Here is a 72089-nt window from a genome sequence, read left to right as displayed (position 1 = left end):
CCAATGCAGCTAACCAGCACATCGTTTGGACTGTGGGAGTTAACCTGAGCACATGGACGAAACCCACACAGACATGGGGAGAACATGCAGACTCTGCATAGACGGTGACCCAAGCTGAGAATCGAACCTGGGTCCCTGGTGCTGTGAGGCAGTAGTGTTAACCACTGTGTCACCATGCTGCCCAAAGGAAACCTCAAAGGCAATTGGGGTGGACAATAAAATCTAACCTAATTGGTGACACTCACATCCCAAGAATGAAAAAGGAAGAGTCCAAGGAATTAATTTTGAAAAGGGAGGCACGGTGATACAGTGGTTAGCACCACTGCCTCACAGTGCCAAGTACCTGGGTTCACTTCTGGCCTTGGGTCACTGACTGTGTGGAGTTTATACGTTCTCCCTGTGTCTGCATGGGTTTCCTCCGGGTGCTCCTGTTTCCTCCCACAATCCAAAGATGTGCGGGTTAGGTTGATCAGTCATTCTAAATTGGCCCTTAGTAACAGGAGAATTTGGAGTGTAAATACATGGGGTTATGGGGATAGGACCTGGGTGGGGTTGTTTTCAGTGCAAACTCGATGAGCCAAATGGCCTCCTTCTGCACCGTAGGGGTTCTATGAATTGTAAGTTCTTGGTTGTTGGGGTTTCTGTTTCCTGCTGGTTTTTCTTATGCCGGCAAGCATCAAAGCCGTGAACCATCTCACTTGTATGATCATAACTGTGAGGTGGCCACACATGTTTTGTGCATCATTTGCAATTTATGTGACAGTGATCTTCTCTTGGATTTGCACTTTTGCACAACGAATGAATCACTGACTAATGTTGAACAATCCTCACCCTCGGAATTTGAATAATTAAAATCTCCCCGCTGCTTTACTAAAAATGGGTTTGACCCCCTGACCTGTTCATCTTAAATCCAGGAGCGACGTAAATCAAATGCAAAGCTGGAAAGAACGTGTAGAAGTTGGGATTGAATGCTTCTCCTCGTCACAAGTTGGCAGTCACACTGATTGTAATATATGGAAAAAGAACAGGTTGCATTGCTTTCAAATGTCTTCATTACAGAGGGAATGACACATGGCAACGTGCAGTTCGTGCAACTTGTTAAATATAAATGACGCCATGATTTTATTAACTGGTTATTTTCCCCCATTGTTCAGGCTGGGGTAAAATTCCTGAGTTCAGATTTGAGAGATGAGGTCACTGCCCTTGCTCAGATCTTTGTTGGAAAAGCATGATATATGTATTTCCTGTGGCGAACTTACCCCTTGTTTGGAACTCTTTCATCAATACAAGAATCAGTCATTTAACCTACTGTCCTATTTAAATTTCCAAATCAAGCACATGCGTGCCTGTGTAAATCAATCATTTCTACATTTACATATCTATTGCAACAAAAGCAAAAGCCCCAGCAGAAATTCTCTCCAAGTATTCCTAGCACCACCAACACCACCGCCCCCCCCCCCCCCCCCCACTGCCCCAATTTGTCATTTTAATCACAATTACAATTCTGGTATCATTCTAAACTTCAAATTTGTTAAACTGGTACGTTTCACTACAAATAATGGAGAATTTAATGCAACATTGATTTTCACTTTTTAGTTAGCTTCTTCCATTTTGCTTTGGTTTTCAAATTATTTATTAACTTGTTTAGGTTAAGTTTATTTATTAGTCACAAGCAGGCTTACATTCACACTGCGGCGCCAGTTCGCATACACTGAGGGAGAATTTAGCATGGCCAAAATTCACCCAACTTGAACATCTTTGAACTGTGGGAGGAAACTGGAGCACCTGGAAGAAACCCATGCAGACACGGGGAGAATGTGTAAACTCCACACAGACAGTGACCCAAGGCAGGAATTAAATCCAAGTCGCTGGCATTGTGAGGCAGCAGTGCTAACCACTGTGCCACTGTGCCATACAAGATTATGAGGGACATGGACGGAGTGGATAAGGAGCAGCTTTCCCTACAGTTAAAGGGTCAGTCATGAGGGGATATAGGTTCAAGGTGAGGGGCAGGAGGTTTAGGGGGGATGTGAGGGTGGCGACGCAGTCTAGAATGCACTGCCTGGGACGGTGATAGAGGCAGATTGTCTCACATCCTTTAAAAAGTAACTGGGCGAGCACTTGGCATGTTGTAACATTCAGGGCTATGGGCAAAATGTTGGTAGTTGGGATTAGGTGGGAGTTCAGGTGTTTCTAATATATCAGTGCAGCCTCGATGGGCTGAAGGACCTTTTCTGCACTGTATGATTCTATGAACACTAGTGTTGTGAAATGTTGCATAAAGATCCCAATTTTTTTCTTTTGTTGATTTTACCATTTACCTGCACCATAGCAAATTTGCAATTACAGAGCAAGCACTACGCATCCTTTCCAATTGCACAGCCAATAAATTAAAACGTGTCAAACAGCCAAATGCATTCATTGCCAGTTCTTCAGATTTCACAATAACTCTTTTTTTCCTGTCAGAAAGTCAGCACCTCCACCACATTCCTCCCTTTCCCAGTGTCATGTGTACTGATGTATCTGTTACTGGGCAAACGCATTGCCAGGTAAAGTGAGTTTGACCCTGCTTAAAGATTAAACAGATCTGTCATGAGTGAAAGTGAGCCCCACATTAGACGGTTGGTTGTAACACAAGTAAAATGAGTTAGCACTCTGCTCATAAGTGACACAGTGGTCATCACTCAGGCTCTGGCTTGCCCTTTAACACAGATCAGAGTCATAACAGGCCATTGAGGATTAAAGCAACGCTGCCAACTTTGATAGCTTCCATGGCACCAAAGGTAGGAGTAGCTTGCAGGCCACATGATTCACCATCTAAACATGGATTGAAATTTACTTTGACTGCCTCAGCTCATAAACTAAACATGATTATGTCATCATTCAAAAATGTTCCCTCTTGTAAAATCGTGCAATCTCCACATGAAATAAAGATTTGAGTCTCTTCAAAGGAGGAAAAGCAGAGATATTTATAAATAGACAAAAATAAATAGTTATCATCAGAAATACAAAGTGATGTGCAACGCATAATGAAGCTGGTAGCTCCAGGTAAAGGATTTTAAAAATTCTTCCAGAGGATTTGAACATTGTTGAGAAGGTTGCAATTTATTTCCATTCCCAATTGCCCTTGGGGAAATGGTGGAAAGCCACTTCCTTGAACCATTGCAGTCCATGTGGTATAGTTAAACCCATAGCATGGTTAGGTGAGCACCTCCCACACACTCGCACCCCCCACACACTCACACCACCCGCCCCATACACTCAAGCACCATCACCCCACCCCCCACACACTCACACCACCCACACACGTTAACGCACCAGCACCCCCCCACACACACACACACACATTCACGCACCACCACCCCGCCCCCCCCACACACAAACACATACACACACACTCTTACTGCCTGCTGCCCCACATATACCCACCACCCACACACACTGTCTGTCGCAACATCGACCACCCCAGGTCAAATTCAACACTGAACATTGACCTCCCTGGGTCCAATGCAATGTTGACCTCCCCTGTCCCCCCTGTGGCTTCCTGAACTCCATTCACCCACGTCTGCCTTGATGGACTTCCACGGCACTTAAAATGATGAGTGGAGATCAAATGCCATCTTTAGGCAAAATAAATTATAAGTGGACTAAAGTATCCAGATATAATGTAGTCCCCTTCTTAAAGACATAATTTTATTTCTTGTTTTCATATTATATTTTGACAAAGCTTACTTCCCCAGTGGCACAGTGGTTAGCAATGCTGCCTCACAACGCCAAGGACCCGGATTCAATTCCGGCCTTAGGTGACTGTCTGTGTGACGATGGTAAATTCTCCCCTTGTCTGTGTGGGTTTCTTCTGGGTGCTCCGGTTTCCTCCCACAGTCCAAAGATGTGCAGGCTAGGTTGATTGGCCAGCTAAGATGCCCCTTAGTGCCTTGAGGATTATGAGTGTGAATAGGGATAGGGGCTGGGTGAATGCCCTCCTCCTGCATTGTGGGGATTCTACGATTCTTATAATAGTTTGGGAAGCAGAGTAGAGTTCATTGTAGCATAGGTTTGCAGTCACAAGCTTTTAGAGTACTGCTCCTTCTTCGGGTGAGTGGAGAGGTAGATTCACAAACACAGCACTTATGGGCAGAGACACAATTACAAGATAATTACAGATTGGAATGTGAAGAATAGTTGGAATGTGAGTTTTTACAGGTAATGAAGTCTTTACAGATACAGACAATGCGAGTGAAGAGAAGGATAATCACAGGTTAAAGAGGTGTGAATTGTCTCAAGCCAAGACAGTTAATGGAGAACTAGTCATCTGTGATATCAATTTGACACCATGTCCCCCCAGTGCATGTGAAGCTGAAATATTCACATGTTTGGAATTTGTTAATTTGAATTTATCTTTAGGCCAGAGGCAATTGAGGGAGATCAGATCCAAAGCATATCCTCAGGTATTTCTCAATCAGTTCAGCTCTTTGAGGTCAACATAAGAACATAAGAACATAGAAATAGGAGCAGGAGTAGGCCACCTAGCCCCTCGAGCCTGCCCCGCCATTCAATAAGATCATGGCTGATCTGTCGTGGCTCAGTTCCACTTTCCATGTGTCATTTATTAATGAAATTCACTTTCTCAATGAATTTTAAAACCCAAAAAATAGTCTGAAAACACCCGATCTTTTCTGAAATGATCATTCACCTCTTCCAGGTTGAAAGATGAAAACAAAGGCAGCAAATCAGGTTAAAACAGAATGAAATATTTTATAACAATCGACAAAGAAAAACCTCCATGGCACTGCACGATCGGGAAGGATTTTCCCATCTCGCCTAAGGTCAATGGACCTTTCCATGATCCACCCCTTGACCACTCCAATTCACATGGTGGGTGGGTCAGTAAAATTCACCCTGATGAGTGGAGATCAAATGTAGTCTTTAAGCAAAATAAGCAAAATAATAAAATAATAAGCAAAATAAGTGGACTAGGGTGTCCAGACATAATGTAAAATGTCCTTTATAAAGACACTTTTCTCTTGTTTTTATATTATACTTTGACAACACTTACACTTTCTCTGTTCTTTGGGGGAGGTAGTGGAAGCAGAGACGATGGTGACTTTTAAGGGGCATCTGGACAAATACATGAATAGGATGGGAATAGAGGGTATGGTCCCTGGAAGGGTAGGGGGTCTTAGTTCACACAGGCAGCATGGTCAGTGCAGGCTTGAAGGGCTGAAGGTCCTGTTCCTGTGCTGTAATTTTCTTTGTTCTCTGTTCTAACAATTTGCTTTATCTGTTAAGCAAGCTTGTGGGACAATCCAACTTTCGATGCAGTTTTTACTTAGTCCTGAAAATAACAAAAAAGATAAAATAAGTTTATTTACTTAAATTGACTTTGCACTTAAAATAACAGCACCAATTCAAGATAAGTAGTGATGGGTTAATAATGTGTAGCTAAATATAATGGAGAACAAACAGGCAGGAAGTTATCAGTTACAGATGTGTTATGTAGAATCTATTCTCATAGAAGACTTAGTAGAACCAGATTCAATTGCTCCAGAAATGACAGTTTGCTATCTAAAATATGATTGAAAGTGAAATAATTAAAATGATAGAATAAAACATGATTGGTTCCAAATGAACATTCTGTCCTTATTTTAAACACTACTAAGAGTCCAGTGGTAATTCCAGTTATTAATCTATATAAAGCATGCACACACTTGGTTAACAATCATTCAAAGATAAAGAAGTGGCAGTGATGCCAATAGGTATTTATATATAAACAAAAGCAACTACTCTTTTAGGATGTGAGATTCCTTGAGAGGCTGCAGAGGAGATTTACCAGAATTAATCCAGAGATGAGGAATTACCGCTACAAGGTTAGTTTAGAGATGTCGGTGTTGTTCTCCTAAGGAAATTGAAGGGAAATTTGATAGAGGGATACTAGATTATGACAGGCTTAGATAAGGTAGACAAAGAAAATTTGTTCCCAAATATGCCGCAAGGAGGGGGAGCAGAGAGTCAGGAAATTCCACCAATAGGTCTAAAGGAGGGTCTTAAAAGTGGGGGACGGGGGGTGGGGGGGGAGTTGAGAGGTTTAGAGAATGAATTCAAAAGCTTAGGGTCTAGGCAGCTGAAAGCACAAACAAAGAGAGTGGGGGTTACTCAGGAGGCTAAAATGGGAGAAACATAGATTTCTTGGAGGGTTGTAGGGGTGGAGAAGATGGCAGAGATAGGGAGGAGAAAGGACATGGAAGAATTTGAACACAAGTATGAGAATTTTAACATTGAGGCATTGGTGCTCTGGGAACTAATGTTCATCAAGGAACACAGTTGAGTAAGTGGGACTTGGCACAGGAGTTCAGATATGGGCGGCAGGATTTTGGCTACAGTTTCTATGGAGATTGGCAGGGATGTTGGATGTCACTATAGGACACAGAGAAGTGGGATTTAGGGCAGGAGATTGTGAATTTTCATCCAGCAGCATAATGAGGGTGAGGAACCTATAATGAGTGTGAGTGAACTGAAGGAAGGTCAGAAGCTCAGTGGGTAACAACAATGGGTGAGGACAGAAGGCCTGCTGGCAAAGCAGAGTCACAGCGGGTGAGTGGACAGTGTAGTCCATAGGAGGACTAAATCCTGATAGCAAAGGAGTTCAGGAGTTCTAGGAAGTCAAATGTTAGCAGAGGTCAGCCACTGAGAAACAAACAACAAGCTGGATCATTGGTGGTTAGTGAGGTCTGAATTACGGTAGTCAACCCTCCAGAACTGTTGTCAAGACTCCAGGAATTATAGATCAAATTTCTGGATGCAACAACTTATACTTATGGTGCTTTTGATGTAATGAATTGCCCCAAGAAGACTCAGAGATGCATTATAAAACAAAATGTGACACCAAGTCACAAAGAAAGATTAAGTCAGATGACCAAAAACTTGATCAAACAGGTGGGGTTTAAGGTGTGGCTCAAGAGAGGAAGGTGAGACAGAGAGCCAGAGAGATGTAGGGAGAGATTTCCAGAGTTTAGGATCCATCCAACACAAGGCACGGCCACCAATGATGGAGCGATTAAAATCAACGATGCACAAAATGCCAGAGTTTAGATATCTGGGAGGGTTGTGGGGCTCAAGGAAATTACAGAGATAGGGGGGAGTGAGGTTGTGGCTGTTTTGAAATCAAAGACAGAAATTTTAATATCGAGATGTTGCTTGACTGCGAGTCAATGTAAGTCAACATGGAATAGGTGAAGGGGACTCATGTGAATAAGCTTATATTAGTAGCAGAAGTAGGCTTACATTAACACTGCAATGAAGTTACTGTGAAAATCCCCATGTCACCACACTCCAGGTACACTGAGGGAGAATTTAGCACAGCCAATGCACTTAACCAGCACGTCTTTGAACTGTGGGAGGAAATTGGATCAGTTGGGGGAAACCCACGCAGACACAGGGAAAATGTGCAAACTCCACACACATAGTGACCCAAGCCGGGAATCAAACCCAGGTCCCTGGCACTGTGAGGTAGCAGTGCTAATCACTGTGTCACCATGCCACCCCACATGCCAGGTCGCAGTGTTTGGGATTACCTCAAGTTTAGCGAGGATAGAAGGTCTTGTAATGCAGTGATAGCCTTCCTACCTCTGGGCCTAAAACTCCAGGCTTGAGTTCTACTCTGGGAAGGTAAGAGTTCCCCATCAGCCAGAACCTGCATAAAGCAATGGCAAGTACCTTTCCAAGCATAATAGACCAACTCATGGAGGTCCATAGTTGTCAATGGCCTCCTATGGCATGGTAGCTGAAAAGAAAAATATAGGAGACCAGCCAGAACACTGCTTTGAATGTTCTGACTGGTCCGGGAGAAAAATCCTAGTGGGAATTAAAACATATAATGTGGCTATTTTTAATTCCTTTAAGCATGCCTTTAAAAAAGTATTGGAGATGGATAGAGGAATGCACCTTTTGATTGTGTTGAAGGGGAGAGATCAGGTGATGAAACCTCCAGGGATATGTCCAATGACAATGAAGGTTAGCATGGTGACACAGTGGTTAGCATTGCTGCCTCACAGCACTAGGGGCCTTAGTTCAATTCCAACCTCAGGTGATTGTCTGTGTGGAGTTTGCACGTTCTCCCCATGTCTGCGTGGCTTTCCTCCAGGTGCTCCGGTTTCCTCCCAGAGTCCAAAGATGTGCAAGTTAGGTTGACTGGCCGTGCTAAATTGCCCCTTCGTGTCAGGATGATTAGCAGGGTAAATACATGAGTTTACAGAGATAAGGCCTAAGTGGGATTGTTGCTGGTGCAGGTTTGGTGGGCCCAATGGCCTCTGCTGTGTAGGAATTCTAAGTACAAAATTCTTAGTACAACCCTACACAGAAAACTTCAAATTATCAGCTTGAAGTGTAATTTGAGCTAAAATGTGCCCATTATTGGGGTTGAGGGATCTTCAGCAATGCAAGAGAGATTAGGGAGAAAGGGTCGAAGGATGTTTACAGATAGTCAATTATAGACTTGAAGAGTAGAGAGAGCTCAGAACAAAGTTGCCAGCCTTGGAATTATCACGCTGATCTTATAACCTATCTGGCTGCGATAAAATAGAACGTTTTTCTCAAACTCATTTTTCAACAGCTGTTATATGTAATTCAAACTGTGCGTAGTCACTTGACAGGCTGGACTATATTCAACCTTCCAAAGGAAATTTTAACAGAACTTAAAGAAGATTTCCTGGCATAATTTACAAACGATGGACGATTTGAAGTGCAAAGCATTATTTGGCAATGTACACTTCCTCTTGCTTGGTAGAATTAAACCAAAATAGAATTTGTGTTTACTGCACATAGTAACTTGTCCATCAGTAAATAGTAACATTCCCAGTACCTGCAGGGCAGTTACTTTAAAGGAAATGCTACATTTTTTTGAACATAATGCAAAGGAGCGTCACCATTATTGAAATGGGTTACAACTGAATTTTATATCATATGCATGGTGGCACAGTGGTTGGCATTGCTGCCTCATAGCACAAGGGACCCAAGTTCGATTCCCGACTTGGGTCACTGTCTGTGCAGAATTTGCACATTTTCCCTGGGTTTCCTCCAGGTGCTCCTGTGTCCTCACACGGTCTAAACGATGTGCATGTTAGGTTGATTGGCCATGCTAAATTATCCCTCAGTGTACCCAGACAGGGGCAACTTGGGGATTTTCACAATAACTTCATTGCAGTGTTAACGTAAGCCTACTTATGACTAATAAATATTGTTATGCTTTGTGCTACTTTGAAGAAATGAACTCATCAGGGTTCATACTGTATTTGAGGTAGATAAGCATATTGACACATTCATGTGAAATTCCTATTTCTACAATTTTAACAAAGACATTGAAGTGAGCCTCACTGGGTAAGAAACAAACAAGTGTCCCAAAGGTCTGTTGTCATGTTCATTGTTGGTGTCATTTGTTGGATTTTTAATATTTGGCTTTGGAATGTGGACAATGTTGGAAAGGCTATAATTATTGCACATTCTGAGATTCTGAGAAGGTGGTGGCTTTCAACAGCAATGACAACTTACATTTATTGCGCATCTTTATGCAGTAAAATATCTCAATACACTTTAATTTATTGTTTATTTATTTATTGGTCACAAGTAGGCTTACATTAGCACTGCAATGAAGTTACTGTGAAAATCCCCTAGTCACCACACTGAGGGAGAATTTAGCATGGCCAATGCACATAACCAGCACATTACTTGGACTGTGGGGGGAAACTGGACCACCTAGAGGAAACCCATGCAGATATGGTGAGAATGTGCAAACTCCACACAGACAGTGACCCAAACCGGGAATTGAACCCAGGTCTCTGGTGCTGTGAGGCAGCAGTGCGAACCACTGTACTGCTCTTTTTACAGCAGCACTTGACATTGAGCCACAAATAGAGATCTTAGGACAGGTGACGAGAGTCTTGGTCTGTGAAGTAGGTTTTAAGAAGCATCATCAGGAACATTACAGAGGCGGAGAGGTTTAGAGAAGGAATTCCAGAGTTTCAGGCCTAGGTAGCTGAATGGCCACCAATGGTGTTGAATATTAAGCTTGTCCAGAAAGATGGAAGAGCACAGAGATTTGCAGAGGGTTGTAGGGCTGGAGGCAATGACAAAGATAGAAAGGGAATGAGGCCTTGAAGGAATCTGAAAGCAAGGATTTGTGCTATTTAAACTGCTGCAGTTCTTGTGCAGAGGGTGCTCTCGGAATGATGTGTGGCAGGTAATTCCAGGATAGTGGTTCAATAAAGGCACAATGATATGTATATTTTCATATTAATAGCTTCTACTTGCAGAGTAACTTGGTGATTGTTACATAGGGTCCACATCCAAAATGTTAAACTACCTTTTCTTCTTGTAGGTGTCAATGAAAATGCTGTCCTTTTCCAGTAGTCTTCCGTTCAGGTTAGGGGGTTTTTCAACAAGTTGCAAGCCAATTTGGCAACGTGTACAAGACTTCAGCAAGAGTCTGAGAGCACTGATGGTTCTAATGGCAGATAATAAATCCACTGTGAGAGGTCATTGTTAGAGGTTAGGGAGAAGAAGGGGGAGAATTGTCATCCCTTTCGAAAGGATAACTTATAAAGACCCATTAAACTGGGAAGTGATATTTAAAGATCAGATAACCGTGAAATAGAAGAAGGTGATAAGAGGAAAGTTTAAGATGTTATCAGTATACTACACATGAAAAATGTTAAATACAATATATGTTCAGGATGAAAGATTGCATGTAACAATATAACTATATTAATCAAGCAAAAATAAATATTAATATCAAGAGTTAATAGGAAGTTTTAGAATTTGAAGGAAATGTATCACAAACACATACACAAAATGTATCACAAATGCAGATTTTCATTCGAAGCATGTTCCAATTTTCAATAAATTTATTCAGAAAACTTAGTGGGGAGGGGATTCTTGTTATGAATTCCATTTTATACTCTCTGTGGTAGTGCAGGGCTATAAACCTATCACATTATTTTAAAACAACATCCCTTTTTGAAGAGTTAAGCTGTGTTAATTCATTTAGGTGCTTTTGTTTGAAGACTGAAATGTGTAAACTCAAAGAATGATCAATACTGAAGAGGTCAAGAGATCAGGGTGTTCCAAGTTGTTACCTCTGCTGCTCACTTCCCAAACTTTGTGTTCGGACAATAGTTCATATAAATACAATAGTTGTACTATTTAGGGGTTTTCCTTTTGCAAATACACTTCTGGGGGAGTCAAAATTAAAATCCATAAATATAAAATGAACACTAATAAATCTAACAAAGCACTCAGGAGAAAGATCTTTACCCAGCGAGTGGTTAGAATGTAGTAGATCTTATTATCACAGAAGCGATTGAGGCAAATAGCATAGGTGCATTTAAGATTAAGTTGGATGACTACACGGAGAAGAAAGAAATAAAGATTATAGGGTTAGATGAAATCAGGTGGGAGGAGGCCTATGTGGAACATAAGCCCAACAGCGATTGGTTGAGCCAAATGCCTGCTTCTGTTCTGTAAGTTCTATGAAATTCCAAGCACAGGGTTAGAAAGAAAAACATCCATTTATGTAACGCTTTTTGCAACCTCAGAACGTCCCAAAGTGCTTCACAGCCAACGAGATATCTTTGACAGATCAGCTATTGATTTGCTGGGAAATGAGGCTGCGAATTAGTGTACAGTAAGATCCCACAAACAGCAATTTGATTAATTATTAAAGAATGGAGTGTATTTTAATTCCAGTCATAGGTTGGATTAGGAAAAGGCAGAATACACTAACCATCCGCCCCTCCTTGAGCCACCCCCCACATTCCTCATGGCAAGAGACCTGATCTATTTCAAAGGCTGTGCCCGTGGTGGCCATAACTTCAACTACCTAGACCCTGTAGGGAAATTCCCTCCCTAAGCCCCTCTTTCCTCTCTATATCTTTTCCCCACCTTCAATAACCTCCTTAAAACTCACCTTAGGGCGTCAGTTTAATACAAGTTTCACCTGAAAGGTGGCATGTGCAATTGTGCACCACTCCACTTCCTGAGTGCTAGGAATATCAGTCCAGATTTTTTGTGTTCAGGTGAGACATGAATCCAAGCCTTCAGCCATGATCATATTGAATGGTGGTGCAAGCTCAAAGGGCCAAATAGCCGACTCCTACACTTATTTTCTATGTTTCTGACTGAGAGGCGAGTGTGGTCCCAACTGAACTATGGCTGACACCCAATAAAAACGTTGAAGATGCTGCTGATTTGATTTGATTTATTATTGTAATGTATTGGGATACAGTGGAAAGTATTGTTTCTTGCATGCTAGGCAGACAAAGCATACCGTTCATAGAGTCCATAGGGGAGAAAGAAAGGAGAGGGTGCAGAATATAGTGTTGCAGTCATAGCTAGGGTGCAGAGAAAGATCTGCTTAATATAAGGTAGATCCATACAAAAATTTGATGGCAGCAGGGAAGAAGCTGTTCTTGAGTCAGGTGGTGCATGGTCTCAAACTTTTGTATCTTTTTCCCAAAGAAAGAAGGTGGCAGAGAGAATATCCGGGGTTACTGTCTGGGCTCACCCCAAAAACGGAAAATCCCACCTGAGGTCAATGGACCTTTGCTTGGCCCATATCCCACCCACTCCAATTCCTGCTACAATGGGTGGGACAGAAAAATTCCACCCTATTTCCTGGCTACAGAGCAGATCAGGTTACAAATGTCAGTTTTTTTGATGATCATTGCCCTTTTCCAAATACTTTTATTTCCCATAGAACTTTGTGGGACAGCACGGTGGCAGAGTAATTAGCATTGCTAACTCGCAATGCCAGAGACCTGGATTCAATTCCTGGCCCCAGGTCACTGTCTGTGCGGAGTCTACACGTTCTCCCCTGTCTGCTTGGCTTTCCTCTGAGTGCTCCAGTTTCATCCCACAGTCCGAAAGACATGCTGGTTAAGCACATTGGCCATTGCTAACTTCTCCCTCAGTGTACCCGAACAGGTGTGGCAACGAGGGGATTTTCATAGCAACTTCCTTGCTAATGTTAATGTAAGCCAGTTGTGACCAATAAATAAATAAGATTCTTTGCAGCGTTCCCATTTAACCGTTCCCATTCCAAATACCCTCCCTGTCCCTGAGCTGTCACCTCCTCTGCTGCAGGAGATCCAAAGGTGGCGGTTCCTTTAAGGGAGGAGGGTGGCGGTTCCTTTAAGGGACGTCTTGGCGGAAGTGACGGGGTGGCGCCGGAAGTCTGGCTGTCGGCGGTGGACAGGAGTGCAGGGTGGCGGCCATGAGTGTGCCGGCTTTCATCGACATCACCGAGGAGGACCAGGTGAGCAGGGCCGGTCGCCCGCCCGCCTTCTGAGCGGCTGGCGGGTGGACAGATGCACCCATCCGCCCTCCCCGCCGGGTTCAGTGAAAGGCTGGGACCCCCCTCCCTCTCGGGCCTGGGGCCGCTTCGCACGCGTGGGCCCGGGGAGGAGAGTGGAGAGGGAGTGGGGGCCGGGCCGGGGAGGGGGAATTGGGCCAGGACCGGTTTGGTCCACATTAACAGACCCGCCTATTGGAGACTCTGCAGCCTGTCATGTGGCAAGTGATAAGGTTTGCATTTCTGTAGCGCCGTTCATAATCCCAGGGCATCCTAAAGCTCCTCACAGCTAACGCAATACTTTCTGAATTATTGTCACTGTTACAATGTAGTAAATGCGACAGACCATTTGTACCCAGCAACCATAATAGTGAGCAGGTAATCTCCTCTTGTGGTGATGATGGAGGAATAAATATTAGGCATAACAGCAGTGTAACTTTTCCTGCTATTTATTTGTTTGTTAATGTCACAAGTAGGCTAACATTAACACTACAATGAAGCCACTGTGAAAATCCTCTTGTTGCCATGCTCTGGCACCCGTTTGGGTACACTGAGGGAGAATTTAGCCTGGCTGATACACCTAACCAGCACGTCTTTCAGACTGATGGAGGAAACAGGAACACCTGGAGGAAACCCACGCAGACACAGCGAGAACATGCAAACTCCGCACAGACAGTGACACAAACTGAGAATTGAATCCAGGTCCCTGGTGCTGTGAGGCAGCAGTGCTAACCACTGTGCTATATGGAATATGGCTGCAGAATATTTTATGTCCACTAATATTAAATGCAAACCTTGTGTTTTATATTTTATGCATAATATGTTTGTTAGACTGCATGAAGTAGAAAAGTACTATTACAGAATCCCTCTTTTTAACTCAGTTTATTTGTCTCTAAAGTGTTGCAACTTTTGCAGTGGACCCTGAATATTAATTGGTTTTGCAATATAGATTTTTAGTCATATTGGTTTCTGTTCATTGTATAGAATCGTACAGTGCAGAAGAGGCCCTTAGCCCCATCAATCTGCACCAATGTGAGAAACATCTGACCACCCACCTAATTGTATTTACCAGCACTTGACCCATAGCCTCGAATGTTGTAATGTGTCAGTTGCTCATCCAGGTACTTTTTAAAGGATGAGGCAATTCTCCTCTACCACCCTCCCAGGCAGTGCATTCCAGATCATCTCACTCTGGGTAAAAAAAAATCCCCCCCTCATCTTGAATCTGTCTCCTCATGACTGATCCTTCACCTAAGGGAAACAACTGCTCCTTATCCACTCCATGCCCCCGATGATCTTGTACACCTCGATCAGGTTGTCCCTCAGTCTTTTCTGCTCTAACGAAAACAGCACAAGACTATCCAATCTCTCCGTAACTTAAATGTTCCATTCCAGACAGCATCCAGGTGAATCTCCTCTGCGCCCCGTCCAACGCAATCACATCCTTGTAATTTATAGCATTTTGATAAATGGAGAATAGTTATTGCTATTTTCAAAATTATGGAAGTTTAAATAAGGTTAAGTCATGAGCAAGGCCAATTACAGTATGTAGCGGGGAAGTGGGATATTTGAATAGCTCATTCAGAATACTGCATAGGCATAATGTGCTCAATGATCTCCTGTGTGGTTTGAGACACAGTTTGGACAAACAATTCTATGTATGACCTTATGCTTCACGTGAACAGAAATTCTAAACCCAAGTGTCTGTTGTATTCCCAGTTGCTTTCCCTTGTATATCTACCATGTTTACTACCTTCTCAAAGAAATCTGATTTTTAAATCTTAGCGTTATACAACTGTATTCTGCACGGTTTTATCACATGGTTTCCACTTGATGGTTAGCTTTCATTGGGTTGTACTGTGCTGCCTCAGTTTTAAAATTTGGGCAACGTTTTGGTACCACTACTTTTAAGTTGTAATTACTTTTATAGCTTGTTGGAATAACTGTTTGTCTTTAACCAACTTTCAAGTAGACAAAATAGTCCTACAGTTAGGTGAATAGAGAAGTATTTATACAACCACAGATATGAATCCAGGATGATATGTTGCCTCCCTGGTGTCAGGGTCAAGGATGTCATTGAGAGTTGCAGAGCATTCAGAAGTGGGACAGCGAACAACCAGAGGCTTTGGTCCACATTAGTTTCAGTGACACAGGTCCTTCAGAAAGGTTTTGGGGAGCTAGAAATTGAAACATCAAAAGCAATAATCTCCCAGAGTGAGTACTGAAATAGGAGAATAGCGCAAATGAATGTGTTTGAAGAGATGGCTGAGGATGGACAACTGTGCATTCCTGGAACGTTAGGACCAATTCTGAGAGAGGCGAGACATGAGCTGAAAGCAATATCTCAGTGGTGCTATTTGCTAGTGCTTTTGAGGAGAGTTTAAGTTAACTTGGTAGGGAAATGGGAACCAGAATGAAGCATAAACAATGTTCACAAAGGACCACAAAGCAAATATAGAGTGTAATACCTTAAGAGAATGCAATTGTGTCTAAATTAGGTTTATAATTCACACATGCAAATGCATAAAGCATGCTAATTAAGGTTGGTGAGATGCAAGTGCAGATACCCACATGCAAATATGATGTGGCAATAATGGAGACCTGGCAGTGTGCTAAATATTCATGGATATGAGTTAAAACAAAGAAAGAAGGGTGGGAACTGTAATGATTTAGAAGAACGTTACAGCGCTGCAGAGATATAGGCTGGGGTCAAAAGCTAAAATCTATTTAAATAATAGCTACAATTTCATAATCTGATCTACTCTATTGGCTACTGAGTAGATATCTTGAGCATATTTACAGAGAATTTGGAGGTGTAAAAATTGGTAATGGAAGACTTTAATTATCCTAGACACTATTATTGATAGTGAAAAGGGCAAACATGTAGTCTTTGAAGTATGTTCAGGAGAATTTCCTCAATCCTACATCTCCAATTCAGTGAAAGATGAGGTATTGCTGCTTCTGGGAAATGAGATTGTTCCTTGGGTCAAGTCAGTCAAGGACCTTTTAGGGAAACTGTGATCGTTGTGTCTTGGGGTTGATAGCAATGGAAAAGAACAACTGTGAGTAACAGATGCTAAACTGGTGAAGGACCAATTTCATTGGGGTGAGAATAGATGTGTCTTTTATGAATTAGAATCAAATATGGGCAGGTAAAACTAACAGAACAATGGACTGCATTTTGTAAAAAAAAATAGTTTTGTTACAGTCGAAGGACATTCCCTTGAGGGGGGAATATGACAAACAAACCTTGGGTTCCCTGGATGATGAAAGAAATATTTGAATCATAGAATAGAAACCTTAATGTAGAAGAGACCATTTGGTCCGCTGAATCTGCACCAACCCTCTGACAGAGTATCTGCATATTGATTGGTCGACCCATGTTGGACGAGGTGGGCTCGAGGAGGAGTTCTTGGAATGCTGCCGGGATAGTTTCCTGGAACAGTGTGTGTTGGAGCCGACGAGGGAGCGAGCTATCTTGGATCTGGTGCTATGTAATGAGGCGGGTAGAATTAGGGACCTTGAGGTGAAGGATCCTCTTGGAGAGAGTGATCATTGTATGGTGGAGTTGCTGCAGCAGGCGACGGTGCAGAGGGACCTCGGGGTCCTTGTGCATGAGTCGCAAAAACCCAGCCTGCAGGTGCAGCAGGTGGTCAGGAAGGCGAATGGGATGCTGGCCTTCATAGCGAGGGGGATTGAATATAAAAGTAGGGAGGTCTTGCTGCAGCTGTATAGGGCATTGGTGAGGCCGCAGCTGGAGTACTGTGTGCAGTTTTGGGCGCCGCACCTGCGCAAGGATATTTTGGCCTTGGAGGGAGTGCAGAGGAGGTTTACTAGGCTGATACCGGAGTTGAGGGGGTTGAGCTATGAGGAGAGGCTGAATAAACTAGGCTTGTACTCGTTAGAGTTTAGAAGAATGAGGGGAGATCTCATTGAGACGTATAAGATGATGAATGGGATGGATAGGATAGAGGTGGAAAGACTCTTCCCGCTCAAAAAAGACAGTAGGACTAGGGGGCACAGCCTCAAGATAAAGGGGGGGCGGTTCAGAACGGAGTTGAGGAGGAACTTCTTCACTCAAAGGGTGGTGAATCTCTGGAATTCTCTGCCCGTTGAAGTGGTGGAGGCTGCCTCGCTAAATATTTTTAAGAAGCGGGTTGATGGGTTTTTGATAAGAGAGGGGATTAAGGGTTATGGGGAGAGGGCGGGAAAGTGGAACTGAGCCACGACAGATCAGCCATGATCTTATTGAATGGCGGGGCAGGCTCGAAGGGCCAGATGGCCTACTCCTGCTCCTATTTCTTATGTTCTTATGTTCTTATCCAGGCCCTCTTCTCCCCCCTGCCCCATTCCATCCCGTAACTCCACACATTCCTCATGGCCATCCATCCAACCTACCCATTAGTATAGCCAATCCACCTAACCCCCACATCTTTGCAATGTGGGACAAAACTATCTATTGCAGCCATGAGGACAATATGCAAACTCCACATTATAACTAATTTAGCAGCTAATTGCTGCAGTTGGAAAGTTTGTGATTTGGCAGTTGCTTGCAAATTCTTTGATTTGGTTTATCATTGTAACATGTATTAGCATACAATGAAAAGTATTGTTTCTTGCGTACTATACAGACAAAACGTACCATTATTGAGAAGGAAATGAGAGAGTGCAGAATGTAGTGTTACAGTCATAGCTAAGGTGTAAAGAAAGATCAACTTAATGCAAGGTAAGTCCAGTCAAGAGTCTGACAGCAGCAGGAAAGAAGCTGTTCTTGAGTCGATTGGTATGTGACCTCAGACTTTTGTACCTTTTTCCTGAAGGAAGAATGTGGAAGAGAGAATGTCTGGGGATGTGTGGGGTCCTTAATTATGCTGGCTGCTTTGCCGAGGCAGTGGGAAGTGTAGACAGAGTCAATGGATGGGAGGCTGGTTTATGTGATGGATTGGGCTACATTCATGATCTTTTGTAGTTCCTTGCAGTCTTGGGCAGAGCAGGAGCCATACTAAGCTGTGATACAACCAGAAAGAATGCTTTCTATGGTGCATCTGTAAAAGTTGGAAGTAAAAGTCTTAATCTGTTGAGGTCAGTTAGAGATTAATTGCTGTTGCTGAAAGTAGTTCTGGTTTTGTTTACGGAGCCAGTTGGTTACAGGAACATGAAACACTTAAATGAAAGATCATGGTATCTTAGATAATTAAACATTCTTTCTGAAGCTGAGTTCCACAACGTAAAATAGAGGTTTTGGGTCTTTTTCTTTCAAAGACAAATTCAAACATTATTCTTATTTACATTATTTCCTAGGCCTCTGAGCTTCGATCCTACCTGAAGTCAAAAGGAGCTGAAATTTCAGAAGAAAATTCTGAAGGTGGGCTACATGTTGACTTGGCACATATCATCGAAGTCTGCGATATCTGTTTCAAGGAAGATGACAAAGGTTCGTTTTCCCACATCTGGTTTGTTTTGAAGTTGATGCTGCTTTTTATATAAAGGCCTTAATTCTAAACAGCAATTTGTTTAATGATCCACTGACTAAACCCTCCAGAGGCAGCCTGAGGCATTGTGCTGACGTGTGGCTGGGCATGTCCAATGAGCTGCTTTTGGTACGTTGAATGTTTTTCTTTACACATGCAGATGTGGAGAGCGTGATGAACAGCATTGTGTCTCTGCTCCTAATTCTGGAGACTGAGAAACAGGAAGCATTGACGGAAAGCTTGTGCGAGAAGCTACTGAAAGCTCGTGAGGGTGAGCGCTCGTCACTTCGACTGCAACTGTGAGTAACCAGTTTACCTTAGGAGTTTATGCAATCAAAGCAACTTTGAAAATAAGAAGTAACTAAGGATGCATTTACAATTTGTGTACTTAAATTAGGGAACGGTTGCGCTTTTGAACATGGCAGTGCATACATACTAAATTAAATTTATAGCTGTATAGGGCATTGGTGAGGCCGCAGCTGGAGTACTGTGTGCAGTTTTGGGCGCCGCACCTGCGCAAGGATATTTTGGCCCTGGAGGGAGTGCAGAGGAGGTTTACTAGGCTGATACCAGAGTTGAGGGGATTGAGCTATGAGGAGAGGCTGAATAAACTAGGCTTGTACTCGTTAGAGTTTAGAAGAATGAGGGGAGATCTCATTGAGACGTATAAGATGATGAATGGGATGGATAGGATAGAGGTGGAGAGACTCTTCCCGCTCAAAAAAGACAGTAGGACTAGGGGGCACAGCCTCAAGATAAAGGGGAGGCGGTTTAGAACGGAGTTGAGGAGGAACTTCTTCACTCAAAGGGTGGTGAATCTCTGGAATTCTCTGCCCGTTGAAGTGGTGGAGGCTGCCTCGCTAAATATTTTTAAGAAGCAGGTTGATGGGTTCTTGATAAGAGAGGGGATTAAGGGTTATGGGGAGAGGGCGGGAAAGTGGAACTGAGCCACGACAGATCAGCCATGATCTTATTGAATGGCGGGGCAGGCTCGAAGGGCTAGATGGCCTACTCCTGCTCCTATTTCTTATGTTCTTATGTTCTTATGTTCTTATGTTCTTATGTTCTTATGTTCTTATGTTCTTATGTTCTTATGTTCTTATGTTCTTAAATTCACAGGGATAGTCAGTCCCAAAAAAGCTGCTACACTGTAACCAAATTCCTTCAACTACTTTTGGAAAATCATAATCATTTTCTGCACCTGTTTGAACTTGCTTGAGGGGCAATACGGTAGCACAGTAGTTAGCACTGCTGCCTCACAGCAACTGGGACCCGGGTTCGATTCCTGGCTTGGGTCACTGTCTGTCTGTATGGAGTCTGCACGTTCTCCCTCTATCTCCATGCGTTTCCTCCCACAAACCAAAGGTGTGCTGGTTAGGTGGTTTGGCCATGCTAAATTGCCCCTTAATGTCAGGGGGACTAGCTAGGGTATATTTGGGGGAAAGGGCCTGAGTGGAATTGTGGTTGGTGTAGACTCGATGGGCCAACTGGCCGCCTTCTGCACTGTACGGATTCTGTAATTCTAAATAGTTTCAAGAACACATTACCTTTAGATTAAAGTAATTCCTAATAACTGCACAAGATTTGTTTTCTCTAAACATCCTGACTTTTGCTTTGAAGATATTTGTGTACAATATTATTCTGTAACAAAGGTCATCCCTTGATCGCCTTCAGAACATAGATTTTCTAAATTCTTGGTGATTTTTCATCTTGATGATTTGCACTATGGTGGTCAACTCTGTTAAATGTTGCTTAGTGTGGCTCAGGAGCCTAAATCTGGCAAGGCAATCTGTGCCATATTCGCTGCAGATGAAGACAGTGTGTGGAGAAAGTGAAGGATTCACAGGTCTCTGTTTTCTCTGGGTCCTTTTCTTCGCTACTTAAGCTTTTTGTTTCTGCTTGCCTCTCCCAAAACCTTTCAAAATTGATGCTGAGGATGTGTCTGGAATAGTGAAGGTGGAAACCTGTTCAACCCTTTTCCTGCCTCGCATATCTTTGTCCAAGTCTCACTGTCTCACTATAGGAGTGTGCTGAGGATGCCAGCTTTGTAAATTTGCAGTTTGGTGCTCAAAGATTGTTGTTTCCACGCAATCCTCGGCTTGGACATAAAGCTGTAGTTTTTTTTAATGCCAAGATTTCAGCATTAAGTGACAAATTGCTGGTGATTTTGGAGTCTAAGTATGTGAAGCGGTCAACAATGGTCACATTATCAGGGCTGATAGTGGTGGACCATGACATGTCTTTCTGATGAGCGTTATTTGCTGCTGTAGATGCTCTTTGGTGTGGAAAGCAAGTGCAGCAGTTCTCTGGACTTTACAGTTTATTTTGTATCTCAGGCAGGCAATTCTGACAGTTTTCCATCAGTTCTGATATACAAGTAGACCTCCTCTGTGGGTGAGTTGAAGGCATACAGCCTGTGTGTTTGGGCCAAAACACAAACCTGTTTGACCCCACTGTGGATGCTTTCCAATGTTGCCCTGTCATAGCTGACCTTACTCCTTGTGTCACGAGAAGAAGTGATCATATTGAGCTTCAGAGGCAGCATGTTTTCTACAGCAGCTTAAATAGACCTTTGTTGCACATGGTCAACTGTCTTGATGATGGTGATATTTAATGGCCTCCTTTGTTCATGGAATTTCTCTTGCAGCTGCTGGACTGAGAAGTTCGATTGTAGATCCCCCAGGTGTGAAACCAAACTGAGTTTGGGATGGATGTGTTCGACCAAGATCTGCAGTCTGACGAGGGCAAATAATTTTCCCACGATATTCAGCAGGGCATTGCCTCTCTACTTGGTACAATCACTGCAGTTGCAGTGGTCATAATCTTTGCACATGCTGGCGCACTGCTCAGTCCCTAAGCAGCAAGTTCCTTACAGCGAAGCCTAGTTGCCGCATCTCTTTTGATTCTTCCTGTATCAGATGAACATGTTAAGTTTTTCTTTCAGCGATTTACTGTCAGCAAGCCTGGTTTCTTGCAGGGAAATTTATAAAGTTACTTGTCGATCGCAGCTGTCTTGCACGTATTATCAACTAGCTGCAAGTTGCCTGTCTCTGCAATGCAGATGTCCTGATGTTTCAGCTCGCCTGTTGAATAACTGGCATTTTTTTCACTTTTTGTTTGCCTGATGTGATCCACTTGTTGAATGAAGACTCTAAGCTCCAAGCATTCATTGCATCAGAGACTGTGGCGGAGCAGCACCATATTTGTTAAGGACTGGCTCACCAGTTGGACGTTAGGATCCTCCAACCATCAGACACAGTCCGTAGTACCTGTTCTCTACACCAATCCACTTGGGATTGTCATTTAGCTTCCAGATCACAAGCCTTGGGACATTGTTGTGCTGAACAGCAGGGGACTCCCCCTCCCCCCACCTTCCTAGTTGGGTCCAAAGGAATGCAAAGCATAATATTTGGCACCAGATTGGTTACAGTAGTTGCTGGAAAGTGGCATGTCTTTGGGCTCCACTCTTTTTTTTGGTCACCATTTACTCCCTCACCTTCTAACTCTCTCGAGGTATCCACAGAACAGTGCAGCTATTTGCCCATTACTGAGAGTTTGATTTATGCTGTCAGGGCAGGTCTACATGCTGCTGGGCCCTCTCACGGCTAGTTTGGGGACCTAACCTCCTTTGAAGCTTTATCCAGTGACCACGAGGGATCCAGTGTACGTGTTGTAATGTGTAGTACAGCAGAGGACTAGCTGATAGTTTCTCCCTGTCAGTCCACAGCGTCTGTAACACACTGGCTCTCCTTTTTGCTCTGCTGCTAGCCAGCAGTGTAGGCTGAAAACAAAAAGCTGACTCGCACATAAAAAGAATGCTAACTTCTTTGGTCACACAAAACAAATGACATCAATAGAGCTCATATCCCTCATCAGCTGAGCAGGGTGGCACTTTCTACCTGAACTTTTATGCTGATGGGCAAATTAATGTGTAGAAAGTTAGAGAATTTGACTTTTCATTAAGAGGAAGAAATAGTTTGAATAGAAAATATCTATTTTCCTCCCAAGGCTTTCCCCTTTTTAATTCCACACAAAAACAATCTTTTGTAAGGAAGTTTAGGCTAACGTGGCTGTAAATGACAAGTAGCAAGTAACAGTCATGACATACAAGGCCCATTCAATGACCACTTACAAAAAGAATATCTAACTGTCGCCCCTTTATATTCAAAGACATTACCATCGCTGAATTTCCTCACTATCAACATCGAGGAGTTACCATTGACCGGAAATGCAATTGGACTACCATATAAATAGGGCGGTTATAAGAGCAGGTCAGAAACAAAGAATCCTGCAGCAAGTAACTCACCTTCTGACTCTCAGGTCTGTGCACCATCTACAAGGTGTAAGTCGGGAATGTGATGGAATACTCTCCACTTGCCTGGATGAGTGCAGTGCCAGCAACACTCAAGAAGCTTTACACCATCTAGGACTAAGCGGCCTGCTTGATTGGACCCATTCTGCAAATATCCAATCCCTCCGTCGTTGACGAAGATGTGCTGCAAGAACTCATCAAAACTCCTCAGACAGCATGTTACAAATCCATTACCGCTTTAATCTTGAAGGGCAAGGGCAACAGACACATGGGAACTCCACTGGAAGTGCATCTCCAAGCCCCACATCAACCTGAATGGGAAATATATTGTGGTTTCTTCACACTCATTGGATCAAAATCTTGGAACTCCGACCCTAACAGTACTATGGGTGACTTACTGTGGTTCAAGAAGGCCTCTCACCACCACCTTTTCAAAGGAAACTAGGGTTGGGCAATAAATGCTGGCCTAGTCAGTGATGCCCAAATCCCATCAATGAATTTTTTTAAAAACCCAAGCATTACAAAGGATGGTGCATTATCTCCAGCATACAGGAAACTTCAAACAACATTCCTCCCCAGACAATTGTCCCACTTTCCATTTGTGACTTTTATGTTCATAAAAGCATTAGAATAACGTGTACAAGTACCAAATAAAACGGTGGCTCGTCTGCTAAGTTATATGTAACATTTTTGAATGTGTACGTACTTCCTGCCATTTCTCCCAGAAACTTGGCTTTTAGTATTGACGGTACTGTGTGGTAAATTACAATCTTAGAACATAATTTGAAGTTCTTCAAAATCAGGTGTATCTCCGGAGTAACGATCCACCCCTAAACAACTTTTCTCGAGTCCAACTCAAACCTTCGCTTAAGAAGTGAGGTCAGCCAGAATTATTCGTGACGACAGACTTATTTACGGCTAGCTTTTGGCTGGATTGTAATTTTCCCAGAAATTATGACAGTTCTGGTGAAACTCCTCAGTAAATATTTCCGCACCTATGAAGGAACAGGGATCTGACTCATTCTTCTTTGACACAGAAGACTAACTGACACTAAGTATGCAGACACACAAATGTATTATAAAGCACGCAATTTGATTACTCATTTGTGAATTCAAACTTCAGATTTGATACAGATGTAGGAAGAACAGGCCCTTTGGCCCTCCAAGTCTGTGCCAGTCATCTTGCCTTAATTAAACTAAAGAGAACCTTCTGCCTTTACTCCGTCTGTATTCCTCTATTCCCTCCCAATTCGTATATCTATCCTGATGCCTCTTAAATGTTCCTAATATACCTACTTCCATCATCACCTCTGGTAGCACGTTCCAGGCATCCACCACTCTCAGCATTAAAAACTTTCCTTCACATCTCCCTTAAAACTTACCCCTTCCTCATGAACCTGTGTCCCCTTGTAATTGACACTTCTATCCTTGGGAAAAGCCTCTATCCACCCTGTCTATGCCCCCCCATAATTTTATAGACCTCTTGTCAGGTTTTCTCTCAGCCTCTGTCTTTCCAGTGAAAACAATCCTAACTTATTCAACCTCTACTCCTAGCCAACACCCTTGATCAGGCAAGATCCTGGTGAACCTCTTTACGCACTCTCAATCTTCTGTGTCCATCTGGTAGTGTGGTGGCCAGAACTGCAAGCAATACTCCAAATGTGACCTAACCAAGGTTTATATAGCTGCAAAATAATTTCCCAACTTGTGCTTTGAAAGATATTTTAAAAATGTAATGTAAGCTTATCCAATAAATAGTAAATTAAGTTTATCTTAATCCCTGAGGTGTGGATTTGTTTGGATTTGAATTCAGATTCATTCTGGACCTGTCTAACACATCTGGAATGATTTGAGCTTGTGCTGAAATATTTTGGGATTGTGGCTGTATAGATGATGTGAATGAGGGGAGATCTCATTGAGACGTATAAGATGATGAATGGGATGGATAGGATAGAGGTGGAGAGACTCTTCCTGCTGAGAAAGGATAGTAGGACGAGGGGGCACAGCCTCAAGATAAAGAGGGGGCGGTTTAGAACGGAGTTGAGGAGGAACTTCTTCACTCAAAGGGTGGTGAATCTCTGGAATTCTCTGCCCGTTGAAGTGGTGGAGGCTACCTCGCTAAATATTTTTAAGACACGGGTTGATGGGTTTTTGATAAGAGAGGGGATTAAGGGTTATGGGGAGAGGGTGGGAATGTGGAACTGAGCCACGACAGATCAGCCATGATCTTATTGAATGGCGGGGCAGGCTCGAAGGGCTAGATGGCCTACTCCTGCTCCTATTTCTTATGTTCTTAATGAAAGGACCACCTATTGTAATGAGTGCTTGTTCAATTTCTAAGAAATGTTACTTTGAATTATTGCTGAAAACTGGACCATGGATAATGTTTATGTTAGTTAACATTGCCAGATAATAAAACTTGAGGCCTGGCATTCTTTTATCTACTTGCAGTTTTAATTATCAGGGCTAGCAATGTATGTTTATGTGCTAGTGTAGCAGCAAGAACCCGTAGATAATTAAGGTGTGTATTTCTTAACAGTGAATTCACATTTTTGCTCAAGAAATTAGCCACATTGTTTTGCCTGTTAGAGTATGTTTTACTGTCAGTTCACCCAAGGTTTTTTATCTCAAGTGATATGAATTAATATTACTTGACCCTTATTCCTTCAACTGAATCTCATCCCCCTCTGCTTCAGACTTTCTACTTGCAATTTGTCTAAGTTTTTCAGCAATACAAACTATTTATTTTAACCTGCTGTATTGCACATATTCATGTTGTTAAGCTTCCAAGTGCTTGAGTTTTTTTTTTGAGGAATGAGTTTGGACAGAATCTGGCTGAATGAAGCAGATCACAGCTCAAGATGCCCACAGTTCACTGAGCACTGGATAAAGCAGTGAGAAATCATACAGCCCCCATCTGCACTCTTCTGTGGCTGAGGAACTCTAGTTAGATTTACTCTGCATCATATGCCACATTGTCTCCTTGTTAAGCACACCTATGCCTCACTGTGGGAATGTGATTGCTTTCTCATAAATCACCAAACATTCTTTAAGTAACAATATTATTACAAGAGCTCTTCTAATTTTCATAGAATCCCTGCAGTGCAGAAGGAGACCATTTGGCCCGTTGAGTCTGTACAGACTCACCAACAGAACATCTTACCTTGTAATCCCATATATTTACCCCACTAATGTCCCAAATGTACATACCTTGGGACACTAAGGGGCAATTTAGCATGGCCAATCCACCTAACCTGCACATTTTTGGACTGTGGGAGGAAACCAGAGCATCTGGAGGAAACCTTTACAGACACAGGAAGAATATGCAAACTCCACGCCGCCACTTAAGGCTGAAATTGAACGCAGGTTCCTCGCGTTGTAAGACAGCAGTGCTAACCACTGTGCTGCCCACTTGATTGATATTTGTTATTTCTAAGTATGCAATAAATGTTGGTTTTGGCTTTTAATTAGGCTGCGTAATCTTTTCCACGGAATGGAGGAGAATGCTCCTGCTAGATACATCGTATACTGCAGTCTCATCAAGGTAGCAACATCCTGTAATGCTATTCAGTACATTCCTTCTGATCTTGACCAGGTGAGTCACAGTCTCCTCAGATGCTTTAGTTTATTATTGCCATTTTCTGCTTGTACGGGCAAGGTTAGGAGGAGTAATTTTGTTTCAGGCCATTCCTGATATTACAGTACCATTGGAACCAAAGCATTCTCCTTGGTGTCACTTGTAGACATGGGATTTGATATTGCCATTTATGCTGGGGCGCAAAGTATTTTTAACAGGAGTGTATGGTTTATTTACTATTGTACAAAGGTTATTTACTATTGTACAAAGGTACATGTTGGATATGTATCAATAATGTGTGACAAATCATAAATCGTTGGTGGGGAGGTGGGAAATTGATAATCTGTCTTCTGGTTAAATTGGCAGCCTAAATAATTTGTAAAAAACTTATCTTGTGGGCTGTCATTACATGGCCATGTGTTCACTATAGTGGATGTAATAACGAAGATCAATGGATAAGCAGTTATGGCTTTCAACCAGGTTCGCAAATGGATATCAGACTGGAACCTCAGCGTAGACAAGAAACACCATGTACTGCGATTGCTTTATGAAGCACTGGTGGACTGCAAAAAAAGGTAATGAGACAATTCTACAAGAAAGGCAAATTAATGAGAGGGGTCAATGCACTTGACAATGTGGTAACCTTGAGACTTCTGAGATATTGGCAGGTAAATGGAATTGAGATTCAACGCTATTATCTAATTAAATGATAGAACAGTCTTCAGGGAATGAATGGTCTACTCCTATTCATATTTAACACTAGCTATTAAACCAATTGAATAAATTGCAATTTAAAAAGTATTTTCCAGTAACTGCTTATGTTGAATGGGCTTGCACAGGAACTCATGATCTTTGCTGTACCCATTGCATTTAGCCATTTCTTCATATCATGTGGAGTAAATTGAATTGACTAAAGATCGGTATCTATGATACTTCAACCACCAGTTCTGGCTGATGGTGTTGCAAATGCTTTGCCTTTTTCAGTTGCTTTCTGGCTCCCCCATCATTGGGGATGAGGATATTTGTGGAATGCAGTCTCCATTTGGTTGTTTAATTGTCCATCCCCGTTAATGATTGGATCACTTGGTTGTGGGTTCACTTCTATCTATAACATGTTGCTTCTGTTTAGCTTGCATGTATTCCTCTAGCTTCACCACGTTGGCACCTTATCTTTTAGCTATGTCTGGTGCTGCTCCTGATATACATTCACTATTGAATCAGGATTGATCCCTGGCTTGATGGTAGTTGTAGAGCAGTGATGGGCAACCTAGGCTCATGAATTGGCCACATTAGTGGTCCTCCATTATCTCGGTGGGCTACAAGATTGAAATTGGGCTTGATCACTAACTGTGACCCTTGAATAAAATTGAATACATGCCGAATATTTCATCAATTGTAGAAAATGCTTAATCATAGATAAATGGAACTGTCATCAACTTCAAATGGTAAAACTTGATGTAGAGGGAGCTCTCTCAATCAATGTTGTGTGTAATCAGCACACACGTCACGTCACTTCACTGTCCTTGCTTTAAATGCATATCGCATCAGTCATATCAGTAGGAACAAGGCTATGCAGATTGAAACCAGCGGAATGCGGCAATTCTGCTCATGGCAACAGTCAACAAAATGTCACATGGGCCGCACTCAACTATGGTGGGCTGCAGATTGCCCACCACTGTTGTAGAGTGAGAGATGCTGGACCGTGGAGCTGCAGGTTTTGGTTGAATACCATTCCACCATTGCTGATGGTCCACAGTACTTCAGGTTCCCAGTTTTGAATTGTTAGATCTGTTCTGGATCTATCCCATTTAGCATGGTGGTATTGCTACACAAGGGAGAATATTCTCAATGTGAAGATGGGTTTCGAACTCCATTAGGACTCTGGAGTGATCGCTCCAGCATTGTCGTGGACAGATGTATCTGTAATGAGAAGATTGGGGATCAGATCTCATAGGTTTTCACCTTTGGTTTTCGCCACCTGCACCAGACCCAACCTGGAAAATTTGTCTTTGATCTGTGAATAATGGAGCTTTCAAAACATTCTTGGTGATAGTCTTTGATCTTACCAACCAAGTGTCCTTGCTACGCACTTGCCCCTTCCAAGTGGTATTCCACATGGAAGAGCACTGATTCGTCAGCTAAAGGAAGGTGGTGGGCAGTAATCAGCAGAGGTATCCTTTCCCATGTTTGATCTGATGCCATGAAATCTCACGGTCCATAGTCAACACTAAGGACTCCCAGGACTGCTTCATCCTAACTGCCACTATTCTGGCACTCTGGTCTGTCCTGCTCATGGGACAGGACATGCTGAGAGATAATGACTGGAGCCTCTGATTAAAGAAGTCCCAGATAGTGATGATTTTACAGAGGGTTCTGGGCTGGGATGTGTTTGGGTCAGTGACAGTCCATCTGTTTTTATTTAACTTTTTTTTTTGTAGTGGTTTGGTACAGCTTAGAGGCTTGTCCGACCATTTCGGAGGGCAATTAACAGGCAGCAACATTGTAGCGGGTCTGGAGTCCTATTTATACTAAACTAGGTAAGAATGGAAAATGAAGGGCATTAGTGAACCAGAAGGATTTTGATAAATCAGTTCGCTTCACGATCAGTACTGAAGTTTTTAATTTCAGATTTATTGATGAACTGAATCAGTGATACTTCATGAAACTCAAAGCTGGTTTCTCAGTCAATTTTTTTTCAGGAATAGCACAGCTGATAAATGTGCCTGGGTTCATCAGTTTAATCTTTTCACCAACTGGCTACATCCGATTGCTCAAGAAAAACCCTGTACTTAAATCATAATGCAATTACTGCTGATTCACGAGCTTCATCAAAGATTCTGTAGCAATTAAACTGTGTAGGTGCAAAATCTATAAATAATACCCAGTTTGTTACACTATTGATTATTTTGGAAATTTGTTTGATTCACACATGGAATAATATAGCATATGGTGAGTTGCAAAGCAGTTGCACATCAAAGGGTTGCAATAAGAGCAGTGCTTGAGCAGCCTATCACTGTCATCTCGTGCCCAAGATGCGTTGCTTTGTTTGAAAGCAATCCAAAATATCTTCCTGCAGATCATGTCAAAATTTAGTGCATGGCAAAAGGACAGCAATTCATAGAATCCTTACAGTGCAGAAGGAGGCAGTTCAGCCCATTGTGTCTGCACCAACCACAATCCCATAATGCCTTGTATTTACCCTAGCTAGTCCCCCTGACACTCGAGGGGCAGTTTAGGGTGGTCAGTCCACCGAACCTGCACATCTTTGGACAATTCAATGGAAGTGCTGCTTTGCAGACCAAATTTGCTACAGCTTTTTAAGGGTTATTTTACAGAATTTTTTTTTCCCAGGTCAGAACTATCTTCCAACTGCTGGTGTTCAAATCCTGTGGTGCTCTGGTGCCATGATATTAAAAGCCTACAAATTATTGGAAGAAAGAGTTTGGTACCTGCATTGCTGCAGAGCTTCCTTACACTGTAGTTAAGGATTTGTGTTTGAAACTCTGGGATTTCACGCTTCAGTTCCTAGTCCAAGCAGCAATAAGATTCTTATCTGACTGAGTTGACACTCCAGCTTAATTGATTTGCTTGACTTGATGAGCAGTGACATTATACTGAACCGCATCATTGACTCAGCAATATTGTTATTTAACGGCAATGTTCATTTACCTGCAGTTTTCTGGCACACTGGTTTTTTTGTGGGTGGGGGGGGGGTGTCTTTTTTTCATAAGTGTTTCTTCTGTCTGACGCTTACAGTTCCTTGAGGAAAGTTCAGGAAGTACTAACCGCACACAAAGTAGCGGGAATGTGGAATTCTTCCCCCATCCTAAAAATAAAATGCTGTTTGGGATGTGGTGGGGGAGTGGAGAGTTTTTTTTTGTTAGTTGAGGGTATTGAGCATTATTGAATCAAACTGAGAGTTGTCTCAGTTGGCAGCATGCTCTCCCATATGTCATTCGGGTAAGAGTTCCAGTCTATGACTTCAGTACAAAATCAAGCCTGACACTTCAGAACAACTGAGTTGCCATCTGAGGTACCACATTCGAACAAGGCTCCACCTGCACTCAGACATAACCCTGGGCACTTTTGAAGAACAGCAATTTTCTTGGCCAATATTTATCCCCAGTCAATATCACAAAGCAGTGATCTGGTCATTATTGCATTAGTTTGTGGCAGCTTTGGGTTTCATAGTAACTGGCACATTGGGTGCCATAGTACATATAATACAACAGTAACAACACATCTAAAGTACCTCCTTAACAGTACAATGCTTTGGGATTTTCATGAGAGGCACTACATAAATGGAAACCTGTCTTCAAGTATTTCAAGGCAAATAAATGGAATTGAAATGCAGAATGACTAATCTAATTCAAAAGTGAAACAGGCTTGAGGGACTGAATGGCTTTCACCTGTTGACTATCTACCTAAGGTTAATTTGCCAACACCTGCCCTTGCAGGGAACAAATCTGTCAGGTGATAAAATTTGATAAATCAGTATCTATATAAAGATGAAAATTGGAATATTGCTAAAAGCAGAGGTGCCATTTAAGATTATCTGCAGGGTGTAGTCATGCTTGGAGAGCAGTTCCAATAGGATGACTCATGCTGGATGCTTATTGCAATAATTTCCTTGTAGGGATTCTCTCTCTCTGATAGACTACAAATACACTTCTATCGGTCAGCTAAAACCAACCAACTTTATCTCCAGAAATACTTTAAATTAGAGATGTTTTTGCCTTGTGTCAGTGGGCCTCAGTGGAGGAAGGGGATACTATATAAGTTTTAATTCCCACATTCTAGTTCATTTGCTTATGTTTAAAGTTCCTTTCAACAATTTTCTTTATTGAGGAATTCTGCAACAGTATTTTAAAAAAAAATCATTCCTGCCCAATCTTTTAAAAGGATGAAAATTGATATTCGGCTCTTCCAGCAATTCATAATGATCCCTTCAAAAATAAAGTTGCCAAACCACTATGAATTTAGCAAGAGGTGTACTTTTTAGCTGTTGGGTCAATGCACTGGCAACACACTGGCCTGCTTCATTTGGATTGATTTCTGTCTTTTGATTCCGGGAAAGCTGGGTTGATGGAGACTAATTGCGTAGTGTTTTTAGGCATTACGGAGAGAATGGCTGCCCCCTGTGCTTTATATTCTTGCTCAGACAAGTCATATAGTTTTCTTTAATTCCCACTGTAGTGATCAGAAGTGTCAAATCACTGTCGGAAATTAAAAACTGACCCAGTTTGTAATTCTTTTTGTTCAGTGTCTCAGGGGATGTTGTCACTTCCTATAAAATTTGATGTATGCGTTTTTGTATTTTTTCACTTTGTAGTTTTGATCTTTTTAATCTTTTGATCTGCATACTTAAACCAACATCTTAAACCCCAGCTGGGTAACATAGAACACAATTTATGCCTTGTGTAGTTTGTTATAGTCTGCTATGTCAGAGTCTAGGACATTTGGATCTAGTTTCCGGGAAAGGCACTCTAAAATGGCAACCCTAAATTGTAACAAATTTGATGCCTCAATGTGCTGGTTTTAGCAGGAGGAGATAAATCTGTACTTTCATTTTAATCTACAGAAGTGCCACTTTTTCCCGTTTTGTAAAACAGCTGCAAATCACATTAACTTGCTTTGAAAAAAAGAGTTAAACCACTTGAATGTCATGAAGTATGAATTAGATGTGTGTCCTAGGAAGTGACTCAGAGCGAGTCCTAAAAGTGCACAGGAAAGCAGCCTTGTTTCTTGTGTTTTTAAAGGCTGAGACTCTTGATATTTACAGATGTTCTGCCAAATGAATAATGAGGCAAGATTACAAGTGTGCGCACTGAAATGAGCAGACCAGTCATGCACTTAAAGAACTTTTTGATCCAGTTTTCTGGTGCCATGGCTATCTAAATCAATAAAATTAACTTTTTAAAAAAGATAAAAGGTGTCATTACTTTGTGCTGTTTGTCAAATGCCCCTGTTCACTTTGAGAGATTAATGCAAAGCAAATTGGAGCATTGGTTTGTTTTACGTCAAGAGGAGTTTGCCTTGCATTAGCAAGACAATAATCTGCATTCTTAAACCAACATCTTAGTCCATTCAGAATTTTAAAAATCTGATGCTTGTTACCTATATAGTAATCTATGCTCAAAATAAGACCTTTTTACAAAATAATTTCACTTACTGCACAATAAAATTCTTGCAAATCAGCCCTATTTTGAAAATATACTTTTAAACCATGATGCTTCTAGCCCAAACTTGCATATGATACAGAACCACGGTGATAAGTTATATGTATTGGGCTTTAATGGGTGAGCTTCCAATAGTACTGAGAAATAAATTGAACTTGGCTTGAAATCTGTCCAGATCACAACAATGGCATATGTACATTCAGCTGTTCTTGGGAGGAGCTTCTACATCTAAGGAAGATTGTTTTGCACAGCATTACCAATGCAATTGCAGAGGTGGTTGTGAGACTTAAAAAAAAGTGTCACTTTTGACACTGACCACTTGATTCTCCTGCAATATATTGCCACTGTGCCAGAGCTGGGTAGAACTGCTGTCACGTGCTTCCATTCTTCTTTATTTGTAGGTAGTCATCACTTGTCATTGTTTCTCTTCCCACTTGCACATTGTTACCTCTGGTGTCCCAACCATCTTTGATGTAGAGTTGCCAGCATTGGACTGGGGTAAGCATAGTAAGTAGTCTCTCAACACCAAGTTAAAATCCAACAGATTTATTTGGTAGAACAAGCTTCTGGAGCGCCACTCCTTCATCAGGTGAATGCCTTTTTTTCAGTAAGTAGTTTCATGATACTAGGTTAAAGTTCAACAGGTTTATTTGATAGCATGAACTTTCGGAGCACCTCTCCATCAGGTGAGTGCAGGATTTGTTTCACAAACAGGGCATATTTGAACACAAACTCAGTTACAAGATAATGGTTGGAATGTGAGTCTTAACAAACAATGAAGTTTTTACAGGTACAGACAATGTGAGTGGAGAGAGGGTTAAGCACAGGTTAAAGAGGTGTGAATTGTCTCCAGCCAGGACAGTTGCATTTTGCAAGCGGCAAGTCATGGGGGGGGTTACAGATAGTGTGACATGAACCCAAGATCCTGGTTGAGGCTATCCTTATGTGTGCAGAACTTGGCTGTCAGTTTCTGCTCAGCAATTTTGCGTTGTGCATCATGAAGGCCGTCTTGGAGAATGCTTACCCAAAGATCAGAGGCTGAATGTCCGAAAGCTCCCCATAAAATTCCTAGCCTCTGACTTGCTATTGAAGCCATGGTATTTAAATTGCTAGTCTAAGTTAGTTTCTGGTTAATGAGAGTCCCCTAGGATGTTGATGGTACTGCTGTTGAATGTCAGGGGCTGATGTTTAGGATACATGTTGATGATTATTGCATGGCACTTTTGTGACATACATCATTTGCCACTTGTCAGCCCAAGCCTGAATGTTGCCCTGATCTTGCTGCACATTGACACAGATTGCATCGGTATTTGGGGGAATGACACATGGTACTGAACACTAAAATCAACAGGGAACCTCCCAGCATTAGGATGGAGGGAAAGTCACTGAAGCAACTGAAGCTGGTTGGGCCTACATTATCTGGAGGAGGTTCTGCAGCGATGGGATTACTGAGTTAGATTGCAGATCAGTCACAATCTTGTTGAACAATGTCATAGACTTGAGGAGCTTAATGGCCTCCTCCTGTTGATATGTTCCTAGCTGACACATACTGATAAAGCACACTTGCATTTTGTTAACTGCAAAATATACTGCAAGTAAGGGAAGAAGCAGCATAAGTGAAATGGAATGACAGCATAGAAAGAAGACACTTGGCCTATCAAGTCTGTGCTGGCTGAGTTACCAAATTTCTCCTATAAAGTGTACATTCAAATTGAATCTGCTTTCACCATTATTTTAAGCAGTGCATTTCAGATCAGTGTAACTTTAAGAAAAGATTTTTCACCTGGGTCTTGACAATCCCGAAACCTCAAGTGAAAATGAATGGCTGTGTGATGGCACCTAGGAATTCTGAACAATCTGTTCAGATTTTGCAGCAAATCAAATTCAATTGATTTTAACATGTTCTACTTTTCTAAAGCAATTATCTCATTTACTTTTTACAGTGAATTTCTTAACTGCATTATTAAAAGTTTTTTCCCTATTTGTACTTCTCATGAAATTTCAAAATAAAAAGCAAACCAATCCTCTAAGAACAATTCTAGAGCCAGAATTTCTGCAACTTGTAAATAGCCCTCTGTTCAAACCTACGGTCATTTTAATATGTTCGAAGGGAAACTTGGCCTTTTATTTTGACATGATATATTCCTGTTCCTGCAAAAAAAATATGCAATTTTCTGATTTACCATAAGCGGTGTCACCAGGGATTTGCTGATTATAGGAATAGGCCATTCAGTTCCTCAAACCTCTTCATTGGATGATAACTGATTAGTGCCTCTGCTCCATTCTTCCAACTTTCATCCCTTTTCCCAAGCACCTTTACATAATCTGCTGATCTTAAGTTTTGTAAGTTTCCATTTACCCAGCATTCAGAAACTCTTGGGGGCAATTGTTTCACATTTACCATTGTGAATAGGTGCTTCCTGATTCTAACTTTTAAGATTACGTACCCTTGTTCTGGATATTAACCCTTCCCACAGAAATAGCTTTTCTCCATTTAGATAGCACAGTGATTAACACTGCTGCCTCACAGCACCAGGGACCCGGGTTCAATTCCTGGCTTGGGTCACTGTCTGTGTGGAGTTTGCACATTCTACCCATGTTTGTGTGGGTTTTCCCTGGATGCTCCAATTTCCTCCCACAATCCAAAGAAGTGCGGATTAAGTGGATTGCCCTTGGTGTCGGGGGACTAGCTAGGGTAAATGCATGGGATTGTGGGGATGAGATGGTTGGTGCAGACTCAATGGGCTGAATGTCCCCTTTCTGCACTAGGATTCTATGATCTACTTTATTGAAACGTTTTAATACCTTGGTTAGAAAATCATTCAACTTCAATACAAACCTGTCCTTGCTTTTCTGAATATGATTAAACAAAGTTGCTTTAGTTTTTTGTTATTGGCTATGTATTAATTGTTCAATTTGTTCTTACAGTGATGCTGCAGCTAAAATTATGGTGGAATTACTGGGCAGCTACACAGAAGATAATGCTTCACAGGCAAGAGTTGATGCTCACAGGTAGTGTCACCTTATGTTTGGTGCAAGTTGAAACACCGGGTACACCAACTAAATATCAGTTGCTTTTTGAGTAGTTTTGATCTATGAAGAAAAAATTCTCAATGGCCACCAAATTGTATTCTACAGGTTTATCATGATTACAAATTGTGTAGTTAAGAGGAGTAGTTTACAGCATAAAACAATAAATGTGTTGTTGAATTTCTCTCTGACAGATGCATCGTAAGAGCGTTGAAGGATCAAAACACATTTCTTTTTGACCATCTTCTTGCTTTGAAACCGGTTCGATTCCTGGAAGGAGAGCTCATTCATGATGTGAGTGGTCTGACCATTTAGGATTGGTTACATAAGACAACACGTTTGTCCCCTCCAATTTTGTTCATTTGTGTACCAGTTTACGGAGATTTTTAGTTATATATCTTGTATATAAGTTAGAAAATGGGAGGGAAAAGCCTGTCAAAATATTTTAATATCAAATTGTTACAACTTATAATCAGGATGACAGCAGACTGCTGGTGAAATGAAAACCTAATTGTTTCAAGAAAAATATCCATATTTTCCACGTCGTAAGCCAAGATTTACTTTGTGCTAACGGTGAACATTTTCTGTAAATGGCATGCGGCTGTACAAAGTACAAGAGCCAGGTCAAACTACAATCTTCTTTACTCCTACACCCCCCCACCACTCCACTCCCCTGGTATCTAGCAACAATGAGTTAAAGTCTTCCCATTCACTAAATGGAGTAAAGAGTTTGTTCATAGCTTTGACAATGTTAAAGTTTTGCCCTTTATTTGGATGTGTAATTTTCCTTAACCAACGCACCTCCATGATTACCGCTTAGTAAAAATTGCGAGTGTTGTATTTGAACCTGGTAAGCTCGTTAATAACACTCAGTACAATGCTCTGTCAAGTACAACTGCAACTACTGGACGGATCCCAAAAGTTCCTTTGATCTTTGGTTATAACCCTGAGAGCATTGAAGTGAGGATGACTGGGCATTTGTTCAATTCCCACATGTTGTTGAATTTCTTTTTTAAAGCAGTTTGTTAAATTATTTTTCCATAGCTTGAATTAATCGTTGCATTAGGCAAAACAGACTGCAGGAAGTTTTGAGGCAAAAAACTGTCAAGGTTACATGGAGGCGAATCTAATACAAATGGGACTTTTGATGTCTATTTTAATTTGAACTTGAGGTCAAAATCTGGGCTCCTTGTCATGAAGCTTGCATTGATTGTTCCAACCTAATTCCCATCAGGCAGGGGCTACTTAAGTTTTGAGTAGATAAAGTGGGCTGTGAATGATCAGCATCTTGAGACTCCACTGCATTCTCCAACCTGTTTTTGTTTGAGGCTATTGAACCAGTCACAATTCCATAATGTCAGTGAACCAATATGAACTTAAATCATTCCTGTAAAGCAGTGTCTGTATATATAATCTTTCTGACACATGTATAAGAGGTGTTTTGACATACTTAACTGAACCTGTTACTACCAACTGTGTCAAGTGTTGGTATCCAAAATCCGATCACAAGTAGTAAGTAAGTAAATGGCATTTTCTGCCACTTATTATGGGGCACAGTGATCAGAGTACTGAGTGCTTCCAAGTGGGAATTTGAGCCAACTGGGATTTTGGCACAGAAAGGGTGTGGCGCTTTTATTTGTTTTTCCAGTGCCTGGTGCTTCTCTTTTGGCCCTAAGCTAGGAAACTGTTGATTATTACTTTATTTAATTAGTAACTAATTTTACAAATAAGATGACAGGACAGGTGGTGTGCTGTAACTTCAGTTTGAGAGTTAGTGCAAGGTATTATAATCCCAGACCAGCGATATCAGCAATAAGCTTCTATAGGTCTAGAACTTTAGTGTAGATTTGCTGAGCTCAGACATTGCAGGGTATCAGTGGGGAGGAGGAGGGTTACATGGACACTTTGTCCTTGAAGGGAGTTACACTCCATTGGGTAAGTGGAATGTTTAGAGTTGACCAGTGGTCAGGGATGAGAATGAGTGAGTACAAGTATGGCAGATCTGGGGACCCAGAATGTAACAATGGGAGAATCTCAGCTCTTGACTTCGTCCAACAGGGTGAAGGTATTGGAGAGTGTGTGAGGGAGGATTCATAAGAATGGTTCCAGGGATGAGGAACGTATGTTATGAAGAATGGAGAAATTGTAATAGTTTTCTTAGAGAAAAGAAGTCTGAGAGAAGATCTGATAGGTTCAGAAGTCTCGAATGGTCTGGACATAGTAGATTTGGAGAAACTGTTCCTACTTATGAAAGGATCAAAAACATGAGGCCATAGATTTAAAGTAATTGGCAAAAGAAGCAAAAGTGACTGAGGAAAAAGGTATTGACGCAGTGAGTGGAATGATGTGCCTGAGTGTTGTGGAGGAATGTCCAAACAGGACAAAAAGTAAGCTATTTGTGACATGAAGCAATTAAATTTTTAAAACGAAAACACAGAATGCAAGAAGTACTCAGCAAGTCTGGCATCATCTGTGGAGATAGAAACAGAGTTAGGTTTCAGGTTGATGACCTTTCATTAGAACTGACGTGGATCATGACAACTGGATCAGGAAGGAATTGGATTATTATCTGAAAAGAGAGGATGTGCAGGGTTACAGGGAGAAGGCAAGGGAACAGCACAAAGTGAATGGCTCATTTGGAGATCCAGTGCAGACATGGTGGGCTGAATGACTGCCTTTTTGTGTTGTAACTATTGTGATTTTTTTTTTCAGGTGAGCACAAGGGCAAACAGACCATAACACCATGGTGCAGGATGCCATTCAAGTGAGGTGTGAGACAAGGAATGTAGTAGTGATGGGGGCCAGTATAGTCAGGACATTTGATGCTGTTCTCTGCAGTTGCCTGCCCAGTGCCAGTTTTAAAGACATCTTGCAGTTGGAGAATTATTTGGAATGAGAGGAGGATCCAGTTGTCATGATCCACGTCAGTTCTAATGAAAGGTCATCAACCTGAAACCTAACTCTGTTTCTATCTCCACAGACGATGCCAGACTTGCTGAGTATTTCCTTGCATTCTGTGTTTTCTTTTTTAAAAATTTAATTGCTTCATGTCACAAATAGCTTATTTTTTGTGAACGGTTATAAAAACTTTGTTTAAGAAATCAAGACCCCCTGATGAATTATTGTCTCCTGATATTTGATATTGTTTTGCATTGGTCCTTGATTATTGAGAGTAAATAAACTGTTAAGGCTATTTGAGAAATGTTTCTTATTAACTACAATTTTTGCACAATGAAATCTGAGTATTCAGGCAGCTTGCCAAACCCCTGCTGTTTCTTTTCCCCCAAATTAGCTTCTGTTTTGAGTATCTGGCACAGTATTCTTCCATCTGTGTAAATATATGCGTTTTAATTGTGCACCAATGTTTTATGTTTTGTAACTTCACACTGGGTTTGTATTAACTTGATGTATCTGTCTTTTTTTCAATAGCTCTTGACTATTTTTGTAAGTGGAAAATTAGCAGCCTATGTCAAATTCTACCAGAACAACAAAGATTTCATCGATTCATTGGGTGAGATTTCATTCTTTCAAATCATAGCAAAATTTTGTAGTTGGAAAGAATACTTTTATTTTCTTCATTGCTGGATGGTCCAGAAAGATGGATTACTTCATTCTGAATAATTGTTTCTCAATTTTTAAGCATTCACTCCATGCACCACCAATGTGCATTGGCAGCAGCTATATAAATTGTTTGCAAGGTGCAGTGCAGTAACACACTTTACTTTCCAACCTTCCAAAGCCACAACCTCTGCCGCCTAGAAGAACAAGGGCAGCAGTTGTATGGGCACACAGGAGATTCAGAGGGGATTTGAGAAAAAACTTGGTGTTGTGGGAATCTTGAATGCATTGCATGGGAAGGTGGTTGAAGCTGGAAACTTTACAACCTTTAAATAAAAAAATTAGATGAGCATTTGAAGTATAATATATAAGAATATGGGATTAGTGCACCTTTAGTGGTAGATATCAATTCAGTCTCGAGCTGAAAGGCCCTTTCTGCACCGTAGACTCTATGACCACCTGCAAGTTCCTCTCCAAGTCGCACAATGTCCTGACCTAGAATTATATCGCTGTTCCTTCACTGTTGTTAGGTCAAAATCGTAGAAGTCCCTAACAATTCTTAACTTTACAAGTACAGACTTACTTTCTTAGTCACTCCAAACTTATTAAATTTTGACCAAAGATGGGTTGCTACTTTTGCACTAGTAATTTTGTTGTTTATATAAAGTCTACCTTTGAAATTAAACACTAATAAATTAGGTCATAAAACGAATCTTAAATTGTTGCTCTTCGTGATTCCTTGTGCAAAGGTTCTAATCTCAGTGCTGTTTCGGAAGGAAAGAATCCCACACAAAAGGGGGAAAAAAAAGGACTTCAACTTGGAGAGTGAGCATTAGAGAACTGCAATTCTATTGTTTGTTGTAGTTGGAATGAAATCAGGAGAGGCCTTGGAACAGATGTACCATCAGTTAGAGTAAGTTTGGATGGGGCAACTAAACCGCGGGTTCTAGAACTAGAAGTTGTTGTTGTTGTTTCCAGATAAGAAATTCGTCATTTAGGCCTGGGATTAGGAGAAATTTCTTCACTGTAAATCTTTGGAATTTTCTACCTCGAGGGTTGTAGATGCCAAGACTCAGGTCAGAGGGATAGGGCGGGGAAGTGTAATTGAAGTGGATGATTGACCATGAGCATTTTGAATGATGGGGCAGACTTGTGCTTCTCATGTTCCAGATGTTAAGTTTTGTTGAATTTCCTAAGTTTGGTGTGAAGTGGTATAAGGCACTGGGTGCATACTTTGAGATAATGCATACATGTCATTACCTATGAAGGTTCAATTTCTTTAGCGATGTCACTTGCATCAATTCATATAGATTCCAGGTTTTAGATGGAGAGAAGCTAAATTCAGAGTATAAATCACCCCAGCAGAAATATTACTTTGCCAAAGTAATGATCTCTAAAACTATACAATGTGGAAAGAGTTTTATCAGAATGTAGGAATGCCAAAAGGCCATTTGATTCCTCCAATCTATTCCAACATTCAATCTGATAATGACTGATGTGTGGAAAATACATCATACGAATCCAACGATCACTGCCTCTCCACAGGAGAGGAGAAAGAGAATAATGTCAAATTTATTTGCATTGCTGGCTGGACAGGAAAGTCCCAGCCAGTCAGTGGACCTTTGGCAACTCTGCAAATATTCTGGTCTCATCTGCTCCAATCCAGGCCTGTGTTCTTATGTATCTGGGACCTTGCAATGTCTTCAATGTTTGTATTCACAAATGCCAGGCATTTTGTAGAGGAGTGCTTTAAGTATAAATGCTGACACGCATTACAAAAACAAATAACATATTCAAATACACCATATTTTAAAAGTTGATGGGGTTCTGCAAGTTGGGGGTGGGTGTTTTGGAGGTAATGTTAATTGATTTGGTGTAATGCTGTAATCACAATAGTGTTCCTTGTTGCTTTTTACTAATTGCATTTTTTTTTTGAAACACTGCTAGACTTCCTTAATGTTTTTAGACATTGAATGAAAAAGAGATATTTTAAAACCCGGATAGTCTGAGCATAAGAAATAGGAGCAGGAGCAGACCATCTAGCCCTTTGAGCCTGCACCGCCATTCAATAAGATCATGGCTGATCTGAATTGGATCAGTTCCACTTTCCTGCTTTCTCCCCATAACCCTTAATTCCCTTGTCTATCAAAAACCTATCTACCCGTGACTTAAATATTAGTGAGGTAGCCTCCACCACTTCAACGGGCAGAGAATTCCAGAGATTCACCACCCTTTGAGTGAAGAAGTTCCTCCTCAACTCTGATCTAAACACCCCCCCCCCCGACCTTGAGGCTGTGCCCTCTAGTCTGCCAGTACAGAAATCCATTGGCCATTAGATCATTTTGTTTGAGGTGGAATTGTACCCAGTGGTGACCCTTGACCTGCAAATTCTCATTATGCAGCAGTTTAGGGGAAACATTGTTTTTAGCATTAACCTCCTAACCTTTAAAAGTGTCAATGGTTGCATTTAATGTGCTGACTCTGAAGTGTCTGTTTACTTAGAGAAAGAGTTGATGTCCACTTATCATCAAGAACCATACTTGAGAGGGGTCTGATTAAATATACAGGTATTTTGCCCTGTATAGGTTAGAACTATGTGCTCAGTGAATTGCTGCAGAGAACTGTTCCAAGTTCCAGCATACTATACTCTGAACTAGATAATCTGCTTCATCGCTTAAGGCAGGGAGTGTTGGTGTCAGCAGTCTCCTTATTTACACACTGCAGGAGGGAGTGGTAATTAACACTTCGGTACTCCCACGGTGCTGTGTAATTGGCTGTTTAAAAGGTGCAGTGATTTCTAGTGTCTTATTTGTATTAAAATGCAATTTTCATATTGCTCTTGTTTCTGGATGGCAGGGTTTAACAAATGCAGAAATTGCTTAGTGATGCAGAATACTTTATTGCTGCATTAGGATTTTGACATAACAGTAATAAGTAAATCTGTTTGGCAGAAAATTAGATGCTTTTAAAACTTGGTACTTGAAATGATTGTATGCACATCTGATGTCTCTTTAATACAGCTTGTGCTTAGAAATTATTCTAAGTAAGATTGAGAATATTAGGCAGGGGCCAAAATATTTTCTCCAACGGCTGCTTTTTGGGGGAAAACACCCTAGCTTCATTTTGTGGTGGCCCTTTTGTTTTGGGCAGGGGTGGGGGGGCAGTGGCTCTTTTTCAGACAAATGCACGTTTTCTGCTCCATTCATTTGGGCTGATGCACCAATGCACAGGAATCCAGAATAAAATTAAGCAGCATGAAGCAATACACTCTTCAGGAGGAGCAGAGGCAACCATCTGATTGCTACTCTGCTTGAACTCCCCCCACCTCGACACTGCTCCACATTTCTTGCCAGGTACTCCAATCCTGGTTTTAACAAATGTGGAGTGCAACAACCCTTTGGAGACCTCTATTGCAGCGCTGTAAAATCGGGAAAAAGTCTGGACACGGCCCCTTTTTACAGCACCAGCTAAGTTTGAAGTGAATGTTGGAGAATGGTTTTGAGTAGGGAGGTGGTAGGGGGGTTATTTGTAGAGATACCAAGGAGTTGAAATAATTATTATTCATTTTTGTGCTGTCATGGCCATTTGATATGCCAATACAAATACAAACAATTGCATATGTACTTGGACAGTGAGCAGCAGTGATCCTTGTGCTCCTAAATGCTTTGGAAAATTGGATGACCTTCAGCAGGTACTTCAGAGCACTAGGGAAGTACCATCATGATGCCTTCGTAAGATTCTTCAAATCTGGTGACAAGAAAAAACAGACAACAGCAGCATCCTCTCCAAGACAACTTGCCCAGCAGTTTGCCACTAGTCATGCAAAACAAACTCTGGGTGGACTAAGTTGCTCATTTGCCTGACATTGGGTTCCTGAAACAACTGCTCTTGTCAGAACTAGGTTGCAGCACAGGGTTGCCAGAAGATCAATAGAAATGCTGTAGGGATATGGTTAGCACTGTTGCCTCGCTGCACTAGGGACCCAGGTTTGATTCCGGCCTTGGGTTACTGCCTATGTGGAGTTTGTATGTTCTCCCTGTATTTCCTCCCACAGTCCAAAGATGTGCAGGTTAAGTGGATTGGCAATGCTAAAATTGCCCCATAGTGTCCAAAGATGTGTAGTTTAGATGATGGATTAGCCATGGTACACATTGACTCATGGCTTTTGGCCCATCAAAATGGAGAAGCCTCATTTAGAAAGCATCAAACATATTGAGAGTCTTCGGAATTGTGCAGAGGCACTGTCAAGGCATTAGACGGAGCGCCAAACCTCCAAATAGCCCATGTATCCAAGCTTTCAAGCATCACCTGCCCCAGGTTTGGCAGAGTCTGCAGATTGTACATATCAACCATTTCACAACCCATCAAATTCACAGCCCATTGAATCAAAGTGGAAGTAAATCATCTTCAATCCCAAGGGACTGCCTGAGAACAATTAGAAAATTAAATGGGGGTGGGGAGAAGTCAGAATGCAAGCATTCCTTTTAATGAAAGATTATAATGGAGCGCATAATGGAGGTCTGCCGAGCAATTACCTGGTAATTATTCAGCCAAGTAGTTGTCAGCAGAACCGTGTATGAAGTATCGTCTTCTCGCTGGCAAACATTTACAATCCATTTTTAAAAGTAATTTTATATCTTTGCATAAACTGAGATGTGAAACAAATGAGAAGCTGCTTTGGCAGGAAAAGTAACGCAAAGGCAGATGCCACCACATGATTCATCTTTGAACTGTTACATTACCATGTTAATATACCAGGTTTTATTTCCACAGTGAGCCTACTGTGGGAAAGATCTGGCTGAAGAATATTTGCATCTAATACTTATCGAAGCTGTTGCTTTTCTTGACTTCTTGTATTAAACATATTCCTATAGTTTCTTACAAACATTAACCAGTCATAGTAGTATTCATAAAACAACAACTACTGGGGTTAGTCATCCCTGCACGTCACTTTAATTTTCTAATTGTTCTCTGGGAATAAAGGGGTCTTTCTCAAGATGGCAGCCAGTGACTAGTGGTGTGCTTTGGGTCAGTGCTGGGGCCACAACCTTTCACAATATACATTAACAATTTGGAGGAAGGAACTGAAGGCACTGTTGCTAAGTTTGCAGATGATACAAAGATATGTCGAGGGATAGGCAATATTGAAGAAGCAGAGAGGCTGCAGAAGCACTTGGACAGGTTAGGTGAGTGGACAAAGAAATGGGAGATGGAATACATTGTGCAAAAGTGTGAAGTTATGCACTTTGGAATGAGGAATGGAGGCATAGACTCTCTTCTAAATGGGAAAATGCTTAGGAAATCAAACACAAAAGGACTTGAGTAATTGTTCAAAATTCTCTTCAGGTTAACGTGCAGATTCAGTCGGCAGTTAGGAAAGCAAATGCAGTGTGAGTGTTCATGTCGAGAGGGCTAGAATACAAGAGCAGGGGTGTACTTCTGAGGCTGTATAAGGCTCTGGTTAGACCCCATTCATAGTGTTGTGAGCAATTTTGGACCCCATTTCTAAGGATGTGCTGGCCTTGGAAAGGGTCTAGAGGAGGTTCACAAGAATGATGCCTGGAATGAAGAGCTTGAGGAACAGTTGAGGACTGTGGGTCTGTACTTGGAGTTTAGAAGGATGAGGGGGGATCTTATTGAAACTTGCAGGATACTGCGAGGCCTGGATAGAGTGGACATGGAGAGGATGTTTCCATTAGTAGGAAAAACCAGAACCAGAAGGCACAACCTCAGACTAAAAGGATGATCCTTTAAAACAGATGAGGAGAAATTTCTTCAGCCAGAGGGTGGTGAATCTGTGGAACTCTTTTGCCCACAGGGCTGTGGAGGCCAGGTCACTGAGTGTCTTTAAGATGGATTCTTGATTGATAAGGGGATCGGGGATGAGAAAAAAATCAGGCATGATTGAATAATGACAATGCAGACTCGATGGGCTGAGTGTCCTAATTCTGTTCCTATGTCTTATGATCTTTTGACTCTTGTCTTGCAGTGGCACAGTGGTTAGCACTGCTGCCTCAGCAACAGGGACCCAGATTTGATTCCTGGCTTGGGTCACTGTGTGGAGTTTGCACGTTCTCCATGTGCCTGCATGGGTTTTTTTCCGGGTGCTGCGGTTTCCTCCTCAAGTCTGAAAGATGTGCTAGTTTGTTGCATTGGCCATGCTAAATTGTCCCTCTGTATTTGAATGGATGCTGGAGTGTGGTGGTGACTAGGGGACTTTCACAGTGACTTCATTAATGTGTTAATGTAAGCCTACTTGTGACACTAATAATTAAATTTTCTAAATCTAATTTAGTGTTTTCTCCTTCTGAGCCTGAGTACTTGCAGCAGTTAAATAAGCAAAGTTACTGCTCAAAATCTAAGACAGGAGGGTCACAGATTCTTTTGCAACAAATTACAAATGCATCTCAAAAAGTGTACAGGTTCCCATTGAATTTTTGAGTGACGGGGTATTCCAGTGTTAACTAGAGATTGGTTGTTCTTGGGTCTGGAGATAAGAGTGATAACATTTAGAAACTTGGCTATTTTGTTCACCAATTTAACATATCTATTAGAGGCTGTCAGAAGGGTTCTAAAATGTTGCTTTTATTCTTGTAAACAAACAGGAGCTTTAGCTGAAGATTTATGGTTCTGAATTAATTAACAATTTACAAATGTTTACTCTTGATATGAAACGACTGTCTAATGTTTATGGATCATTGATACATTAGAAGTGCAAGATGAAGTTTTGCAGGGTATCTCCAACACGTGGCATGATTCCTGGAGTCATAATTTGTCTTTATTAATGTTGACAAGATAGGCCAAAAGTAACAATCTTTTGTCAACTGCTTTGCCCTAACACATGTACCCTTTCAATAAACCTAGTCTCATCACCACCACCCTGCTTAAAGTTCATCAGTATCTCATTTGCATTTGTTAATTAGGAGTAGTGTGTGCTAATTGATTTTTTTTGTGTAATTTTCTATTAATTCACATTAGCTGGAGTTTTGCCCTAGTGTACCTCATTCAAGTGAATTATGTTTTTCACTTCTGTTGCCATTAGTGCATTGTTTGATGAGGCATTGTTAATTAAAATTTGAATGCTGGCTGTAACATGCAGGATTTGTATAGCAGGTTTGCTTTCTGTTCTACGATTAAAAAGTTTTGATATTGTACCTTAATCATTCCATTTTTTATGGACCTAATCTGCAATCAGTACTGCTTCCAATTTATTTTGTACAATTACAGAACATTGAAGGCATAATGTAGTTTAAGTGCCATTTTAGTTTTGATTTGGTATTATTCCGTATAATTCTTGTCCCAGTGCTGCTTTTAACTATGGAAAATTTAGTCAAATTGAGTAAATAAGGGAAATATGACTAAAATAGAAACTGTTCACTGAGTTGCCAAATTCATGCAATTATAAATATGGCAATGAATACTGGGAACAACAATCTAACTTTTTTCATTAATTACAGGACTTTCTCACGAACAGAACACAGCAAAAATGAGGCTCTTAACCTTGATGGGAATGGCAGTAGACAACAAGGAGATTTCCTTTGACACACTTCAGCAGGAACTTCAGATAGCTGAGGATGATGTTGAAGCATTTATTATTGATGGTAAGCAAAGTGAACTAAATCATTGTTTAAATTTAATAAAAATGTGCACCATAATGAGTGGGCAGGGCCTACAACGTCACTGAGTGCAATAATACTTCAGACATATTGAATGGAGTGCACTGCTACCTTCCCTACCTTGCCTTTGGATCCCAGAGTTTTACTTTCTGGCATTGTGAGCTGGACGTCGGTGCATCTGCAAACCCAGCACCTCAGTGAGCTATTTGCTAGTAAAAATATGGAATTTACCCTTCCAAAGAGAGGAAATTTAAAATGATTTTCAAGTCTTTCTCTGCCCAACCTGTTTTCCTTTTTGACTCTCTGCAATTAAGTTACTTAGTTTTGGGACTGTTCCAGGGAAAGGTGAGTTTGTATGTCTTGAGAGAGAATTGACTGTTCAAGGAATAGTTAATTTCCAGACGGATCAAACATATGCAGCAGGTCACTCTTGAATCAGTGATTGTCCACAAATGTATACGACTGGACCATTCTCTCTGAGGAAGGTGCTTGTCAGAAGAGGGCCTACGTAACCAAATAAACTTGTTTGTCTCCAAGAATCAGTAGCATGCTGATACAAGAACAACACATCATTAATGTTCAAAAAATACTGCAGTATTTTATTTCTTAGCATTAAACAGAAGATATAGTCATACATTAAAAGTTACAGACTCCATTCCCAATGATAAATAATGTGAACTTGAGGATTCACAATTCTAGTCCAGAATTGTAACGGTCCAGTAAATCACTTAATTGCAGTTAAGTAACCAAATGTCAAAAAAAAATCCTGTCACCATTAAATGGATGGCAACTGACTTGGTAGTTAATACCAATATGTCATAAGGAGGAACAAAGGATTTCAGTTTGTATATTGCAGAGGCTCTTAGTCTTGTTTCACAGAAGAATTCTGTGCTTAAATGCTAAAAATAATTTGTCCTTTTTGTGTGAACTAACAGCCTGCAGTTTTAATTGTCCGTTTTTATATGGCATCATAAACACAGGATGTGTTCTGGGAGAGATGAGGAGGTTCCACAAATAGGATACTGCTTTAGCATCTTGGCAGGGGGATCGCAAAATCTTTTATCTCAATGTCAAGTTGTTTTCCTATTCTCATCTCGAGTGTTTTGGTGAATTGTTTTACATTGTATAAAAATGTAATTGTGATGATTAACATAGATCCTTGGAAAGCACCAAACTTATGAGCAAAAACACTTTCACTTAAGTTTATTACTTTTATCTATGTCCTATATTTAATCTAGGTAAAAGAAGAACTTTAAATAGTGCCTGAACGCATCTCTCAAACAGCCCAAAGCTTCAATTACATTTTACAGTTTGAGATATCCTTCACTATTGGCTTAAAAACATTTCCATTGTGTTTCTACACATGGAAAGGCTGTTTGAAAATTGTAACCTTGAAGGATGCATTAAAACCTGAGTCAGTGAGGCTGTATCTCTGCTGTGGAAGTATGCTCCCTATCTTAAATCCTCCTTTGTGAGAATGAGCAATTTAATCAGTAGTGAGTCACTGCCATTGGACAATAAGAATTTATCTCGAGTCATTTTATGAAAGGTTGCTTTTGCCCAAAAAAACACAAGTTTGATTGCTTACAGCATTAATATGTCCTATTTCTGCTTTAACAGCATAGTCACTGAAGTGTTGATTTTTTAAAAAAAAATCCCAGTTCTTGTGTCTCCTTATCTGTTGAGGTGTTTATATTATTTTTAACTTGAAGCCAAGTTTTTTCAAAAAATGGTATTCATTTTCCAAGTGCTTTTTGGTTAAAGTTGGTTTACTGTATATTCATAACTGGTATATGCAAATGAGCACAAGAATAGTTTTAGACGTTAACTTTGCAAATAAATTCTGAATTTCTAAACATATGTTTAAAAAAATTTCCAGCTGTTCGGACAAAGATGGTTTACTGTAAGATTGATCAAACGCAACGCAAAGTAGTTGTAAGGTAAGGCAATCTTAAAACACGTCCATTTTGAATGAATTTATTTTAAAAATGTTAAATGTACTTGGCATACCTAGTTGCTGCTGTGTAAATGATCATGGTTTGGATAAACTGCATATCATTAATCTTAGTCCTTGATCACTTACGGTCACATTACTTATTTTTGTTCCAATGAGACAATAACTTGTTTGAGTTGCTATCTGTATAATTTGAGGCCAAGTCTGCCAGAATGAGCTATATAAAACACAAGTCTGGAATGTTTATGAAGAGAACTAGCAGCAGCTATTGGCTGAGAGGTTGAAACTCCTTTAAGCAATTACAGCAAAAATTTAACTAGAAATTTTTAAAGATAAACCTTTGAAAAATGAGGAGTTGGAATCTGAAATGTATTCTTATCCTGTTTAATAATATACACAATCTCAAAGACCAAGATTTAATTTGGACACCAACTGTAACTTGAAGCATATTCCTTTTGTTTGGTTCATATCTTATCAGACAATTACTTTGTATATTTTATGTAGGAAAATGCAGCATACATTGCATGAACAGTGAAATTAAATGCAAGGTGAATGATAAGTCAGGTATTGGTCAATGGAAGAATGAACATTGACTAGGACACCACCTGCTTTTCCTTGAATGTAGCTAACTGTATTTTTTCCCCCTTATAGTCACACCACACACAGAACCTTTGGGAAACAGCAGTGGCAACAGCTGTATGACAGTCTTAACTCCTGGAAACAGAACTTGAACCAGGTGCGGAATAGCCTCCTCAGCATTTCCACCACATAAAGATCCAATAAAATGTCTGGACTTGTCATTCATTTAATTTTAAAATCATTGTCAGAATAAAGTTTGTTTTAAAAACTACACAGCTATTTGAGAAAAGATCGTGGCTGTTACTCTGGAATAATTTGTATGGTTCAACTATCTAATTAAAACAGTTTGCATTATCTGTCTTACTTTATTTGTCTGGAAGCAGTGTTTTCCTTAATGTTTGTGTGAAACTGAAACAAATCTAAATTAAATCAGAAATATTCAACCATAACACTAACAAGAGAACGCCTATAAAAAATGTGGCTCTTAGAATTGTGCTTTTCTAGTTGGAAGGTAAACTAGCACTTAGAATAGACATCAAGTTGGTGTTACCTTGATTGCACTCTCAATTATGCTATTGTCAGCCTTCCTTTTCCTTGGGTGCTTGAGCCGATCCAAACTGAGAAACCTCTCAATTTTGCTAATCTGTCCTTTAATGGTGGAATACTGAGAATCATACTCCTCATCCTCCTCGCACAGTAACTCTTGAGGGTCAAGCATAGTGTTAGATATGGAAATCTCTGGAAGCTGAGTCGCTAGCAACTGAGGATCAAAGTATGATTGGGAGCAGGACATGGAAGAAGATTCTTTAAACTGTCCTTGATATTTCACTGAGGCAGGTGAGTAAGAAATTTTGAAACTTCTGCTGGAGGATGAACATGCATTTTCCTAAATGTAACAGGAAAATTTTGTAATTTAAAAACTCATTAGCCTATTGTGAGAACAATAGTTTTATTACAATAATTATTAATTATTTTGAGTTTTACTCCCTTGCAGATCCAACTGAGATCTAAACGGTTTTTTTCCCCTGCCTGAAGCTTTCTTTGTAGTTGCACCAGTCATCATTGGAGTCTTTGTCTACAGTCATTACTGTTAATGAGTTAAAGAATGACACCAATTTGGGATTGGAGTCGAACTCAACTCAAATGGTTAACATCCAAATCGGGCTGAGGACAGGCAGTGTTTGATTTTCTCTTGTTTGTCAAGGGGGCGATCCTAACACTCCATCCATATGTAACACAAAATACAGGTACACTGTCCACAGCTGTTCATCTGTTCAAAATCCATTAATGTAAAATCATAGATGATGTGCATGCAATCTCTCAATGTTGGTGAAGATAATGCACTGAACACAGATTTTCATTTGAAACAGTTGCAAAAGTGAAGGAGGATGAGAATGTCCAGTTCATAATTGAAATGGTTTGTACTCTAGGTGAAAAGTCCTAATTAATTTCATTTGGTAAGTTTATGATTTAAATGTGACCATCTGTATTGAACAGTTTTGGGGACCAATCTCAAATATGCTTTGCTCAGTTATTGACTAATCTGTTGCCAGCTAAGTACACCACCCTTGGAGATACGAATTCAGATTGGGTTTAAAAGCAACATTCTTTCAAACTAAAGCCAGGAATATAGAGGATGGAAAAGCAGATAAACACTAAGTTCATGTTGTGACCATAGGTTGAGCTAATTATAATTAGATCATTGGTTGAACAGGTTTTTTGAGAATATGTGGTAAAAGTTTCAATTTATTACCATAATTGACATGCATTACGAATGGTTACAGTGGAACATTGGCTGTTGCTTTCGCCAAAATATATTAACATTATTGAATTAAAGTAGGACTTTCTTGCTGTATAGATGTGTAATAGGGTGCTTAAAGTGCTTTTGCAATAATTATCCACAAAATATCTTCACCTAGGAAAGTATCTATCAATTTAGAAAGCTGATGAGTCTGGACAGTTATCAGCAGTGATGAAAACCAGAGGGCAGATTACATTCCACACACTCCATACAATATTTTATTCACACTCATGAAAGACTTAGGAAAGGGACTGGGAAAGAAAATATAAAGTGACAATGGAAATTGTAAATTGTGGTTTTGCAGGGAATGAAGTAAAATATCTCAAGTAAAACTGAAATCCTCAGCTCTTTTATATGGTTTGAAGTAGAAACATGAAAAAAGTTAGAATGTAGTTGAATTATTAATTATTCATTTACTGCTGCTGAGATATGTATAATTAATGAAGCCAAATCACCTGCACACCATGGCTACTGTACTAATCCCTAACAGATGTGGTGAACTAACTCCTAAATTTGAGCTCCATCACCTAGAAAGACAAGGACTTCTGGGATATGAGAACATCATCACCATTAGATTTGTCTCCAAGTTACAAACCATCCAGACGTAGCGTACATTGCTGTTCTTTTATCACCACAGAGTCAAAATCCTAGAACTTGCAATCTAACAGCACAATGGAAGCAACTTTGCTACATGAACTGTAATGATTCAAGGCAGTGCTAAAACCACCTTCAGAATGTAGACACCTATATGCTGAGAATTAAATAAAACTAGGAATTTAAAGGTCCTATGTTACAAAAGAGCTCAGTTCTGTGTTCTCTGCTTGAGAAAAATGGTTTAGAATTTATTAGTAAATTTGACCCAGGGCAAAAATGTAGTGGGAAACCCATCAATTAGCAAGAGGTCAATGAAGAAACTATAGCCACAGGCAGAAGGATTGGTAAGCAGGGAACACATTTTAAATAATTGGCAAAAACTGCAGGCAGATGTTATTCGTTGAGTTGTTATAGTTTGGAAAATATTGCCTGAAAGGCTGGAGACTATCAAAAGGGTATTAGATTTTTACTTAGGGGCAAAAAAAATTGCAGGGCTATGGGAAAAGAATAGGGTGGTGGGACTAGATTGTCCTTTTTAGCGAGCTGGCACAGGTGTGATGGACCAAATGGCCTCCTGTGCTGTAAGATTCTATGATTTGAAGGGTGCTAATGCTCAAGTTGAGATTAGTTACATTCTCTTAGGTTTTGTAGGGAGATCTCATTTTATTATTTTAACCTAGGTGAGGTTGATCTAGAATTACAACGGAAGTGAATTAATAAAGCATGCAGTCTCTGATGGCCTGAGTTATAAACAGACAGTAAAACATTCAGAATTTTTATGAAAGTGGGGGAGGCTGTTCCTCAGAGAGGCAAAGTGGCCAACACAGATTTAAAAGGAAATAATAAGAACTCTCTGATGATAATGGGGAATAATAAATAAACATATAGTGCAGAGGCCATTGTGAATAGAAAAACTCAGGATAGACATCCAAAAAGAAATACAATACTAACTGTAAAACTCTACTTATGACTGGTGGTTTCGCATTTCACAATATATCAGGATAAAAAGGGAGACGCAAACAGACGGGGTGGGGAAAGAATTAATGCTGAAGTACCCAGGCTAGATGTTTATCGAGTCTGGAAACTATAGAGTGCCAGAACACAATCTCATATTGAGTGGACAAGGTGAGGATTCTGAGAAAAATAGTTGGATAAAATATTCTATATGTGGAAACGCAGCAGTATTAATACTGTCTGTGCAGCATATAAAAGGGATGATAACAGTAGTTTGGGTTAATATTTAGGATATATTTAGTGGTGTAGCCAAGTTACCACCAATGTTACTTAGTTTGGTCATGCCACATTGGGATGTCTTTTATTTTCTTCTGGGCTCTTAAGCATAAGGTGCCAACCAGATTTGAAATGGCAGACTTATTTTTCAACCTGTTCAGCTCTCGCAATGGTACTGTGATCAAACCAGCAAAAGAAAGTCAAACTGAATTTGTGAGCATTAAGTGGTCAAAACAGTGGATGACCTGCTGGAGTGTAGAAAGTGCATGGGGGTACTTAGAAAAGAGAGCGAAGAGGGGGCATGAAAATGCTTGTAGGCAAAATAAAGGAAAACCCTGAGGTGTTTTACTAAGGGCAGGTGGGTAACCAGGGAAAGAGTAGGGACCAAAGTGCCAATCTGCATGTGGAGTCAAAAGATGGAGATAAATGAGTATTTTGCATATGTTCACCATGGCGAATGAAGAAGTAGGTATAGAAAGCAGGGAGGGAGACTGAACAAATTAACATTGAGAGGGAGGAAGTGTTAGCAGTATTAGCTGGCTTAAAAGTGGATAAATCCACAGGCCCAGATGAGATGTATTCCAGGCTGTTGTGGGAGGCAGTAGAAGAGTTTGCAGGGACTCTGGTGCTAATTTTCAAATCCTCTCTGGCCACCAGAGAGGTAAACACAATAAGAAGTCTCCCAACACCAGGTGTGTCTATCCCAGTCCAACACTCTAGCTGACCTCCAGTCCTCTGGCGGTCATGATGTAATGTAGTACCACTATTCAAGAAGGAAAGTAGGCAAAAAAAACAGATAATGACAGGTCAGTGCAGCTAATATCAGTGGTATTAGTGGAAAAAAATTTTAAGGGACAGAATCCACTTGGATTGACAAGGATTATTCGGGGATAGTCAGCATAGCTTTGTCAGGAGGAGAACACATCTAACAATTTTGATTGAAATTTTGGAGGAGGTGACTGTAGATGAGGCCAGTGGATGTAGTTTACGTGGACTTCAGTAAGGCTTTTGACAAGGTCCCACATGGGAGATTGTTCAGCAAGATAACAGCCCATTGGATCCAAGGAAATTTGGCAAATTGGATCTAAAATTGGCTTAGGGGCAGGAGGCAGAGGGAGATGGTCAACAATGTTTTTGTGACTGGAAGCCTGTGTCCAGTGGTATACCATACATAGCAGTGCTAGGTCCCTTGCTGTTTGTAGTGTACGTTAATGATCTAGAATTGAATGTGGGGGATCTGATCAGTAAGCTCACAGATGACATGAAAACTGGTGGTATGGTAAATAGCGATGCGGAAAGCCTTAGATTACAGGACAATATCAATAGGCTGGTTAGATGGCAGAAGAGTTTAACCTTGAAAAATGTGAGGTGATGCATTTTGAGAGGACTAACAAGACAAGAGATTACACAATGACTGGCAGGACACAAAGTAGTACAGAGGAACCAAGGGATCTAAAGATCTGTGAAAGCAGCGCAGCAGGAAGGTAGATGAGGTTAAAAAGGCATATGGGATATTTGTCTTTTATTAGCCCAGGCATAGAACATAAGAAAAGGGAGATTATAATAGAGCTGTATAAAAGGATCATTAGGCCACAGCTAGAGTTCTGTATGCAGTTCTAATCACCACACTATAGGAAGGAAGTCACTGTACTAGAAAGGGTGCAAATGAGATTCACCAGGATGTTGCCTGGGCTGGACAGTCTCACCTATGAAGAGAGGCTGGTTAGGGTGGGGTTGTTTCCCTTAGAACATGGATAGGGTAGATAAAAACCTTTCCCCTTAGTAGAGGGGCCTTGAACCAAGGGATTTGAGGTAAATCTTTTTCAACCAGAGGATGGTGGGATTCTGGAATTCACTATCTAGAGGCAGGAACCCTCAACATTTTAGTAGTATTTAGATGAGCACTTGAAAGGCCATAGCTACAAGACTACAGACCAAGTGCTGGAAAATGGGATTAGAATTGATAGATACTTGATGGCTTATTAGAGATACAAAGGGCCTCATTCTATGCTGTAAAGATCTAGTAGAAATATAAAGAAAGACAGGTATAATTTAAATAAATTAGCATGACATAACTATAAAAACGATATCGTAGGCACATGCTGAACTGGATTTCGAAGCTTAAAAACAAGTAGGCTCTTGACCACTCATTAGTTACCTCAGTATCAAACCAATATAGGCCATCTAAAGGGTGCTCACATTATTAACATAGTCTCTGCCTTCAAGGCTCACAAAACTTATTCTATCATTACCAAATTGCCAAAATTTGACGGTTATTGTTTCATTCAAGAGTCATTTGTCAGATTGCTTGTGAAGAGCTATCTGTACAGGATCTTTCCTGTGCTTTTATTCTCCACAGCCACTTAACATACTGAGCAAGGTAAGATATGTTGCTGGTGGAATCAGATCCAATAGCACTGCGCTTCACACAGAACCAGGCGTTACAGGTAAGGTTGAGGCGCACGCCTGACCCAGAAGTATATAAATTCACATAGGAAGGCGTTGAGGGCATATACCGATGTCATGCGCCCTCGCGCGATATTTCAGACAGCAGGCGCAACAACCAAGAAGCCAAAATAAATCAAGTAGAACAGCAATTGGGATTCTATGTTGCCCGTCCAGCTTTACAGTTGGTGGGGTGGCTCGACTGTCAAGGCAGCCTTAATGTTTCAAGTGCAACCTCGATTCTGGGCAGGATGGAAAGTCAGGGCTGAAATAAAACTAATGAGTTTAGGGACTGAGGTCTGTATATGATTGTGTTGCCTAGACTAGGTCTAGTTTTTCTGCTGATTTTTTTTCGCAGGTCAGCAGTCCCTTCAGACAGCTTTCCAACACCTGAGGGAGCACATTGGAAACATCTGTCCACACGTTCCCTTTTCTCGGCACCTGCCCTCCTCAACAGGTCTCAGCTTTTCACAGAGCGTGTTTCACACTGGAAGGTTGTTACTTGGCCAGCCAGGGCTAACAGTGGCTTGGAACATGCTTCACGCCCATTTCTGGGTCCACCGAGTGCTCGCGCCCAACGGGTGAAAAAATTCAGGCCCAGTTCCAGCTAAAGAGTTGTTGAAGAATTAATCTGCTTTGGTTCTTGATCTCTTTTTCTGTCATATATATGTCATTTATATCTTAAAATGGGCCTTCTTGGTATGGCTCATTGCCAAGTTCAAAGATGCACTTTTTTGAAGGTTACAATACAACATGCAATGCACAATGCATTATTCCACTTCTAAGGTGGAGCTAGATGTAAAATGACCATTTCTTTACGATCACATGGTCTAGTTAATGTGAATTATGTGTCCTGAGGTCAGTAGAAGCTAATTGTTTCTCTGTAGGTTAGCATCTGCTTGTGAATATCCTGTTGCCCCGGTTGATAAACCAACTGGAAACAAGTGGCATCTTTTAAAACATCTGACACTTTGAAATGTAATGGGTGAATATTCCATGCAATACTTTTTTGATATATAAAACTTATTTCCCAAACTATGCTCTCCTGCCATGGCACTTCAAGAGGTATGACCTTGGATTTTTGAACATTTTTTGAGAATTATATTTTCTTTGGCAATTAATGCATTGTATAGGATAGACTGCATACCATCTTTTCCCCTTCTAGTCTTGTTCGTGTACCAGGTGCCTTGTCGATATGTGCAGAATCCCTATTTCTCGCTATACTCTATTCCTTTCCATATAACTTTCAAATAATATGGTGCCAATGCACTTCCCAATATTTCTGAAACCCGTCTGTGTCATAAATTGTCTTTGCATATAAAATTGCGCATTCCTCTCAAAGGTTTAGAATGTTTTAAAATCTTCCTACCTGCTCTGGAGGCTGTGAAAAACCAGAAAACGTCTGTGCTATTGCATTCCACTCCACATTGGAATTCCTCTTGGGGTAAAGAGGAGCACTGGAGGTATTAAAAGTGTCATTCAACCTTTTAGCAGCGGGAGAATCTGAGTGACAGAGAGGAAACGGTTACAACTGCACTCAATGTGCTAAATTTTGAAATTCCCCAGATGCTAATTTTGAAGTTATTGAACTGTTAGTTTGTATCTGACCTTGAGAATTATGGCTATTCAAGTTTAATCAGAGACACTTCACTGTTCACGCATTCACTAGACAGTTTCCTATTCTAATGCAGCCTTTGATCTTATTTTGCCTCAGAGAACCGATAAAAAATCATTTGAAATGTTTTTTTCAGAATGCATTTTCGTTTGAATATTTTAGTACTTAACCAGTGCTTATTGCTATCTGGAAGAACTAATATCAGTTTGTGAAGCAAAATTGCCTGCATTTCACCTTATTTGGTCTCAGATGTGCTATTTCAAGTTATTTCAACTGATTTTCTTTCAAAGATAAAGAGAAATACACTCAAGAGTTCATGTCTGTGTCTGCACTTAGTCACACGGGCCCTGATAAATTGATCATGTGAGACCATAAGTCACTTTTTATTGGTTAGTGATTGAAAATCCCATATGACCAATACATTTTGGGCCTTTGAGAGGAAGCCAGGATAGAAGATGGACGTGTGTACGCAAAGCTGAGTTACTTACTTCAAACTTATCCAGAGGATATTGGGTAAATGGAAGTGGATAACAAGTCAGTAATCTATTCAATCTAGTAGTTTATATCGTCTGAATCTAAATATAAAAGAGTGAAATGCAGCATATTTTGTCATTTATTTTAACCTCGAGATTCAATCATCTGTACCTGTATACATAACACAACTTGTCACATGGCTTCGTTCCTAGGTAGTCTGGATTTAAGAGCACGGTTGTAAAGGCTGCTAAACCAACCAATTAGATATCTGCTGTAGGGTGAATGGACCTAATAATGGGAAGCAGAAGGATGAAAGAAAGTCTTGGCAGTGCACAATGAATTAAAAGACAGATTAAAAAGAATGCCCTTATAAAGAAGGTGGTAAGAATTTGGAATGCACTGCCACAATTAGATAATTAGTTAAATAACAGAATGAGAAAAATACTACCAAAAAGTATGAAGAAGCAGAAAAGTGGGATTGGGCACTGATTCACATGGGTAAATACCAGAAATATAGCAGGTCTGGAGAGGGAAACAGAGTTCACATTTCAGATTGATGGGCTATTATTAAAAGTCACCGATCTGAAACGCTGAATTTTCCCATTCTGCTTGCGGTGGGTCTGCTTCCCATTATTAGGTCCATTCACCCTACAGCAGATATCTAATTGGTTGGTTTAGCAGGAGCCAAAAATTCAGAAACCTGGCAGAGTAAAAATAGTTTGCGATTCTCCCACTGATGGGTTAATGGCGGGTTGGATATCCCGCTGACTAGTGGCATGAACGCTGTTTGCGTTTATTACCATTTTACCAATGTTTATTAAATCAGCTTCTGGCCAGCATCATCTGCTGACTTCCAATCTTACATCGTGCCAGCGGGAAATCATGTCGATTGAACCTCGTTTGAAGAAGAATGGCATGGACAGGTCAGAGTTCATTTCACTCACCACTTCAATGTGAGTGCAACATACATAGCCTTTTTGCCACAGTGCTGTGTTGATCTCACTGTGGTGCCGCTGGAGTCACAAAATCACCACTGTGCAGCACTTTACAACCATGCTCCTAAATCAGGCACACTTCTCCTGGTCCTGATTACCATTCTATTTCATTGAAAGGGATGTCCAACCAGCCACATTGAAAGCCAGTTCAGCATTCATACTTGCACTTTCTAGCCTCATGATTCACCAGGCCATGATCTCTAAGGAGGTCAGTGGTGCCCTCTATATGCGCTCACACTAGGGCCAGCACAATGGCACTGTGGTTATTACTGCTACCCCTCAGTGCCGCGGACCCCGGTTCAATTCCAGCCTTAGCTCACGTTCTCCCCATGCCTGCATGAGTTTCCTCTGGGTGCTCTGGTTTCCTCCCACAGCCAAATATGTGTGGGTTAGTTGATTGGCCATGCTAAATTAACCCTTGTATCAGGGGGATTTGTAGGGTAAATATTTGGGGTTACAGTGACAGAGCCTGGTTGGGATTGTGGTTGATGCAGCTTTGTTGGGCAGAATGGCCTCCTTTTGCATTGCAAGGATTTTATTCTCAGTGAGAATCCACTTAACAAGAATACTGTGAAAATTCATTTGAAGCAGCAGTCGCCATATAGACAAGAAACTACAAAAGGGCAATGAGATAAGGACAGGAGTGGGTATTTCCTCCTACCATTCATGTCTTGCCCTTTGGCACTACCACTGAGGCGACACAACTGCTGGCTCAAGGCTGTTGTGCTGCCCGGATACAATGGTGCATCATCAGAGAGAAGGGTTACAAACAATTTAGTCGTACATTTCCATTAAAGGTTTTAACACATCTCCTTGACCTCACACACTGGTGGAGAAATTATTTTCAGTGACCCTCACATCACATAGAAACATAGAAAAACTACAGCACAATACAGGCCCTTCAGCCCACAAAGTTGTGCCGAACATGTCCCTATGAATGTAAATATCACAGAGGGAGTCTATCATTGAGCGGGAGGATGGCTAAACCTTGAAATAAGATAATTCAAATGTACAAAATGCTTTCAGTTGACCAAGACATTCACATAAACATCAAATGTGTTTACAGAGTGCAATATTTTGACAGTAATAGCACACCCGTGATCCAAAAGTGATTTCAATATTTCTTAACTTTCCTAACCCTACCACTATGTCTGGGTGCAGCCCTGACATCTACAGCAGAGATGGAGGCAGCTTACTGACTGCCACACCCTGTTGTCTGTGATGAACTAAGTTGATGCACCCTGGTGGCCTGAGGCTTGGAGGATCCAGCCTGATAAGGGTCTTTTGTTCAGGGGCAGAAGCACACTCCTTGTCCTGTGCAGTTGGAGTGGATTTGGTCATAACCAGAAGGACTGAGCAGCTGGAAACCCCTGGAGTGTCCTTAGATAAAGCCTCTGAGGAGTTCAACTGATGCTCATTCTCTCGGTTGGTGCCTGAGGGCCCTGCCCTGACTTCTTGACAAGGTGCACCTTAAGGAGAGTCACCCTCTCACGTACACATTGATGGTACCACCAGGGTATGTGGTCATGGAGTCCAGGGTTGAGCGCAAATACAGTAAAACCTGCTGGACCAAGATGTTCATGATGGTCACCAATCTTCCCATAGTAATCCTGAGGTACTCACATATCAGGGCTACAATGTCAGGCACAAGGCAGACGCTCTCACCATCCATCCTTTGGTGTGAGTGACTGCCAAATCTCGATCTGAGACTTTTCATCCAAAATGCAACTGTTCGTGGTATTCTGTCCTATTTTCAGTAAGAGCTTCCAGGTACTGAAAATCTGGCTTAGCAGCCATCCACATACCCACTAAAACCCTCCCAACACACCCCAGATGAAGATGGACATGTTGTTTTGTAGGATAAACAGGATAGGTAAATAGACCTGATAACAGTTGTTTGCTTCTTGTGTTATCTCAACCAGGTCTCCAAGTTATTTCTCCTTCCAATGTACAATTATTTTTGTTGTTTCATACAAAATGTGGAAATGGGATTTGAAGTTTGGCGTCAAATCTTTATAATTGTAATAACTTCTGCAGATGAATTAATCCTGCTGCTGCTTACCTTTCAAACCCACAATCACTGCCATCTAGAAGAACAAGGGCAGTAAATGTAAGGGAGCACCACCATGTGGTAGTTGGGAGAGTCCCGCTGGGGTTCAGTGTGGGTCTGTACAGCAGTTACCCAGAAATTAGAAGGGCTTTTCATTCTTCTAACCTCTTCTGGGTAACCGTTGATGTAACATAGTCAGAACTATCTGAAGTTTGCAATTTAAATTGCATTTTTGGATGATTTCCAATGTAGGGCAATTGTCCATTGGATTTTTACACTTCCCAGGCAATTGCTGTACAGGCCTTGCCTGGGTATTCTGAAGGGGGTAACACCATAGATATGACAATCTGGTACTCAGAAGTTACAGCCCAGGACTTTTTTCGTCTCATTGCGATTAATTACTGTATACCTACTGATGACTAATAATAGACATGGTGATAATCTCTACTTTGTTACTGCATTACTGGAAAATACAATGAAAATAACATACGAGCTTTGGTAGTTCAGCAGTTGAGAAAATTAAATCTTGACCTCACTACTATTCGGCATTGATTTAATGGTTCAATTTAAAATGTAACAGTTCAAATTCTAACCTCCCACACTTTCTTATTCTTCAGGGGGCCATTATTTATTGTCCATTCCTGGCTTCCCTCAAAGGTGATGGTATGCCACCTTGAATACAATTGAGTGGCCTGTTAGGCTATTTCAAAGGGCAGTGAAGAGTCACCCACATTACTGTGGGTCTGAATAAGCCAGACAGGAAAAGGACAATAGACTGCAACAATTCAAGAAAGCAGCTCAACACCACCTTCTCAAGAGTAACTAGGAATGGGCAGTAAATGCTAGCCAGCCAGTGACATCCATGTCCCACGAATAAAAAAAAAATTATTCTTCCTTTTTCAACAATGGTTACTATTATTGATTTATTTAAGTGAATTTAAAATCTCCAGTTGCCATAATGGGATTTGAACTCTTGTGTCTGGATTATTCATGCAGGCCTGTGGATTTCCAATCTAGTAACATAACCATGATGCTACCATTACTCTGTACATCATCTGCTTTGGATTGTCAAAAGAAGACATTACCTGCTGCATTCGTGTTTCTCAAATTTATTTCACCGATTTGTCTTGGAAAAGTGAATGCTGAAGGAAATTTTCTGCTTATGACAGGAGTCTCCAAATTGTCCCTCGGTAATGAAATTGAGAGTAAGGCCGTGGCTTTGTTCAACATATCCTTTCCTTTGCCAGAATCTAAAATAGGGAGTCCACAAAATTTCCAGTCACTTTGGCTTGTGGCTGCTTTGCTGTTTGCAGGTTCTGTCTCAGAAGCTGATGTTATATTCCTGACATCTAAAGCAATGATTGCAGCTGGATTAACGGAAGTACTTACAATGCTAGGTTTGAATTCATTTTCTGTTACCTTGGCAGAGCCTTGGGCCTTTGGTATTTCAGTCGGTGAATCCGTTTTACTAACTGCTACTTGCTGAATTTCCACAGTAGCTGCAAAATCATTTGCTTCCTCCATACTTCGAGAGTTTGAGGCTAAGACCACAGAATGGTCAGCAGTAGTTATGAAGTTCTGCGAATAGCTACTTGTCACATTTAAATAGTCATTAATTTGTGCCAAGTTACCTTGCAGTTGTTTCAGGTTTCCCAAAGCTTTGTCTTTGGACACAGCTGCCTGTAAATCTTCAATTGCTTCATTATCAGAAATGACAGTTTCCAGATCACGCAGCTCTTTCTGCCAATCATCAGTACAGACCAGATTCCTCGGTGCATTACTACTGATTTCTTTAGTAATATCTTCCTTGTGGTCAATAGGCCCAAGATCCCTTACTTCAACCAAAACATCTGTTTGGGCATCAACATAATTGTTAATTTTACAGGCTGTAAGTGATGGAACACAATGATTACAGTGGTCAGTGGGTAATTTTGTAGAACTGACATCTGATTTATTGTGAGGTTTATTGAATTGATCGAATTCGACTATAGTTTTGCTAGTACAGTTTTCTTCCATCAGAATATCTGCTTGGCTGTGGTGTTCCTGCTGCTGTTGCAAACCAGATTTCTGCTCATCTTTATTTTCAGCTATCACTGGTTGAGGTACAAGGTCAGAAATGCTTTGGTGCTGAGTTTGGTTAGTGTACTGTCTTACTTCATTTGCACTGACTTTTCTGGCTGGAATCTCATCAGTGCCAGTGGTTGCTCTGGCTTCAGTCTGAGGTGCTTCATTTATAAAGACACCTTTGTCACACTGTGTGGTTTTAGTCTTATCATTTGTATCATAAACTGCCTCACTTTTGCCTCCACCAAATTTATGTGTGATGGAGTCTGTCTGCTGACCTACATCTGCACTGCAGACACCTAATGCATCAGCACTGTCTGGGAGCATCGTTCCTCCTTTCACTGGGATTGCTGCCAAACAGACTGAAGTGCACTGCGACTTGGGCGTTGCACTTGCAGACTGTGCCTCACAACAAGTGTTTCCTATTTCATCCTGCTGAGTGTCACTGGGCTCTCCAGCATTAACGTTCACGGTTGATACACTGGTGTACTGTTTTTCATTCACAAACAGGGCCCCATTATCAGTTGCTTTCTCTGGCATTTCTGCAGCTGGCTTAGCAGTGTCTGGTGGCAGTACATTACTGTTTGTAACTGTTATGATAAAAGACAAGATTAACCTTGAAAGCAAATCTGCACATTTCAATTTCTTCAGTTCCACCGTTTATTCAATGCAAGATTTTTAAGTAAATGATGTTTAAACTAGTGGATCTCTCATAACTTTTGTTTCCGGTGAGTCATTGAATACATTATTTTATCACAACAAAGCATATTATGTAGTACATCATGTATTATTAAATATTTTTTATGACCCATGGCAATGCAACAGATACAGAACAAACATATATTTTAAAAAACACATTACTCTCTTCCTAATTTTCTAATTATTTCTATATGTGCCTATATCCGCTTTTTTTCTCTTCTATACAATTCTTGTACTCTCTGAATTTTTCATTTGTCTCTGTTTCTCCACACAAATCTCTGCACCCCTCTACCCACTACATCTCATAATCTCTGCATGTTGCTCTTAACATGTTTGAGATGCTTGATGTTCTCAATTTCCTTTTAACCCTGGTGTTGGTCTAGTTCTGCACGAGGATGTGCCTGGATTATGTAGGCTGCCAGAACTCCTGGTATTTCCCCAAGTTCCAGGAATCCATATACATTTTTGATTAGCATATATCCTGTTAAGGATTCACACTATGTTGAAGGATAGCGTTATCACTTAACATTGTGTGGGGTAGCATTATCCTGCAGCTAAAAACAACAATTACACTAGCTTGTATATTGGTGCGAAAATTTACTTCCAGTAATCGCCAATGTTCTTCCACGGTCATCAATTGCCCATGTTCTCCCAGGCACCAATCCCCCACGTTCTACTACAGCCAGCAATCTCCCCTGTTCTGCCACGATCATTAATCTATTTTGCCCCTTCATTCATTTTACGATTTCCATTTCTAAAGTTATTACTGAACCTGCTTCCACTACCTTTTCAGGCAGTGCAATCTAGATCAAAATAGCACACTGATTAAAAAATCAGAACAAATTGCCCAAGGCAGCAGGAAAACCGGAATGTTTCCTGCTTGCACTCTCAGCATCTGTCAGGTGGGATTCTCCCATGGGCACTGGACTTCTGCAGCCCCCTGCTTTCCTCAATACTATTTGTCTCATTATCTTTGTATCATCTGCAAACTTAGTAACAATACTTTCAGTTCTTTCTTCCAAATCGTTAATGTATATTGTGAAAAGTTGCATTCCCAGCACCAACCCCTAAGGAAGACCCCTTTATCCCCACTCTCTGCCTTCTGCCAATCCTCTATCCATGCTAGGATCTTACCCTTAATACCATGGGCTCTTAACTTATTTAACAGTCTCCTATGCGGCACTTTGTCAAAGGCCTTCTGGAAATCTAAATAAATTACATCCACTGGTTCTCCTTTATCTAACTTCCTTAATACCTCCTCAAAGAACTCCTTTAAGAAACAACAAAAAGTACAAACAGGGTTATTTGAGAGCTTGCTGATGTTTAAGATGTACCTGTATTATCTATATTAACCATTTCATTCTCATTATGATTGCTGATATCTTGATTGTTGATATCTCGCTTATTGGGCTCATCTTTTATTTCCTCTTCTGTGGCATTATGCATTTCTATTTGCTTAACTCCATTGTCAGTTACTATTAAGGCCTCATTCGCAATGGTCTGTAGTCCATGTGCTATATGCTGTTCAGAATTATTCTAGTTGGGAAACAGTAGTGAGGGAACAACTTTTAACATTGGGTTATATTTACATGAAACTCCAGGGTTGTCAACTTCTTATCTAACTTAAAATGACTATTTCTGTTTTTACATAAATCATTGCTTTATCTTGCAATCTATTTGAACTTTGATTGGTGTCAGTCTTGACTCAGTAGTTAGCCTGATGACCTTGGAGTCAGAAGGTTGTGGGTTTATAAAAGAAGAACAAGGTTGCATTTCTATAGTAGTTCTCACAACCCTTAACGCTTTATACTAACTGTAGGAAACAACAGTCGTTGATTTTTGTACTACAAGGTTCCACAAACATTACTGCGCTAAATCACCAGATCATCGGTTTTAGTGATGTTGGTTGACAGATAAACATTAGCCTTAATGTAAGGTGGAATTTTCCCATCTGGAGCTAAGTCCCATGGCAGGGCAATGACACGGAGGTTGCTGCAAAATTGTGGCATATTGTATGACCCCAGCCTCATTAAATACGCATTAGGGAATTTACAATGTTTTGCACAGCGGAGTGGGCTGGAAGGCTCATACCCTGCCATCACATTTGGACGCTACTTTTAAAATACGTTCGGACATAACTGATCCACAACTGATGAAACAAGATGGGCCTCCAAAAGAAAGAAGTTGAACCTCCAAGAACACTAGACCTCCTCAGACATTGCAGTTGGAAGATCTACTTGATGGGTGCTCCCTCTACCCAGAGCTGCATGTTCCAAGATCCATGGTCACTGGAAGCCTCTATCCTGAACAACAGAGGCAACTTCAGGCTGTCTTCAAGTAAGTGCCGATATGTACACGACACATTGGTCCAGACATGTTCTGGGCTGGCGTGATTTCCCACTGGAAGTGGAAGATCTTGCTGCCATTTTACATTGGCATGAAACTGGTTTTGGAGCTTCCACTGCACCATCTCTACCTCCCCCCTACCCACACCCATCATTAAAACCACCACATGGGGCATGGGAAAATTCTGTACAGAAGAAGTGCTGTACTTTCAGAGATCCCATCCTCTGGATAAGATGTTAAACTCAGGCTCTGCCTGAAAAACACAAGCAAAATCTCGAGCAACACTACTTGAAGCACAAGGGATTGGTTGAACCGAATGGCCTATTTGCATGTTGCAATTTCTACTTAACAAATAGAACAACATTTTAAAAGTAACTCAAAGGGAATATAACAGATGCTATATAAATGCAAAATCTTCATTCATGTATTGTTTCTTCATAAACATATTTTATAGCAATTTTCAAGTGAAATTAATCTTGAAAAATTAAACCATTTTTATATTTATATTAATTGTAAATCCACTAAGGTACTAAACTTGGGGTGCCTAAACACACCACCTTTAATAGCATGATGAGGTAACATCCTTACGTGTCAATTCTAGCATCACAGTGAAAGTGAAATCAGGTCAACGCCAACTGGAATTACAAGTTTGCTGACAACACCACCATAGTGGGTCAGATCTCAAACAATCATGAGACAGAGTACAGGAATGAGATAGAGAACCTGGGGGACTGATGTGGCGATGATAATCTCGCCCTCAATGTCAACAAAACAAAGATGATTGTCATTGACTTCAGGAACTGGCAGAAGAGAACATGCCCCATCTACATCAATGGATATAAAGTAAAAAGGGTCAAGAGCTTCAAGTTTAGAATACCATCAACCTGTCCTGGTCCCCCTAAGCCGACACTTGAAAGCCCACCAACGCCTTTACTTTCTCAGAAGACTAAGGAAATTTGTACGTCAGCTACGACTCTCACCAACATTTACAGATGCACCATAGAAAGCATTCTTTCTGGTTGTATCAGGCTCCTGCTCTGCCCAAGATCGCAAAAAACTACAAAACGTCATGAATGTAGCCCATCCATCGTGCAAATCAGCCTCCCTTCCATTGACTCTGTTTACAATTCCCGCTGCCTCAGCAAAGCATAATCAAAGACCTCACGTACCCCAGGCATTCTCTCTTCCACCTTCTTCCTTCGGGGAAAAGATACAAAAGTCTGAGGTAACGTCCCAACAAACTCAAGAACAGCTTCTTCCCTGAGAGACTTTTAAATGGGCCTGTCTTGCAGAAAGTTGATCTTTCCCTACACTGTAGCTATGACAGTAACACTACATTCTGCACTATCTCGTTTCCTTCTCTATGAACGGTAGGCTCTGTCTGTCTAGCGCGCAAGAAACAATACTTTTCACTGTATGCTAATACATGTGACACTAATAAATGAAATGAAATCAAATCAATGATCCATGGAATTTAAAATGGAATCTGAAACCATCAGCAGCCTGGAGTTTGAGATCCAAATTGCAGCATAACTGCAATTATATAAATAAGGTATCCTATAGCTCCTTTCACCAAATGAAGAATTATCTCATCAGTTTTTATCCCTCATTGAGTATCACTAAAACAGATTATCCGGTCATCAGCTCATTTTTGTTGGTCAGACCTTGCTGTTTTAGCTGGCTGCCATGTTTCCTTCAATACAACTGATTACAATTCAAAAGTACTTAATTCCCGTAAAGTGCTTTGAGCATCCTTCAGTCATGAGATAAGGTGGCCAGTGATGGACCTCAAGAATACTGGACATCTCCTGTCGACTCCTTGCACATATTATTTGAGCGTGCTTTTATTAAAATAAATTGATTCAAACCCATGCTCAAACAAATCAGAACACCTTACATAACAGCCTGGGTCTTAGAGCAAGCTAAGCTTGTGGAGCTTGTACATTTCCAATTTATAATGGATCTTGGAGGAGTTAAAGCAGGTTAAAAAAATTCGAGTGACACTTTTAATGAGGAACTGTGTGCACAAGCGTTAAGACTGGCTAGTAACCCAATCTATTTTATGGGCAGCAATATCCAAGTTGATAATAGAAGCAAGGCACTGACAGACATGAGAAGTTTTACCAGGCTGTTGTTGTCTCTCTCCTCATGGCAGCTACTCAAGTGTGGCCCTTCATCCACATTAATACTGGCACAACTGATACAGCATGAGGGTATCATGGGGATGCACAGTGGATAGGTCCAACTGGATTTTTGTGGGACTTGTATTGCAGCATTAGGCTGGGCTTTCAAATACTTTTGATTTTAAATACAAAGTAAAAATACCAGACAATAAGGTGTCTGGTTTAAATCGGGTACAAGGGAAAAACTAGCTGAAAACTACAAGTCCAGTATAAAACCAAGTAGTCCCCCCTGTTGTAAAAGGGGCCATACAAATGAAAGCTCTTTCTAGCTCAATTCCTTGTCATTTGGATCTTTCTTTACTTCCTTAATTTCTCTCCCCCATTGGTCAATTGGTGATTTATTTTCATTTTTCTTTCTTTGTCATTTTTACAACTTTGAATTTGCTAAATTGATTGAATAATTTTAATGCCTGGCCTCATTAATATTTTTTCTCATTATAAAGCATACTAATATTTATACTAACAAGTCCTCAGCTAATACTGAATTCCAAATAAATAATTTAACAATAGTTTTTAATCTATTTACAATATTGTTATAGTAGATAAACCAAAAGAACACACAAATTCCAAATCAAATAATCACAACCTCTTTCACATGTCTTTATAGTATCTGGTTTATGTCATAATAAAATCTCTAAGCCGTTACAATTATCCAGATAACATATTTATAGGCCAGCATAATATATTATATGAAAACATACTGTTACTTTAAAAGCCCCAAGCTCTTACTCTGGTGCCTTCAAATCAAAAAACAACTTGCCTGCAATATCTGTGTGTTTTGTTCTTGTACATTTTGCACAACTAGTTTACTGTGGATCTCTTGCCACTCTGCATGAGCCGTTTTAAGTGACTTTAACTCAGATTTCATTAAGTGATGTTCCTTATTTAAACGAGCCTCCTGCAAAGAAGAATTACATATCTCTACTCTATTGATGTAGCAAAACATGCACACGTGAAAGGCTTGATTTTTTTCCAACTTGCTCCTGATGTAAAGTCAATGTGCTTCAATCATGATTATTGTTGGGGGTATCAGACACTAACATTAAAGCATGGTCCCATGATTGAAGGCAGATCACCAGTCAAAGCATTCCTCCAAATGAGGAGATCAATTTGCCTGAATTCTCAGCTAGGGAATGTTACGTGTGCATGGAGATTAAACTTCCAAAAATGGGGATGCATAAAACTTCACCTCTGTCAGATATGTCATATAAAATTATTTCATATCACAACAATATAATTTGTGTATCACACTTCTGTGATGCAAGAGACATCTATATTAGTGTTTTTGACACTATATATCAATAGTAATATAAACTGTTCAACCCTTATATGTTTTGTATATGAAGTTTTCCTCTTAAGATTTAATTTAAAATGTTATAATTTATTGTTGACACAATCAACAAGTTGACACATAAGGCTGTGTTTAAAATAGGGGTGGTAACTTCTGTATGTTCTTTATTGAAGGCTATACTAACAGTTAAAAAATTGAAACATATATTCTTATTACGACAAGCATAGACTATCAACTAATTCTGTATACAGCTTTTGTTAAACATTTGATGCTGGTAAGATTTCAACTATGTATCAGTTCTTGGTTTATTGAAATATTGTCCCAGACAAGAGGATGTGGGTTCTTACAGAAATTGAAATGTAATCTTTATATCTTGTGTACAATTTTTAATGATTAAAATTAGACTAATTTTTTAAAGATTAAAATAAAATGTCAGCAATGCTGCTCTAAGAAAATTGTGTAATAATCTGTTAATCAAGAATGTAAAGGCTTTCATTATTGAAGTGTCTGTCATAATATTTGGTGGCATTATTGAAAAAGACAGGCAAATTGTATGTTGGCCTTCATAGTGAGAGGATTTGAATACAGGAGCGGGGATATCTTGCTGCAGTTATAAAGGGTCATTGTGAGGCCACGGATGGAGTATTGTGTGCAGTTTTGGTCGCCTTATCTGAGGAAGGATGTTCTTGCTACAGGGAGTGGTGAAGACCTATCAGACTGATTCCTGGAGTGGCAAGATTGGCATATGAGGAGACATTGAGTCAGTTAGAACTATATTCGCTGGAGTTCAGAAGAATGAGAGGTGATCTCATAGAAACCTATAAAATTCTAACAGGGCAAGTTTATAAGTTTTTATTACTTTTTTCTCTGTATTTCAAAAAAGGGCAAGTATAAGTGTGAGGCCAGTATGTTGTTGCCAATGAAATATGTGGGAGGTCCTGGAGGCTCCTGGTCTCCCAGACGTCCATACCTGTGCTCAGTGTGTGGAGCTGCAGTCCCTAAGGGACCAGATTAAGGAACTGGAACTGCAGCTCGAGGACCTTCGTCTCATTAGAGAGAATGAGGAGGTAATTGACAGGAGCTACCGGCAAGTGGTCACACTGGGGCAACGGGAAGAAGGCAAGTAGGTAACTGTTAGGAAGGGGAAAACTCATGTGATGGAGAGCGTGCCGGTGGATGTCCCCCTTCAAAATAAGTACTCCTGTCTGAGTACTGCTGGGGGGCACAGCTCACCTGGGGGAGGCAGCGGTGGCCAGGTCTCTGGAGCTGAGCCCGACCCAGTACTTCAAAAAAGTAAGAAAAAGAGCAGCAACGCGGTGTTAATGGTGAGGGGATCAGACAGGTGTTTTTGCGGACGCAGACAGGAGTCACGGATGGTGGTTTGCCTCCCTGGAGCTGGGATCTGGGATGTCTCTGAACGCGTCCCAGACATCCTGAAAGGGGGGTGGGTGGGTGAGGAGCCGGAGGTTGTGGTTCATATAGGTACCGCTGACATAGGCAGGAAGATGGAAGCGGTCATGAAAAGGGATTATAGGGAATTAGGTAGACGGCTGAGGAAGAGGAATGCGAAGGTAGTAATCTCAGGATTGCTGCCTGCGCCGCGGGAGAGTGAGAGCAGGAATGGAATGAGGTGGAGAGTAAATGCGTGGCTGAGGGACTGGAGCAGGGGGCAGGGATTCCGGTTCCTGGATCATTGGGACCTCTTTAGGGGCAGATGTGACCTGTTCAGTAAAGACGGGTGGCACTTGAATCCCGGGGGACCAATATCTTGGCGGGAAGGTTGGCTAGGGCTACTGGGGGGGGGGCTTTAAACTAGAAAGGTTGTGGGGAGGGAATAGAGATGAGGAGACTGAGAGCGAGGAGGTTAGCTTCCAGGTACAGAAGGACTGTAGACAGAATGAGAGGGAGGTTAGACGGGTGATGGAGAAGGGAAGCGCTCAGACCGAGGGTCTGAGGTGTGTCTATTTTAATGCCAGGAGTGTAGTGAACAAAGTAGATACGCTTAGGGCGTGGATTGCTGCTTGGGAGTGTGATGTGACGACCATTACAGAGACTTGGATGTCTCAGGGACAGGACTGGGTACTTCAGGTGCCAGGATTCAGATGCTTCAGGAAGGACAGGGAGGGGGGGGCAAAAGAGGTGGCGGAGTGGCACTGTTGATCAGGGACACTGTCATAGCTGCAGAGACGGTGGATGCCATGGAGGGACTGTCTACGGAGTCTCTGTGGGTGGAAGTTAGGAACAGCAAAGGGTCGATAACTTTGCTGGGTGTTTTCTATAGGCCACCCAATGGTGACAGGGAAGTTAAGGTGCAGATAGGGAAACAGATCCTTGAGAGATGTAGTAATAACAGAGTTGTCGTGATGGGAGACTTTAATTTCCCAAACATCAACTGGAATATCCCTAGGGTAAGGGGTTTGGATGGGGAGGAGTTTGTTGGGTGTGTTCAGGAGGGTTTCCTGACACAGCACGTGGATAAGCCTACGAGAGGAGAGGCTGTACTTGACCTGGTGCTGGCTAATGAACCAGGACAGGTGTCGGATCTCTCGGTGGGAGAGCATCTCGGGGATGGAGATCATAATTCTATCTCCTTCACGATAGCATTGGAAAGAGATAGGATCAGGCAGGCTAGGAAGGTGTTTGTCTGGAGTAAGGGGAAATATGAAGACATCAGGCAGATAACTGGA

At 40.9% G+C, this 72089-nt stretch overlaps 1 protein-coding gene across 1 annotated transcript; it reads left to right on the top strand.

Annotated features, from left to right (window-relative positions):
• The first annotated feature begins 13219 nt into the window (after positions 1-13219).
• Positions 13220-49969, top strand: eif3m (eukaryotic translation initiation factor 3, subunit M). The gene is made up of 11 exons (XM_080189983.1): positions 13220-13303; positions 18641-18773; positions 18971-19109; positions 26594-26717; positions 27180-27274; positions 35807-35890; positions 36103-36202; positions 39338-39419; positions 46924-47067; positions 48962-49022; positions 49688-49969. The coding sequence occupies exons 1-11, from the start codon at positions 13262-13264 to the stop codon at positions 49806-49808; spliced, it is 1125 nt and encodes a 374-aa protein (XP_080046109.1). The 5' UTR covers positions 13220-13261; the 3' UTR covers positions 49809-49969.
• Positions 49970-72089: the final 22120 nt, after the last annotated feature.

Source organism: Carcharhinus amblyrhynchos, chromosome 6 (genome assembly GCF_965287045.1).
Source record: "Carcharhinus amblyrhynchos chromosome 6, sCarAmb.v2.hapA, whole genome shotgun sequence".
Taxonomy (NCBI): Eukaryota; Metazoa; Chordata; class Chondrichthyes; order Carcharhiniformes; family Carcharhinidae; genus Carcharhinus; species Carcharhinus amblyrhynchos.
Note: the sequence above shows the minus strand (reverse complement) of the source record. Positions and strands in the feature narration are given on the sequence as shown.

Coding starts and splice junctions, on each gene's coding strand:
- eif3m (XM_080189983.1), top strand. CDS start 13,262: ATGAGTGTGCCGGCTTTCATCGACATCACCGAGGAGGACCAG. Junction 27,275..35,806: donor CTGGTGGACTGCAAAAAAAG/GTAATGAGACAA, acceptor TTGTTCTTACAG/TGATGCTGCAGCTAAAATTA. Junction 39,420..46,923: donor AGATTTCATCGATTCATTGG/GTGAGATTTCAT, acceptor CATTAATTACAG/GACTTTCTCACGAACAGAAC.